The 71903-nt window shown below is 43.2% G+C and overlaps 4 protein-coding genes across 4 annotated transcripts in view; 1 reads left to right on the forward strand and 3 right to left on the reverse strand.

Moving 5' to 3' along the window:
* Positions 1–4401: 4401 nt before the first annotated feature.
* Positions 4402–30561, reverse strand: snx2 (sorting nexin 2). The gene is made up of 15 exons (XM_056375883.1): positions 30086–30561; positions 24945–25044; positions 24708–24868; positions 24096–24162; positions 23513–23556; positions 22938–23079; positions 22235–22313; positions 20887–20962; positions 16517–16630; positions 15776–15869; positions 15465–15670; positions 14319–14462; positions 9120–9200; positions 8876–8947; positions 4402–8124 (listed from the first exon to the last, which is right to left on the reverse strand). Exons 1-15 carry the CDS (start codon positions 30182–30184, stop codon positions 8074–8076), a joined length of 1530 nt encoding a protein of 509 aa, XP_056231858.1. The 5' UTR covers positions 30185–30561; the 3' UTR covers positions 4402–8073.
* Positions 30562–30758: 197 nt separating this feature from the next.
* On the forward strand, positions 30759–35217 carry rnf214 (ring finger protein 214). Its single transcript, XM_056375882.1, has 7 exons — positions 30759–31814; positions 31845–31944; positions 32349–32578; positions 32658–32791; positions 33111–33339; positions 33412–33621; positions 33915–35217. Exons 1-7 carry the CDS (start codon positions 31680–31682, stop codon positions 34710–34712), a joined length of 1836 nt encoding a protein of 611 aa, XP_056231857.1. The 5' UTR covers positions 30759–31679; the 3' UTR covers positions 34713–35217.
* A 10051-nt stretch (positions 35218–45268) lies between these two features.
* Positions 45269–62172, reverse strand: sncaip (synuclein, alpha interacting protein). The gene is made up of 12 exons (XM_056376824.1): positions 62011–62172; positions 56829–56916; positions 55805–55877; positions 55132–55694; positions 54184–54352; positions 53779–54092; positions 53142–53321; positions 52572–52685; positions 52247–52372; positions 51285–51454; positions 50612–50701; positions 45269–50427 (listed from the first exon to the last, which is right to left on the reverse strand). Exons 2-12 carry the CDS (start codon positions 56883–56885, stop codon positions 49398–49400), a joined length of 2886 nt encoding a protein of 961 aa, XP_056232799.1. The 5' UTR covers positions 56886–56916; positions 62011–62172; the 3' UTR covers positions 45269–49397.
* Positions 62173–63566: 1394 nt separating this feature from the next.
* Positions 63567–71903, reverse strand: part of LOC130169356 (uncharacterized) — a 17422-nt gene continuing 9085 nt past the window's right edge. The window contains 3 exon segments of the mRNA XM_056376046.1: positions 63567–67547; positions 67550–68131; positions 70268–71449. Coding sequence (XP_056232021.1) covers positions 66031–67547; positions 67550–68131; positions 70268–71449 — 3281 coding nt within the window. The 3' untranslated portion in view covers positions 63567–66030.

Below are 71903 nucleotides of genomic sequence, written 5' to 3' on the forward strand. Positions count from 1 at the left end.
AACAACATGAACAAAGCACCATCATGGACAGACCCCACCCCCCCCACCCCCACCCCCACCCCCACCCCCACCCCCACCCCAAACCAGTCCCCCTCGAGGAAACGGTCTATGACTAAGAATGATCTGATAAATCATCTCTTACATTCGTGACCAACTGATCGTAGAATATAAATAATAATCTGCGGACACAGCTGCAGGTTTACACTTCTTCACTTTATTCATCTTAAACCAGGTCACGGTGACGGTTCTGTCCACTGTATATCACTGTATATCACTGTATATATCACTGTATATCACTGTATTTCACTGTATTTCACTGTATATCACTGTATATCACTGTATATCACTGTATTTCACTGTATATCACTGTATTCCACTGTATTTCACTGTATATCACTGTATATCACTGTATTTCACTGTATTTTGTTTTAACACTGTTTAAATATCAGATTTTTTTACATCACTCTGTCATTGGATTTTATTTTCTTTCTAAAAGTCCTCAGTGCTACGAAGATACAACTGATCATTATCATTATTAATTTATGACCTGAATCCCTTTATTTCCTACTGACAAATCTACACTGAACGTCACACACCTGAATGTACGAGTCAAAGTCAGAGTCGAGAGTCTGTGAATTATTAACCGCCACTGATCAGTTTATTCCAGCGTACTCTGGCCTTTAACGAGTCTTTAACGAGGCTGATCACACCCACTGCGAGCTGCCGCCACAACACTGATGCTCCAGCTCACCTTAACAATTCAGCACTACGGATGTGAAACCGTGTACGAGTCCGTGCTGTAAATGCTGTAATGGAGGGGAAACTCTGGATACACATCTGGCTGGACTGATCATTTACAGTAACAGGACTTAATCCCCAAAGAACGGTAGAAGAACATGATCCCAGTTCTTAATAAATAAAAACTCATTAAATAAAGAAACCCACTCTAGACTTTCTTTGCAGTTGTTTTGAATGTAAAACTTTTTTTGTCATTACAAACAATTTAAGTGAAAAAGTTTAATCTTTGAAAGTTGTTCATGAATTTGAGAGTGTCAGTATTTGGTCCGTCCCCCTTTCGCTTTAATGACAGCGAGCACTCGAGCCGACATGGACTCCACGAGTCTGAGCAGAACCTGCTGACCCGTGTTCTCCCAGCAGGACTGGATAACGCTCCACAGCGCGTCCTGTGACGTCACAGAGTGTTTGGTTTTCTCAGACCTCAGGTGAGCCCATAAATGTTCAATGGGGTTGAGGTCAGGAGACTGTGGAGGGAAGTCCATGACGGCGAGGACTCCCTGCTCTTCTCTGGTCTTCAGGTAGTTCTTGTAAAGCTCCGAGGTGCGTTTAGGGTCGTCGTCCTGCTGCAGGATAAATCCCTCTCCACAGAGATGCAGACCAGAGGCGACGGCATGTCTCTGAAGAACGAACTGGTGCTGCTCCTCCGTCAGGGCGGAGTCAATGTGGTGCAGGTGTCCGACTCCGGACGAAGCAAAACACCCCCAGACCTGAATATTCCCATCGCCGTGTTTCACCGTGGGTTTGATGCACTGCTGCGTCGTTCTCTCTCTGCCATCAATCTCAAACGTGGACTCACCAGTAAATAAAACCTTCTTCCAGTCGTCCACTGTGAAGTTCTGGTGTTTCTTAGCCCAGCACAGGCGTCTGGCCTTGGTGCCCCTCCTGAGCAGAGGTCTGAGGCCAGTGCAGGACAGCCGTCTCTTCACCGTGCTCCTGCTGATCGGAGCCATGCGTTCTTTATTCAGCAAGTTCTGTATCTGTGACGAAGTCGCTTTTCTATCCGTCAGGGAGCTGAGCTTGATGTACTGATCTTCTGACGGCGTGGTCACTTTGGGTCGGCCTGATCGAGCTTTAGACACGACTGATCCGCTCTCTGCGAAGCGTTTCAGGGTCCCATGCACGGCCCCCTTAGAGACCTTCAGCCTGGCCATGATCTGACGCTGAGAAAGACCCTCTTTGCTCAGAATAACAATCTGACTTCTGACACTGTCGCTTAGTTCTAATGCCATTTTTCCCCACTGTCAAAAGTTGAGGCGCAGGCTGATTTATAACAGGTGAACACTGGCTGCAGGCTGAGCACATCAAATCAGACTGAGTGTCACCTGTCAATGTCCTAATTGCAGTTTGCTGCTGTCTTCACTGTACGTATCTGACCTATAGTGTATACACATATTCATATTTTCTCTATATAATGTCTAACACTAGTAGTACTCATTCATACCCTTGCAGCTGCCTACTCTCTGCTGCCACACTGAATATATATTGTCAATAAAGTTGAATCTAATCTAAAATATTTGTTCTTCATTTTACGTAACTTTTAATATTCTTAAATGTTTCTGAATCCTCAAACTTTCGGATTATTTCCAGGTTTATGTGAAAATATTAGAGACTTGCAATGTGGTGTATAAATTGTGTAACTTTAATTATTGTACACATTTGAATAATTTTTATTATAAGTTTACCATATTACGTGGTGCGATATTATTTGAGTTTATTATATTATTAGTAACTATTACTTCATTGAGTGTATTATATCATTTCATTATCAACTGCAGTGCTTTATTATTTTATCTTAAGTGTGGCGCACATTTGGTTCCCAGCTGCCATTGTTTGCAGGGGGACAGGTGTGAATGTGACAGTCTATTGGCTGCACATGTAACTGCTAAGAGAGAAAGTTGTCAGTGGTGATTATTGAAAACTCCGACCAAGAAATAAGGATAATAATAGTGTGCAGTGTAAATCCTTTGTCGTGCTCTTTCAATAAGTCTCTCATCTGCAGCTAAATTCAACCTGATGGCACCTGGAACTTCCTGTGGGCTCGCGCTGTAGCTCCGTGGTTGGTTGAGTCGCGCTGTCGCGCCGTAGTTATGGACGATGCGCTGTGACGTCACTCCATCCCCGAGCCGCTCTTCTTCTTTCCGGTCCGAAAGTCGTCTCGGTTTTCTCCGTCCCTCCTCCGGTGACACAGGAGGCGCGAAAAACTCACGCTTATTGCACCGACGTGTAAACTGGTGATAAAAACAACACAGTTTAAAATCGTGCTTACGATGCTGTCACATATCGATAACCTAAATCAAGCTAGCTGGCTAAAGCTAGCGCTGAACTCGGTAACATCACGTAAACAAACGAACGTTTCCGGTTACGTATCTCGGTGGCTGCTCATCACCGGAGGAACCGACTCTCCACAAGATCCTCACGTGTGAAAACTTCCTTTCCCACAGTTAAACAATCAACTCTTTAAACCAGCAATATCTTATTTAAAGATAAACCTTTACCCACCGCATCATCTCATTGATATTGCGTGCCACTCAAATGCGTCCCACAGGAAGTAGAGCGCACTTTAAGGAGTTCCGCCCCAAAACCAATAAACCAAGCGGGAACAAAAAATAACATGATAAATAAATCAATAAATGAACTGACTGGCGGTAAAAGGTATTGTAGGATCATACCCCAACTCTTTCAGCCTGAATTGATCAGCTGATATGTCCCACCCAAACCCTTTCACCTTCATGAAGTAGTCCACACTCCCTTGATATCTGACCCAATAAACAGACACCTGACATACCTTAAACTGAGCAGGCCTTCCTGTTTCCACCGGTGATGCACGTGGGTCTTCGTAGCTGCGTTTCTGTTATATGTTCCTGTAGTGTAATGAAATGGCAACAGACGAAACGTATTCTCTATTCTAATACAGTGTTGTAATGAGACAAACTGGTCTTTTGTACGTGCAGGAAGTTCTGTTTGCAGACTTTCCTCAACAGTCATCAAGGGAACTTTTTCCTCTTTATTAGTCTTTAAGGGAACGTTCTCATACGACCTACAGAGAACCATATGGAAGCGTTTTCCTTACGTCCTGAAAGCCTTCTTTGTGATGCCACATGACCGTAAGAGAAAAGAAAAGTCACATAAGGAACGCCCTACAATCCAACTTGGCTGCAGAATGAAACGTCCTCATGTGACTAACAGGGAACCATATGGGAACGTTCTCTTAACGTCCTCTTTGCAATGTTGCCGTGAAAATAACCAAAACAGAACGTCTCCTAAAGTCACACAGGGAACGTTAACTTGGACCCAGATCTGAACCTCCTCATTAAGTCCTCAACAAAACGATCTCATATGACCAACAGTGACCATCATAATAATAATAATAATAATAATAATAATAATAATGATAATAGAGCAGAAGCACACATGATAAAATGTAATTGGGGCAATATTAATAATAACGATGTTAATAAACTCCAGGTAAAAGTAAGGTTTAAAAAGCTGACTTTTTAAATGTTGGTTTAAAAGCCTTGAATGATCCACAGCTTCAGTTTTCAAAACAGAACGAGTCAAAGCGATTTACAACCTTGAATAATTAAAAGCCACTTCAACCATGGATGAGATACATTCCTTTATTATAATTAAAGTACTCAAACATCTGCTCTGCCGCGGAATGTCACGCCAAACCAAAAGAGCTTTAAAAAAATCTGCTCAGTTAAAGCGTTTCATCATTTGTGAAAGTAAAAAAAAAAACAATCAACTGAAAACTTCGCACACCATTAGGCGGCAAATAATGAGGAATAAAACATGGAATAAAATACAAAAAGGTAGCAATCGACACAGTGTTATATGATTTAAGATTGAGGAGCAGTGGGGATGAGGGCTGAGCACAAAAAATAATACAAATTAAATCCAAACTTCCAGTTTTAATCAAATTTAATATGAGATGAAAAATGTCAGATTTGTAGCTTCTGTTCGATTCAGGTTGTTGGATTTTATTCTGATGATTAAATCAGCTTTGAATTCAACTGAATAAAATCAAGGAAAGATTCTGTAGAATTTACAGCCCTCACACGGATCAACGGGAGAGAAACAGCCGGTAAAGATAATCCTCAGTCTGCAGCTGCTCTCTGGACGGACACACACACTGTCACCTGACACACACACACACACACACACACACACACACACACACACACACACACTTCCACCAAACCTAACACTACTCTTCTTTAGCTTCACTTCAGTCTCCTTCAAAATAAAATCCTTCATCTGCAGTGAAAACAACTCTTCAGCGTCGAAAGCTGCCAAAACTGAAAACGCTAACAGCGCTAGCACGTCGTTTCAGTTCTTCACTTCCTGTTAAAGTCTCCTCTTTGGGGCCAACCTGAGCGTTAGGAAGAAAACCACGAGGTTCAGTTCACTCTGCAGGTTTTCAGCTCTGAACTGCTGCTCAGTCAATCTGTCTCTTTGTTTTTAACGAAAGAGATCATTTAACTTTTTTACCCCTTTTTAGTTTTGGTCCGATTCTTCCAGCGCAAAGTCGTCAGTGAGCAACTCTGTCTCCTGGAAATTATATTTATATGCAACCAATTTATAGTATATTTTAGAGAGAACATGATTTCTATTAACATCATGAGGAAATGTTGTTTGTTCATGGAGGTCGACATGCACCTGTAGTGACTCCAGCATCACTGAAGTGTTTTATAGCTCTGACTCTCAGCTCAGTGAAACCCTTCAACACAGAGAGGTTCACACTGACTCGACCAACAACATGCGATGCTTCTCTTCCTAAACATGCACACACTGACTGACTGTGGGAAGATATTTACAGCAGGTAGAAAGTCAATTATTATCATGTTTATTAATTGAATAGTTCAGCCCGTCAGCCTCATTCAGTAGGTTATGATGATATAAGAGAAACTTGGCAGGAGGAAAATCGCATCAGAACTTATTTATATATCGTCTCGCTGGTTCAAAGCCCTAAACTTTATTTTATTATCTGAGCTTCCTGATTGACTGTTGGACTTGTAAACACCAATATGATGGTTTTGATTTGTTAACTGGGTTGGAGAGACAGTTAATGGCATTCAAGTGACGTGACACAGGGTCTAACTACAGGCTGTTTAACAAGAGTTACCAGAATACAGATGAAAGAAAGGGAAAATGGGGGCAGTGCATCCAGGGAAATTAACCATCCCAAGATACGTAATTAACTGTGGGTATTAATCAAGCTTCTTCAGGTAAAATAGGTTTGTCTAGGTGTGTGAATGTTCATCAGTCAGCAGCGTTGAACTGAACCACAGAGTGAGTTTCTTCCTCCTCCGCCTTCGTCGACTCAAAGAGGAGCAGAAACGAACAGAGAAAATGTTGCCTTCACTCACGATCATACAGCAACAAAAACAACCCAGGGCTCTTGTTTTGAAAGGAACAAGGGGGGAAGCGAGAGGACCGAACAGGTGACAGGAAGTACAAGACACGATAAGAGAGGATGCAGTCAGTCAGTCAGTCGTCCTTCATCACTGACTCCAGGTCAGTTTCACAGCTTCCAAACTCTAAAGTAAAAGCACAGATTCTCCGATGTAGAGGTTCGTTTTAGTGGAGAGAAGTTGCCGTGGTTACGAGAACAGCTGTTAGCACTGTTACATTCCCCAGTGAAAACAACTGGTAGTGCTGGATATGGTTTTTGGGTTATTATTATATTAAACAGCTGATGAAGCAGACACGTGGCGTTCAGGGTTCCTGTAGTAAAAGTTCATTTTCACATTCTTGGTTTCAAACACTGAGGTGAAAAAAAAAAAAAAAAAAGTCAAATGTACAAGACCGTTAGGAGAGAAGTCAACTACAATTCCCAGAGAGCACTGCTGCAAAAAAAAACATCCAGTCAGAGAGCTACAGACTCTGTTGCCGTGCAGCTGAAGTTATTTAATTTACAATCAGTTCACTTTTGGATTTTTCTGATTTGACTTTAAATGTCTCCAGAGCAGCTGCCGCCGATGCTCATGGGTAATGTAGTATTTAAGGACAAAGTATTCAAGCCATTTCACACCAGGAAAACCAGAAGAAATCAGAAGTTTTTTATAAGCTTACAAACATTTAATAAATAGTTTATAACACACTATAATGTAGTTTGAAGCAGATATAATGAGTTTGACTAAATTATCATTCAGTATTTAATCACTTAGATCTGCTTACAACAATGTTACAGTGCGTTATAAACCATTTATTAGTCGTTAATAATCTGCCTACAAATGCTGAAAAGGGGGATTTATAATAATGTTTCTCATATTGATACTAAAATAATCTAAATCAAAGGTTGCACTTATTCACTTTTTTCGAGTTTTTGACCGTATCCCACAAACTTCATCAGTAAAACTGCAGGTGTAATCGCGACCTTTCTAAAAGTCTCTCTACATATCCGACCGCCTGTTGTCACGTCACTTAGCTTCATGAAACGCCTGAGTTTTATCAGGAAGAAGGCAGTTGGATTCAGTCAAAAACAGGGAAAAAAGTTACTAAGTGAAGCTTAAGTATGAATTTTTAATTATGTGGCAACTGCAGATTTACGGAAAAAATGCTGCACACAGAAAATGTTTTAATTCATTTTGACAATTTATATTCTTCGTCTTTTTCTTTTTAATTGGCGGGAATGAGCTTCCATACGTCCAGAGAACTGATGGGGGGAAAAAAGATCTTTACGTTAGAGTGTGGATATCTGTCTTTGTTGAGAGTCTTAAAAAAAGACGTCAAATATTAAACGTAGAGAGCGAGACCCCCCCCCCCCCCCTCGTCTGGGGATCAGGTGAATGAACAAAGTGCTCCGACTGTAAAACATGACACCACATTAGATTCTGCCGTCACCGGGCTCAGATCCCGTGCTGCGTTCAAACTGCAGGTTCCAGATCATGAAAATTTGAGCTCTTTCTCAAACTTACTGAATTCTGACATCAACGTGACGGAAACAGTGTGAGTGAGATATTTTTGTTAATGTTATTACTGTGAATGCATCAGTCTGAGTCGTTCCTGACAACGATTACTCTGACGGGACTTGAACGCAGCACAGTTCAGCACAAAGAAAAAGAGGAGTAAAAGAGGGTGAACTGTAAAATTGAAAGAGTTTTTTGTTTTTTTTTAACTGCAGAAATGTCACTTGGAGCTGGTTCGCTGCCTCACTTCTCTTCTTCACTCTGGGCACAAACAGGAGGAGGGAGACCCAGGAGGACAGGTGCATTATGGGTAGTGTAGTTTGACCGGAGCCAGTCAGGACTGTCTGTTGTGTGTGTGTGGGCTCTATGAGATGGCCTTCGCCTCAGGTAAGAAGGCCTCCCAGTACTTTATCAGCTGCAGGAGAAAAAGAAAATGAACATTAATGTGCCACAAATATATTCTGGTTGTATTTGCACTTAGAATTAGAATTGTTTAAAATTGAATATGAAAAAAAAAGTATATTTTGTTTTCTATGCTGAATTTAAAATTGTTAAATTTTAAAATAACATTTAAATTTTCATGTTTTAAAATCATTAATTAATTAATTATAAGTACTGCAAAAATTTAAAATTTAAAAATCCATTGACAAATATTTTTATCATTAAAATAACAGCAATGCCAAAATAAAAATGAAATTGAACAAAAATTGACTTCAGCATTAAAATCTAAATTCAGAATTAGAATAACTTTATCGTCCGTGAGCCAGTGGAAATTCATCTGTCGTGGTTCACTCATAAAAAATATTTATTTATTAATTATGTCATAATTTTAGCTAATTTCTTCTGAAAATTAATAATTATTAATAATTATTTTCATTATGACTGACTGAAAGGTTTAACTGCCGTTATGGAAATTTCTCATTAGATTTTAATCTTTTATCTCAGTTTATTTTATTTCAATTTCATTAAGATTTTATTTTAATTTTGGCCGCCAAACAATTCCATTAAATTGAATTAAAAATAATAATAAAAAAAACAAATATTACACAAAATTATGTATAATTATACATAAAGATGCCAAATTATACATATACAAACATGATTTTGTATAATAATAATAATAATAATAATAATAATAATAATGATGTTGTCTTTGTCTCATTTACCTGCTGTTGTGTCTGAACCAGTGACTCCAGGTATTTGATGATGATTGTTTTAAAATCCTTCACTCGTTCTTTCTGTTGAAAAATCAAAGAAACAGTTTTTTAATGAATATATGAAAATCCAGTTCCAGGTGAACATTCATTCATCCATCCCTCTCATCCCGTCATTTACCGCTTCACTCATCAGATCATTCATTTTAAAGCGTATTCACTCATTCATCATCTTCATCATCGTCGTCTTACTCACCTCAAACCTGCTGACTTCTTTACGGATGGTTTTGGAGATTTGTTCAAAGTCTCTCTCTCCCTGCTGGACTTTCCCCTCCAGCTGAAACACACACACACACACACACACACACACACACACACACACACACACACACACACACACACACACACACACACACACACACACACACACACACACACACACACACACAGTATTTTTAATGTGTGTTTAATTTTGCCTCTTCTCGGACGAGGAGCCATGTTTGGATATCGGGATGTTTTTGATGAAGCTGTATATATATATATATATATATATATATATATATATATATATACACATATTGTTTTTCCTTTAGTGATCACAGATACTGGATTTCCTGACACTGATATTTAGGAGCTTTAAAGAAAATGATAAACCAGAGAGTGAAAGAGAAGCTGAGAGGAGGAATGTGAATCACCCACTTCCATCAAATCCTCACTGACTAAATATTTAAAACAAATAAACTGATGGTGAACATTGAGCTTTCAGCTGTAATGTTGAAGTTTGTAAATGTACAAAATCTTTAGAATAATTAGTTGATAATTAAGAGTGAATTGTGCTACAGTTTGGTATTTGACATGAATTGTGTCACGACTTGTGGCTGTGAGCTCAGGACTCTGAACAGTGGAGATTCCTGTAGTTTAGATGAAGCTTATTAATTGACGTTATTGATATTTACTGAAGTAACACAACAACCGCCTGGTTACATGAGTCTTTATCAGCCTGAAATAATGATGGAATTTAATTAGATTCATTAGCTCATTTATATGAAGAAACAAAAAAACAAAGCACTAAGCTACATGAGCCGTGCAGATGAAAACAAACACCTGATCTACGACGTCACATGAAGGAGTTTGTCTGTTATTCCTTTGGATTTTAAGCTTCAGGTTCATTTCTTGACGTGAGGAGATTTTGTTTTTTTAATTCACCGACTCTCGGGAATTTATCCCAAAGTGTGAATTTGCAAAATCTGATCTGCACTGACAAACTAGTTCATGTGACCGTGGACGGTTTCGGCAGCTTGAACGTCGCCACATTAAAGACGAAGACAAAAAAACAAACATGATAATAATCAACTAAATGCTGCTAAACATGAGAACGAAATGGTAAAATGAGGCAAATGAAAGGTGTGAAGCAAGCAGTCAGGTAGGCAGGTGGACGCAGACAGACAGACAGACAGACAGACAGACAGACAGACAGACAGACAGACAGACAGACAGACAGACGGGGCAGGTCCTACCTCCTCAATCTCCTGGTTGCAGGAAGGCATGGCAGGGAAAATGCAAATAAATTTAAGAGGCTGGAAAAAAAATGCTCAGAGCTTCCAAAATCATAGAGGAAGATCAAGAGACATGAGCAAACACTGAGGAGAAACAAAAGCACTGAAGGGAAAGAAAATCCTGCCTGAGGCGCCGAGCAGCTGGTGACGTTGTTCGGGTTTGAACCTCAGGTCACAGTTAGCGTCTCCTGTCTGTGACTGGACCTGTGGGTCACTGCTTAACTCTCCGACCAATCGGAGAGCTTGTTACGTCCCATCGCCGATTGGGGTTTTACCAGCTACGCTACGCTACGCTAACTGACTAAGCTACTTGATTAGCTAAGAGGAAAAGCAGCTGGAAACAGGAAAATGGAAATTGAAGAGGGAGTTTTCCCTTTTTTAAAATGCTTTTTCAAATTCTATTATTTATTCATGATAAATAAATCTTTTTATAAATGGTTTATTATTCACACTTTTGTAAATCCATTTTTAAATCTGAAGTTTTTATTGATGGACTAATTGTTCATTTATAAATTGTTTCTACAATTCCTGTTTTTAATGTCTATTAAAATATGACATTCAGGAAGTTTATTACTTTTCCTGTGACGTCCCTCGTCCTCCGTACGAACTGATGAATTAAATCTGTTCAGTCAAAACCCTCAAACACTTTCATCTTTCAGTGATATGAAAGTTTTAAGAAGTTGTGAGAAAGAAGGAAATATTTGGTTTTATTTTACCACTATAATCAAAAATATTAAAATAAATCAAATGAATAAAAATGTAATTATTGAACAGTTTTATGAGTTTTTCCACATGAAAACCTAAAAGAATCTTAAATTCCCAGAGGAAATGCTGATGTTGTGATTTAATCATTAAAGGCGGAAAGTAAAAAATAACCTCCTGGTTTTGTTGACAGGTTTTGACTTGAGGAAAACATCAGTGTCTTTGCACAGACGCTGCTTCACAGCGTCAGTGTTTGAGCTTCCGGCTGGTGTTACACTGTGGCGCCCACAGGGGGCAGTGTGGTGTAATAATCTGAGCAGCAGAGACCCTGAACGCACCACTGAGTGAGGAGATGTGCTCTGACCTGATGTAGTGCAGCTACAATCTTCACTGCAGCCAATTACAGTTTTTTTCTGCCTTCAGTTTAATTTACTGCGTCACTCTGACATTAAATAGATCTCGATATTATGACGTAAATGCACTAAACATATTGATTTTCTTGTATATGTGCGTCTTCCTTCCTGACAGCAGAGCTCCTCTAACCATGACCTCACGGTGTTTGTCATTTGTCCAGCGTGGAAGAAGAAGACGAGAGAACGACTTCCTGACGCTCTCTGCACCGACTCTCTTTAAATGAATCATTTGTCACGAGTTTGTGATCAGGAAGCAGGTAGTGTTCAAGAGCTGCGATCAGTGTGAGTTTGTATTAAAGCAGGAGAAGTGATGGACTCCCGCTGCTCATCACATGTTGGCTGTGACGGGAGGAGGAGGGGAGGAGGAGGAGGAGGAGGAGGAGGAGGAGGAGGAGGAGGAGGAGGAGTGTTGACTGACCAACCCTAACCTGGACGCACTGGAGCAGATACATGCTGTTAACACCAGGGCTGTACTGCAGAGTTCACACAGGTCAATACCTCTTTATTTTCCACTCACCCCCTTAAAAATGCAAATATCAACAAAAAGGTCGGGAGTGAAACCACAGACTGAACGCTGCCGCGACTCTAATGTTCATTTACAGGAAACTACAACTAAATCTGACTTCATTAATATTTTCTGATCACGTTAAATGTTTGAACAGTTTCTGATCTAAAGAGGAAATAAACTAAAGCAGTTTAAAGCTTTACAGCTCCTCCAGTGTAAAGGTCTGTGTCCATGTGTAGTGTGATTATAGATCAGCTCTAGCTTCTATATTAATACTGTGAAAGTATCAAAGCCTCAGTCCACAGAGAAATGCACACAGCCTGTATTCAGAAACTGAGCCTTAAAACCAGCCGTCAGGACTTCTGGAACTTTGTGATGTCACAACAAAGCAGTCACCAAGCCCCGCCCACCTGGACCCACCATCCAAACCTTGCAGGATTTGGTTTCTCTGAGTGTTTTTACCTGAAATCTGCTATATTTTTATTGGATCACTCAGAAAACAGTCAGCCAATCGAAAGAGAGGCTCAGAGCCTCCCGCCCTACTCTGCCTCTGATTGGCTAGAACTCGTGGCCTTTGTTGGTTAGGGTAAGAATGTCAGGGTGGTTGGTGGTTGCTCCACACTTGACGTGGATGGACGGACTACAGTCTGAACCAGAGCTGAGGCAGTCGTGTTTTTGACGTGTGTTTATGACACAGAGTTTATTCTCTGCTGGACGGATCATTTCATCACCTCGCTCCAGGAGCCTGGTGTGAAACTCTCTCCAAACTTTGCTCTTTATTCCTGGTATTTGTGTGCGGCAGGACGACAGATCCGTCCAGAGAAGAAGAAAACTACAGGACGCAAACAGCAGCGAAGCAGCAGGAAGGAAGACGACCGCAGAGTTTCTGCTGCTTCACAGGAGGAGCATGTTCACACATTTCACTTCCTCTACCGCTGAGCTTTTCTTCTTCATCTGGACTTTAAAAGGTTCAACTCTTCAGGCTGTGGACTGTAAATGTAAATGTCACAGTCCACTGGTGTGAAGAGGTTTTATCTCGGGTATTAATCTCACATCTGCAGCAGCTGCAGCAGGTTTCCAGCAGCAGCAGCAGCAGCGTGAAGCAAAAAACTCTTTTCTCTTTTTTTGACTTCAGAAAAAGGCGCTGTGTGTTTTCTGTCGGCTGTTGTCAAGGCGTGAACCAAAACCCGACTCCTGACAGGCGGCAAAACTCTCGTCGGCCCCAAATAAATGTTGGTTGTAACTCTACTGCGATCTGTCCTCGTCTGCAGCTTCTGACAGCCTCCCCCCCCCCCCCCCCGCCTCCCCCGCTATCCTCCCAAAACCCCACATCCTCCAGCTCCTCCGCTCTAATACACAGACCCCCGACCACGCCGACTCTGCCTGTGTGTGTGTGTGTGTGTGTGTGTGTGTGTGTGTGTGTGTGTGTGTGTGTGTGTGTGTGTGTGTGTGATGCTGACAGACAGCAGAGGATGAATTCGTGTGGTGACGCTCTAATAAAGTACTTTTCTCTCCGGCTCTTGTTTGTCGTTCATGTCTGAGAGAAACAACATTTACCCACAACAACAGAAGAAAGGCTGAAGTGTGAAGGTGCGCTCGTTTCGTCTGACTGGACGCACCAGCAGCTTCAGACGGAGGGAGTCGGCTCCTGAGAGCAACGCTCAACGTGATTAAGACCAGATTGTGTGTAAACATGAATTAATATAATTATCACTGCCACAATATGATCAATAATTAATAAATAAATAATTAACTAAGTAGAATCAGGACCAGGAGGAAACATGACGGAGGAGAATCACGTCCGTCACTACAGGTAAAAACCTCTGACATCACAATATGTTAGTTAATAAGTGTCGACATGTTTTCAGTTTGCCTGTTTGTGTGTGTGTGTGTGTGTTTGTGTGTGTGTGTGTGTGTGTGTGTTACATGTTTTAATTAGCACTAACGATGAAGCCTGGGTGCAGATCATCTTGACCAACATTAATATTTTGCAGGTTTAAATCAAACTATTTGAATGTTTTAATCTCAGCGACTTGAAGTTGCTGTAAAACGAACCAATAAATTCGGAGTGAGTCATCATGATGTCATCACCTGCGCTCGTCACTGTTGTTGTTGTTTATTTGACAAACATTAAATCTCCTGTGTTCAGTGAACGTGACATTAAAATATTTTATTATTGCTGATGTTTTTAAATAATTAATTAATAAAAATTATTTTAAATTATTCTACCGTCCCCCCCCTTCCCCCTCCTCCCCCCCTCCCCCTCCCCCCCCCCTCACCTCTTTGATCTCGTCCTTCGCCTGCTGCAGTTTGTCCGGTTTGTTGGTGAACTGCAGTTTGGCTTCAGCTTCTCGTTTCTTCTGCAGCAGCATCTGACTGTCCTGCCACTTCTGCCACGTCTTCATACGGTGGTCAAACACACCCTGAACACACACACACACACACACACACACACACACACACACGGATATAAATTTCCAATCATGAGATGCTACGAACTGCAGCTTTTCATTAATGGACTCTAATAAAGGAAACTAATTAACAGCAGCTCTGATGTTCAGTTTCAAAGATCTGACTGGATGAGAAGTCGAACATTAAATCAACAGGATCTTTTACACAAAATATTAACGTCATTAAACATTTATAAATGCACATAAAACACGTTTTTCTATTTAAGTTTTTATGCTTTAGATGTAAAAACAATGAGTCACATTTTAATATTTTTAAGTTCAAACATCTGCAGCTACAACACAGTCATCAATAACACACACACTCCTCTACAGCTGCAGCTAACGAGCTAATGAGCTAACGAGCTTCATCCTCCTGTGTTTTCTTCATTAATCGATTAATTGTTGAAAAAACACTTAAATTTCATTTTTGTCAAATGTTTTTTGTCTGAAACTCAGAGACTTTATTTTTTGAAAAGTGTCAAACGATTAATCGATTATCAGAATAGTCGATTGACTAATCGTTGCAGCTCTACTCTCACTTCCTGTCTCGTACCTACCTGCTCTCAGGTGTTCAGTGTCCAGCAGCTCAGACAGGAAGTCAGAACAGACACACTTATTAATTATTACTAATCTATTCTCCTGTAACTGCTCTTCAGCTCCCTCTCGTCTGCTGCACCTAAGAACTGATCCTGGACCTGATCCTGGACCTGATCCTGGACCTGGTCCTGGACCTGATCCTGGACCTGATCCTGGACCTGATCCTGATCCTGGACCAGATCCTGATCCTGGACCTGACCCTGGACCTGACCCTGGACCTGACCCTGGACCTGACCCTGGACCTGATCCTGGACCTGATCCTGGACTTGATCCTGGACCTGGTCCTGGTCCTGGACCTGGACCTGATCCTGGACCTGATCCTGATCCTGGACCTGATCCTGGTCCTGGACCTGATCCTGGACCTGGACCTGGTCTTACCTTGACGGCGGTGATGAGGCGGACGTAGTCGCCCAGTAACTCAGAGAAGAGGTAGAAGTCTGCGTTGGCCTGGTCCTGGTGCAGCTGGTCGATCTTCTCCTCCACCTCTGCGAGCTGCGACAGAGCGCGGGACAGAGCCGTGTGATCCTCGCTGTTCCCCAACATGGCCGCCGACTTGGCAAACTGCGCCGTGTTCACAGACAGCTCTGGAGAGAGGGGGGGGCGGGGAGAGAGGGGGGGAGGGGGGGGCGGGGTTAAATCCAGCTTGACGTTAGAAAGTCAAAGACTCTGAAACACTCGGAGCGTCGTACCTTTCCTGTGACAGACCAGAGACTCCACGCTGCCGTGAAGCTTCCTCAGCTGAACATCCAGGTTCTCAAAGTGCTGCTGCTTCTCCTCGAACCACTGACACACACACACACACACACACACACACACACACAGACAGACACACACACACACACACACAGACAGACACACACACACACACACACACACACACACACACGCACGCACACACACACACACACACACACACACACACACACACACACACACACACACACACACACACACACACACAGACACACACAGACAGACACGCACGCACACACACACACACACACACACTTTTATAAAACTTATTTTGCTAAACTTTAATTGTTCAATAATTATTTGATTTATTTTTCCATCTGTTTTCTTCCATTTCTTCCTGTTTCCTTATTTCCTTCCCTTCGACCCCAGTTCCCTATTTCTATTTCTATTTTTTCCTTCTTGCTTCTATATTTTTATGTTTTTATTTGCATCTTTCTTTTCCTCTTTTATCTGTTCTTCCATCTCTTCTTTCTTTTACCTTTATTTTTCTGATTTCCTTTCTTGAATCATTTCCTTCCTCTTTACTTCCTTATTTCCATCCACTCGTCCTTCCTCCTTCCTTCATCCCACAGGTCTCTCCTCTCTTCTTCCTGTGCCTCCTTCTGTCATTCCTTCCCTCTAACATCCTTCCTTCCTTCCTTCCTTCCCTCCTCTCCTCTCCTCCCTGCTTAACTCACGGCATCGGACTCGTTCATCTTGATGGTCATCTTGTTGACGGCGTCCGCGGCCTTGTTGACCATTCGCAGAAGTCCGGCGCTGCTCAGAGCCTGAGTGCTGACTGCCCGCGGCAACTGGCCAACAAACAAACAAACAAACAAACAAACAAACAAACAAACAGTTTGAGTTTTACTTCCTGTCTCTCAGACTCGACTCTTCATGTTTTGTTGTTGAGTTACCAACACTTCCTGTGTGATTTTTCACTTTAAAAGTCTTCCAGCAGCTTAATGAGCATAACCCCTTCCATGTTTCGTTTAAGCTTTTAATTTGAAACACCAGCAAGAAAAGTTGAGTTTCACGTTACTTGACTTTATTAGTGACGTCCATCCTTCGTGTTCGAGGCCGAGCTTTTATTTGAGGATTTATCATCTTACTTTTTCTTTTTTCTCATTAGCTTCTTTTTCTTTTCTTCATCTTTCACTTTCACTCAGTTTCTGATCAACTCAGCAGCTTTTCTCAGTTTTACTTTCATCTTTTCCATCTGCCTTTCTTTTCTGTTTTTCCTTCTCTTTCAGTTTTCTCTTGTTGTTAACTTCTTATCTTTTTCTCTTTTCTTCCTTTGATTTCCCTCAGATCTTATTTCTCTTTCTCTGATCTCAAAGTTTTACTGCACTATTTTATTTTCCTGTTTTACTTTCCTCAGTTGGATGTTGTGTTTCTTTCTCTTTCCCTCCCTCTCGACTCTGTTGCAGCTCTTCTCTCTCCTCCTCTCTGATTGTAATGTCTCCCACGTTTTAGCTGCCGTCAGATTTAATGCAGACACTTTCTGTGCAGAGCAACTTTACCAGCTGCAAAAACTGACCGAGAGCGCGGCGCCTCGGCGCAGGACGCCTCCACCTCCGTCTGAAAATAGACTCATTTTTCTTCATTTTGGAAAAGTTTATTTTTTTTCCTGGACATACGAGGTTTTCCTCCGACGGTGGAGCACATTTGCTCCAATCTCATTTAACAGGGGCGGCGGCAGCCAGGGGACGGCTCGGTCCCCGGGGCCCTCGCTGACGGAGGGACGAGGGTAAATGAGCAGAGGCGTGGGGTAAAAATAGCTTTAAATTGCAGCTTGGTCCCATTTGTCCCCCCCCTCCCTCCTCCCCCCTCCTCCCCCCTCCTCCCCCCTCCCTCCTCTGGTTGTGTTTCATTAAGCGGGCTGGACGGACCGACACGCTCGGTCAAGCGTTGGAGCGATTCATCTGTTAAACCGGTGACACGAGGCCATTTATTCTGGACCAGCGTCTGCCAGCTCCTTCACAACGCAATCCCACTAACAGTTAGGTAGGTGGCAGCGAGGTGGGGGGGGGGGGGGGGGGGGGGGGCGCAAGACGAAATGTTACAGAGGATTTAGTGGGAGTGGACAATAAAGTGAGGAAACAGGAAACGCCGCAGGCTCTTAAACCCTGAGGCAGTTTTTAGAGGCTCGGCTCGCAGAGCGCCGCGGAGGCCGACGCCGCCTCAGTCCGTCCGAGCGTCTGACTGTAACACTGACACATCTTGGTCCCTGGAGGATGAACCACACTGACCTCCTCCCCTTCTCCACCCTGTCGCTGTATTAGCACAAACTTTGCAGCAGCTACTTCCTGGTTTCTCGGTTGCTGTGTTTAAATTACTTGAATTGATTTGTTTGATTTTTTGATGATATTCTTTTGTTCGTCATTAGTTCATTTATATCATTTGCTCGTCCACCATAGTTAGTTTTCTTTAAGAGGTACTTTGTTTATTCTGGTAACACCACGGGTACTTGAGGTTATTTAGGCCGGGAGACAGGTTTAGGACCAGCATGCACCTGGGTGGGCCTGTGTCCTTCTGTTCTTCAGTTTGCTGCTTACGTTTGATTTTGAGTTACTGACGTCTGCTGCAGTTTCTCAAAGTGTTTCCCGAGTTTAAGAAAAACATTCAATATTTTACAGCAGTGAAATTCTTCTGTTTCCATGGAGACGGCTGATGTGCTGCCATTAGCGCTTGTGCACAACAGGAGGGTTATGGGGCGAGAACAGTGACAGTAACTAATAAAAGTTCCACTGAAAAATAAAACACCAACATTAAATAAACTACAAACTTAATTAAATTAAAGAGAAAAGACGAGATCGTAGTTTTTTCTTTGTTTTCTTCGCGGAAGCTTTTTCAGTGCCATCGTTTCCTTTTTCAGTTCAGGTTTTATTTTGAAGGTCAAAATGTTACTGTCACTGTTCTCGGCCCATAATCCTCCTGTTGTTGTGACGGGAGCTTCACCAGCTGAACTTTAAGTGATTCCTGAAGTTTAACAATAAGATACGGAGAAAAACTTCAGTGAACCTTTAGGAGAAAACTTAAAGGTGTTTTGTGTGACGGTTTTTATTTTCAGGAAACCGTAATCCAGCCGTTAAGGAAAATCTTAACTTCCGGTGTTTTGCGCGACCGGCCCCAGAACTTTACTGCTCTGGTTCTGGTTCTGGTTCAGTGTCAGAGTGTTACTTTCGGTCGCAGCAGCAGCAGCTGTTTCTATGAGAACATCTGTACGAAGCCGCCGGCAGCAGAAAGCAGCTGCTGAACGCTGCAGCTGGTGGAGACCAAACACAGAGCTAAAAGAGAGGGACCGCCGGACTGAGATTCACCAGGTGGCGCGACGCCACTGCAGATGGACGATCGTGTGGCAAGAAGAACCAGTTAGTGCAGGTTTAATAAAAGGGAGGACTACACCGAGTCGCCATCGCCGCTCTCGTTCGTAGTATTTTTCTGCAACTAAGCAACAAACTGCAGCTGCAGACGACCTGCTTCCTGTTTACACCTGCAGCACATGCCGAGTGTTTGTGAGCGCTCATGTGAGATGTGTTTGTTTCGTGTGTTTTCAGGCGTGTTAGTGTGGAACGAGATTATTTGTGATAAGGAGCTAAAACTCGTCTGGACGGAGACGTTTTAGCTCGGAAATGAAAGCGTATTAACGCTGACGTAGCCTGTGAGCAGCAGATAGTTGGAGTAGATAACCAGAGACCCAGAGCTCTGTCTCTGTTTCCTGACATTAGCTGATATCTGCAGACAGCTGTTGACTAGCGTTAGCTACGCGGCGGGTATCTGCTCACTGTTCAGGCGGCTGCGATGACCTCACCTCCACTAAACGAGATGATCCGTCCACATTAAACACGAACCGAGGGGGCCGATAAGAGTTTTTTTTTTTTTTTTCGACCGTCTCTCATGTTCTTGCGATTGTTAAATTCAATCGTGAGCATGTCGTGCTTCACGTCACAGTTTATGGGACCATAATGAGTCAAGACAGTTAATGTTGCCAGCTGGCTGTGAGTGAAAATACTTGGGTTCGAGCACTTTGTTATAATTCAATTGTTCAAAATGTAGACAATTTACAGAACTTGGAAAAACAAAAACTTTGAATGAATTGAATCAGTTTGATGTTTCCTGCCCTCCTAGCATGACAGTCACCATGAGTCATAGAGGTCAGTGCAGCAACGCTTTCCCTCCTAACGAAATCTAGTTTGCAGCTACTACTTTAGTAAATTAAGTTTTCTTATTAGTTCAGCGAGGAAACAAATGGACCAATAATAGTGCTGAGAAATAAAGAGCGGAGCCCAAAGTTTCACTGCAACAAACTCGTCATCTGATGTTTCTAACTCGGCGTTCAGGTGAAGACTTAACTCCACAAACTGAACATGGAGGAATCTGGTCGCAGCTGCTCAAACTTTTCCTGCAGGTTTTGTTGATTTTCTGAAGTGAAGCGTTGAAGCTAACGGAGCAGACTGTCGTCTCATAGAGTCTAAAGGTCTGTGTCCATGTGTAGTGTGATTATAGATCAGCTCTAGCTTCTATATTAATACTGTGAAAGTATCAAAGCCTCAGTCCACAGAGAAATGCACACAGCCTGTATTCAGAAACTGAGCCTTAAAACCAGCCGTCAGGACTTCTGGAACTTTGTGATGTCACAACAAAGCAGTCACCAAGCCCCGCCCACCTGGACCCACCATCCAAACCTTGCAGGATTTGGTTTCTCTGAGTGTTTTTACCTGAAATCTGCTTTATTTTTATTGGATCACTCAGAAAACAGTCAGCCAATCAGAAGAGAGGCTCAGAGCCTCCTCTCTTCTGATTGGCTCACCGACCTGTTGTTACTAGAGCTCCAGAGAGAAGCCTGAGAGAGGAGATGTAAAACTACACTGAGATGGTTTTTATATCTTCTGATGGAGCAACACTTCAAATAAAACACAGAAGAAGAAGAAAATATGGCGCTTTAAATTTTAAAAACTTAATTGATAACAAGCAGGTTTGTTTCTACAGACTGATGCTGATGTGTTTAGCACGTGATCAGATGTGTTTATGTTCCTCTGGTGAAATGTGTGATTTTGTTATTTACATCTGAGCTCTCCAGAAACTGCAGGACGTCGGGATCCTTCAGCAGGACGGGATGCTTCACTGTCCTCATCAGATACCTGAAACACAAACACAAGATGCTTTTACTTCTGACAGCACGCAAGTTTTTACAACGACCATTTTCCATCCAATGATATGCTCTCCTCATAGCTGGTTGTCATGGTAACATGCTTCTTCTTTGACGCTATTGGCTGATGTCTCAAGTTCTTCAGCTCGGAGAAAAAAGCTGCTTCCTGTTTCAGTCTAAAATGGCAGCAGTCACAAAATAAAAGCTACATGTGAACAAACTGAAGAAAAAAAAAAACATCAACCTTTCAAGGCTTTTATTTTGAAATGTTGTTAAAACATCATTACTGTGTTGTAACAGAGTCGAAACACAAACAGTCAAATTAAAAATGTGTTTGTTCGTCACAGTTTTCATTGTGTGTGTGTGTGTGTGTGTGTGTGTGTGTGTGTGTGTGTGTGTGTGTGTGTGTGTGTGCATCAGCGTGGAGTTCTGCAGCTCTGAGCTCCATCAGCTGTCACTGGCTGACCTTCCTGTCAATCAAACACCATCAGTAAAGGGCAGCAGAATGTCAGCCCCGCCCCCCACCACCCCACCTTCCTGCTTCTCAGTATTCAGTGGGCGCACACACACACACACACACACACACACACACACACACACACACACACACACACACACACACACACGAGTTTGATGATGATGTATCTAATATTTGTGCTTTAACCTTTTGGCCTGTAAAGTTCTGACCAGGTTGATCTTTACCATGACTGTACACACACACACACACACACACACACACACACACACACAATGTGATTCCGTCACCTAAATTTCTTTGTTGTCATGGTAACAGGACAGTAAACTGAGAACAATAAAGCTTTGAGTCTTGAATCAAGTCAAATTAAATAATATGTTTCAGTCAGAGACGCACAAACACACCGGGACAATGCTAATGCTAATGCTAATGCTATGTTAGAACAAGCTACAATAAAATCAGCGTCTCGTCATCATTTATTTGATGTTTTTACTGTTTGAATGATTTAAAAAATAACAAAACAAAATTTAAAAAAACAGATTTTCAGCAACTGATTTTGAATTCTCAAATGTCAGATTGTCCTTGAACGCACCACAGAGGACAGATATGAAACCGTGATGAATAAAATAAACGTGACTAAATGTCTCTAAACTGATTCACACAGAGACGAGCTCCTTCCTCTCAGTCAAACACCCCGACTCTTTAACTTCTCCAGCTGTGTGTGTGTGTGTGTGTGTGTGTGTGTGTGTGTGTGTGTGTGTGTGTGTGTGTGTGTGTGTGTTTCTGTACCTCTCCAGCGCCGACCTCCTCTTCTCCACGAACTCGTTGGACGACTGGTCCTCCTTCCCCACCTTCACCTTGGTCATCCCTGCAGACGAGGAGACGCTCGTTAGCACGAGTGATTCTCAGGCAGGACGAGGACGGTCGTGTGTTTGGTCACTGACGGTCACACAGCACGTCGTGTTTATGGATATATTATCTTTTATTATATATTATATTAATATTATATGTGTATGAATATTTACAGCTGTTTGTAGAGAGTGAAAACCATCGTGGTAACTAACATCTGGTGAAAGAAACATCTGCAAGTATCTGAATGACTCGAGGACGAGGTCGTCGTTACGTGATAGGAGCGTGACAAATCAGAGTCGTGACTGATGAGACCCAAACAACCCAAGACTTTTCAAAATAAAACGTCCAGCAGCGTTTCTGTCGTGTGATACCAGACTTTGTTCAGCTTTGTCCACTTGTTTTAATACTGAGTGAGCAGTGAGTGGAGTTAGTTAAAGAAACTAAAGAAAAATATACACAAAATGCCATTATTTTCAAAATAAGAGACATCCACTCTTTAAATTAGACATTTCCTTATTTACTTATTAATCACCTCTTATTCACTTCAAATTCTCAGTTTAACAAGTATATATATATATAAAGTTATGGTGTTATGGTCTGGAGTCCAGCAGAGGGCGTCTTTGGCAGCGGTTTCACTTACCCACAATGCTTTTCTCCGGTGCAGGCGGGACGATGTAGCCTATGTGCAGGTACTTGGAGGCTAGTTTACTGTGCAGACCCAGGAAGTCACTGAAACGCCTTTTTACCGAAAACTCGTTACGCTTGAACAGAGACATGGAGGTCTGGGCGAGAGACACAGGGAGAGAGAGAGAGAGAGAGAGACAGAGAGAGAGAGAGAGAGAGAGACAGAGAGAGAGTAAATAAATAAAACTGAGCAATTCCCAATTACACAATTATATTATTTTATGTTATATAATATTATAATATATTATATCATATTATAATTATATTATACATTCTACCATATTATGTTACATTATATTATAATATATTTTATATCATATTAATAAAGGCTCATTCTGAATCAGTCAGAATTAAAGCCAACAGATGTTCTGCAGCGTTGCAAACGAATATTTAACTTAAAATAAACAATGAATACAATTAAAAACACTGATGAAGTGTTACATGTATTTCTTTAAAATAAAAATGAGCAAATATTAATGATGCACTGGGACAATGAGAGATAATTACAATACTTATAATGAAGTCTCTCACCTTGGTCGTCACTTTGTAGGCCATGTACGCATTCATCCCATCACCTGGAACACACACACACACATACATACACACACACACACACACACACACTTGAGTAAACTGTGTGTCCAGTCTGAGCTCACACGTCAGACTGGATAAACTGGTTCCATGTTCAGTTGAAGAAACTCTTTTATTTACAGTGTCTCATATTTACAGACTCTGTCATTAACAGTCAGTTTGAGCTCGGGACACTCGGCGTCCGAGTCCAGCTCTGTTGCGTCTCCTGCAGTGACGGCCTGCGGCCTGCAGGGGGGGCGTCAGCGCCGCAGACCCCCACTGTTGTTACAGCAGTGAAGCATTAGCACAATCATGTGGGAGCAGATTAGAGTGACTGAGAGAGAGAGAGAGTAAAACCTCCAACATCTGGAGCAGGGACACGGAGCAAAGAGGGCTGATGGGAAATGTAGTCTCAGTGGGTGGAGACACAAGCACTGAAACATCCTCTAATGCAACAGAAACACAAACATCTCCGCCCTTCCTCCGCCCTTCAGCACCGCTCTCACTGTTCAAGGAAATTCCAGGATATTCCAGGACTACTCACCGACTTTCTCAGGGTCGGACACCGATATGTGCATGTCGAACGAATCTCCGCCCTCCTCGTCTTCGATCTACAGAAAACAGACAAAACAGTTTATTCCTGCTGCGACGACGACGACACAAACTTTATTTATTCAACACTTCAGAGACAAACTCCACGTTTCCTCCCTCACTCTGTAAATTTAAACAAAGAATATGATCCCTCTGGTTAAGTCTCTTTATGTCTCATATTACAGAACAGCATTTTGAAGACCTTTAAACTCAAAACTTCATGTGTGAATATGACACTTGTCCCTCCTGGGCCACTGTAAGTGACTCACAGGAACTTCCTGTCTGTGAATGTTCTCGGTGAGAATCGTCTGCACGAGGAGAAACTGACGCGGCAGCAGAGGAAGACGTCAAATATATAATATAAATATAAGAAGAATAAACTGGAGAACACACAGGTACAGATAAATAATCGCTGTATAAAGGGTTATCGTCATGGAAACGACAGAGGTGTTAACGTCAGATAAACGTTTCTGAACCTGAAAGAACTTTAAACAAAACAAATCTACGAGACGTGTGTGTGTGTGTGTGTGTGTGTGTGTGTGTGTGTGTGTGTGTGTGCAGTCACCTCGTCGAAGGAGGAGTGTGTGAACATGTCGTCGTGGGCGTGGCCGATGCAAGGGGTGATGACGGAGGTGGGAGGGGTGATGGGGGTGATGGCGGGGGACGGGCCGTCCGACAGCAGGACGTCTCTCTCTGGACTGTCCAACGACACCTCCTCTGTGGCCTCTACGACAGAGAGAGAGAGTGTTAGTGTGTGTGTGTGTGTGTGTGTGTGTGTGTGTGTGTGTGTGTGTGTGTTTACCTGCGAACAGGTCCTCCGGGTCGTCATCAAATAGTAAATCTTGTTTGGGCCCATTTGAGTTGGTGCTGATGTCTTCAGCAGGTAAACTGGCTGGTTCTGACTGTGTACACACACACACACACACACACACACACACACACACACACACACACACACACACACACACAGGAGAGAGCAACCAAACAATGAGTTGTTAGAAGGACTGTAACTTTTGTGAAATGATAGATTATTATTATGTATTTATTACATTTTTAATAATATATATAAATATATTATTGGATCAGTTGCACTCTGCATCTTCACCACTAGATGTCACTGCATCTCTCACACTGCTCCTTTAAATGTTCATCAGCAGCTGAACGTTGAAACTTTCCTTTTCTTTCCTGACTGACACTAAACTGCAGAATTTCACCGTCGCAGCAAAGTGTCGCAACTTCGATCCAGTTCCAGCTGCTGCACATCTGTCGCTGTGCAGACTCAACACATTTCACAGAAGAAGAAGAAAGAAGCTTGCAGCAGTGTGTGTGTGTGTGTGTGTGTGTGTGTGTGTGTGTGTGTGTGTGTGTGTGTCACACAGCTTCCTGCCTGCCAGGGAGGAAACAGCAGCTGTTCCACAAACACTGAAGGTAAAACTGATCGATCAGCAGTGAGGCGCTGATCATGTGACATCACAGCTGCTTCCAGGGAAACACTCCGCCTCACACTTCACGTAACGACTGACTCACGCTTCTCTGCAGACATCTGAGTGATCAGTTAGTTACAGGAAGATCAGGTTTCAGCTGCACACTGATCTGATCTCTTCTTATTGTGATGAAGTGACACAGGGATCACAGGTGTGACCTGCAGCATCCGTCTCCTGTCAGTAAAGGAAACATGGACGACATCGTCCATCAGCAGGATGAAGATGTCACATGAAGACTTTCATGAAATGCACTGATCACGTTCTGCAGCACTAAAACAAAGACTCCAGCTCGGCGAACGTGATGTTTGTTTGAAATAGGATTTATAAAGTGTAACGTCACGATCAGCTGATCAGACGAGGTGTTCTGCAGGGAGCAGCTCGTTTGTTGACGTTAGCATTAGCTAGTGCCCATAGTGCTTATGGGCAGCTGAGAAAGTCTCATTTATAAGTTACATTATAATATAATTATTAGATCATAACATCTGTTCAAATATTGAAAAGAACCTGAAGAACCTGAAGTTACTTGAAAGCAGAGATCACTCTTACTGCCGAGGAGCCTGTGAGCAAGGCTCAACAGCTGTTAGAAACTGCTGCACATCTGCATCAGGAGTCGACGGTTTACTGAGTCACATGAGCAGAGTGTTGCAACTTTACAACAAACACACACACACACACACACACACACACACACACACACACACAGCAGAGCTTTTATGTGCATGCTTCACGTTACAACACTGATAAAACGACTGTAAACATCTGCGCGATTCGACTGTCGTGACGTGGCTTTAACTCCGTCTTCTTCTTCTTGTTTAAATGAGTTTGAATCTCCAGACAGGAGGAAACATCTGTAACATCTGCTTCTCCAGGCCGATCTCATAACCTCGTAATAAACCGCGATGACGCGTCAGTCGAGCGACAGGAGTCACCTGAGCGAAGGTGAATCTTTCATCACACGCTGAGGCCGAGAGCCGCTCGTCCGACCCTCTGAAAACACACAGCTACACACTGAAGAATCAGTCCAGCCTCACACCTGCTGCAAGAACACACCTGAACAGACCCCGAGAGAGAGAGAGAGAGAGAGAGAGGGCGAGAGAGAGAGAGGAGGAGGAGGAGGAGGAGGAAGATGGAGAGATTTTAGCTGAGAAGACAGAAAGAGGAGAGGATGGAGGAGAGGAAATGAGTGATGATAACGAGGAGCTTCCTCCCTCCTTAGTCAGCAGAGAGAGAGAGGTCAGAGGAAACACACACACACACACACACACACACACACACACACACACACACACACAGATACTTAAACTATGAAGTCACGATCATTATGAGTCTGACTGACTGTACTGAAATCATTGATGGTTGTGGAGTGTCTCTCTGAACTTCCAATCTTTCTCTACAACATGAAACATTCAGGATTCAAAAACATCAGCTCTCGTTCAGAAGATAAAATGTTTTTACGCATTAATAATAACACACAGGCAGAGAGATGTGTAATGTAAGACAGTGTTTCTACTCTCAGACACGAGGATCAGCTGATTCATCGTCGTTGGATGTTTGATTGTATTCATCAAATATTGATCAGTATCAGCAGCGGTCGCTCTCACTTTGACCTGGAGAACACGTCGATCAGAAAAACACGTTTCAACAAACTTATCATCATCAGTCACATTGACCCGCTTTATTTTACAACTTTCAATTAAGACTTCAAATCCAGTGGACGACATGTGAAGCTCTCAGAACACACACACACACACACACACACACACCACACACACACACACACACACACACACACACACACACACACACACACACACAGTGTCCTGAGAGGTTCATGTAACAAGTAACTCTCATCCTGCTCATAAAATAAAAAAACAAACGTCTGCAGGAAATATCTGAGTGAAAAGGGAACATGAGGAAATCCATGTCTCTCACACACACACTCTCACACACACACACACACACACACAAAAATGTGAGTCCTGGTGTCTTCAGGGTTTATATAAAATAATAGTAACATCTGTCAGCATCAGTTTCTCTAACAGCAGCAGGGCGGACATCTTGGTCGGATCTCACACCTTCACAGGACTGTCTGAGGGTTCAGGTTATAATCAGGATCAGGATCAGGATCAGGATCAGATCAGGATCAGGATCAGATCAGGATCAGAATCAGGATCAGGATCAGGATCAGGATCAGGATCAGATCAGGATCAGGATCAGGATCAGGATCAGGATCTCAGTTTAAGTTGTGGTGGTTCAGTTTTTGGGGGTGAGGGGATGGGTTAGGGTTAGTGTGAATCAGACTCATCCTGCTGCTCAGAGAGGAAGTGGATCACACACACACACACACACACACACACACACACACACACACACACACACATACATACATACATACACACACACACACACACACACACACACACACACACACACACACCTCATAGAAGAATGCTGTTGTGACACTCAATGAGGACAATCATCCAAGTCCAGAGTGCTGACATGACGAAAAGAGAAAACAGGCCTGTGTGTGTGTGTGTGTGTGTGTGTGTGTGTGTGTGTGTGTGTGTGTGTGTGTGTGTGTGTGTGCGTTTCCGAGCTGAAGACGTTACAACACAGTTGCAGAGGTTTTTTTTTTTTAAATAAGAAACTGTTGTAAAGTGACAGAGACGTTTTCACAGACAGACGTCTCACTCCTCCTCCTTTCTGTCTGTCGGCTCCAAACTTAAAGGATCATTTCCACCAAATCACTTTCGTTTATTTTCCTGCACCTGTCTTCACCTGATCAGGAGGTTTGAGCTTCAGTATAGAAACTATTCTGATAATCAGCAGAGCGTCAACATGTTCCCTCTTCTTTCCACATGTGAATCTGCAGCGTGTAAATGTGTAAAACAAACATGTTGCTGCTTCACTTCGTCATGCGTCAGTGTCAACTGAAGGTTTTTAACGTGCGAACTTCTGAACTCCAGCTACACAAAATATGAGCTAAGCTAAGCTAAGCTAAGCTAAGCTAAGCTAACTAGCTGGACAGACACAGCAGAGTGGAATCAATCTCCTCATCTGGCTCTCAGGGAGAAGAGACACAGAAGTGCATTTTCCTAATGTCAAACTATTCTTTTAAAATGATGCAAACAGCAAGTCTGGATCTCTCAGGGTCCTGGATCTCTCAGGGTCCTGGATCTCTCAGGGTCCTGGATCTCTCAGGGTCATGGATCTCTCAGAGTCCTGGATCTCTCAGGGTCCCCTGGATCTCTCAGGGTCCTGGATCTCTCAGAGTCCTGGATCTCTCAGGGTCCTGGATCTCTCAGGGTCCTGGATCTCTCAGGGTCCTGGATCTCTCAGAGTCCTGGATCTCTCAGGGCCCCTGGATCTCTGACCAGTGAGTGTTTCAGCCTTGCTCTCAGATGATTTAGTATTTCCAGCTCGGAGCCTGGAGCTGCTGTTTGCTGCTCAGAACAAATGTGTCCTTCTGCGTTTTATCTCGGAGAGGAACCAGCTGAAGTCGCATCGTGTCGCTCTCGTCGCCTCAGACTTTACACGACAAACACAAGCTGGAGTTTAGTGACTGAGCACAAGGAAAGTCGATTAAACGAACCGCTGTCATCATGTAGACTTTAGTGTGTCTGAACTTCTCCACACAAACATGCTCAGACTGATTTATGAAGCACAGTCACATGATATCACCAGTGTCTGCACAACCATTCAAACACCTCCTGCAGGAACAGCCTCCTTTATTACGGCTGTAATGTTCAGTTTTATTAGTTTGATAGTTTGACTCCGTGTTTCTGAGGCTGCAGTTTGTTGTGTTGTTTCATTAGTAAATAACTCAGTCGTATTTTATTACAGTTTACCTTTGATATTTCACCTCCTTGTTGTCAGGACACGACTACCTGCTGGATTATTACGTCCACCATTAAAGTCTGATTCAAAACCATTAAAACTAAAATTTCTTGAATTCAACTTCAACACTTCAACCACCGTTTTCTGCTTGTTCAAATAAACTGAAGCATTAACACAACAAACAGGAAACTTCAACCTGCTGAGCTGGACCTGTTTTTTCGTTTGTTTTTTTTCCAGTCCGCCCTGAACGCATCACCCTGCACCTGTGTGACTGTCACCTGACTGCGAGCAAACACACCTATCCTGCGCTTTTCTCCCGTGCAAACATGACCCTCCGTGGCTCCTGTAACTGTGGCTGTGAAGGCCACGGTTCAGTGTTGTTGTCTGCACGTCTTCTTCGTGTGTTTTTTAACGGCTGTTTTTGTGAATGGTGACAAGTAAAGAGACGAATCACGCCGACGCTTCCGCACGAACTAGACCTCATTCAGAAATGTACCGGTTTAAAGGTCTGCGCTCCCCCTCCTCTAAGTTTCCATCTGTTGTCAGCTGGAAGCATCACGCCCTGCCCGCCACAGCTCCCCTCGGCCTCCCTTCATCACCTCCTCCTCCTCCTCCTCCTCACCTCCAGTGTAGCGGCCGGCTCCGGGAACAGGTCCTCCGCGTCCTCCAGCTCCTCGAAGTCGGTGTGCTCCGGTGGAGGGTCCCTGGCTGTGTCCGCCATGTTCCTGCGGTGGATTGTGATGAAAGCTAACCGACACACACGCACCGACGGACGGCGAGAAAACAGGCGACTGACGGGGGCGAGGGGGAGGAGAGGAGGAGCGGGGAGTCAGGAGGTTTTCCCAGCTCTGTCATGTGACTAACAGGAGTCCTGATGGGAACCAGAGAGCAGGAGAAAAAGAGGAGGGCTCACTCTGCCGCTGTTTCCTGGTCCAGTTTCCTGAACATCTTTTCTTTTTTTAGTTCAGAGCTGTTATGGAAAAATAGACCACTGTAACTAGAAGCAGATTCCAGTGAAGGTTTCTACTGTTTCTGGGAGTTTACAATCAATAAATACACACAAATAAGACACAATGTTTTTTCTGTAAATAAGGACAATTTTAGGATAGATTAATAAAAATTCACACCAAGTCTGAGAAAGGTAATGCAATAGAAAATAAATATATATATAAATATATATATAAATGTTACAAAATAAGATAAAATAAACAATTTAATTAGATTAAAATATTAGGTTCAAAAACTACTTAATTAAAATATTCATAAAATAATTGAACTAACATTTATGTGTTGAAAAAATCTGAAAAAGAAACAATAAAAAATAAAACTTTTAACATAATAGAATAAAATCTAATTTAACTTAATTAAAATCTTTGGATAGAAGCATAAAAAAATTTAAAGATTGATAAAAAAATAATTTAACATTTATGGTTGGAAAAGCCTTACAAAAATAAAATGGGCAAAAAAACAAATTGAAATAATGTTACTAGAATAAAACAAACTTGATTTCATTGACATTCAATAGCTATAAAATAAAAAAAATAAAAGATTGATAAAATATTATTATTAAAAGATTTTTGGTAAAAAAATTTAAAAAAGAAACGCTTTGGTGGCTGGTTAAAAATTTAGTAGGAGGAGGGTGGGAACTTGAACTCACCATTTTTAACTCTATTTATTTAAAACTTCAAACTTCTCTCAAAACATGATGAAAATCTGTGCATCCGAAAACATTTTCTGTAACTTATTTTCTTCCCTTTGATTTATTTTTTCATAGTGTCTGCTCAAAGTTCAATGCTACAGGTGCTATGTATAAACTGTTTATGCTGACTTTTGTCGATTGATATTGATACATACCACTGTTCTGCAATGTTCAATAAATATTTCTGAAAAATCTGACCATAGACGATCTTTGAGGCGGACCGACTGTGGAGCCCGGACAGAGGAAACGTTTCTGTCGGAGCATATTCGGCGACACGCCATCACTTCCGTGTTGTTAGCAAACCGCTGGCGGCAGCTGTGAACCGTTTACTTTAACAGCAGCTAAAGAAGCTCATTTTTTTAAATTTTGAATATCGTTTCAGTGCTGAGAGAGTGACGTATGTTGTTGCTAACCAGCTGCTAAGCTAACACGCTGCTAAGCTAACACGCTGCTAAGCTAACACGCTCAGAGCCGAGCATGATTTAACTTTAAGTTTCGTTTCTGAAGTTCTGTTAGCATGGAGGTTAGCGGGGAAACTGTGAGCATGGCTCCAGCAGAAGACCTCCAACATCTCACACAGGAGGAGGTGATGGAGGAGGAGGAGGAGGAGGAGCAGGTGGAGGAGGAGCAGGTGGAGGAGGAGGAGGAGCAGGTGGAGGAGGAGGAGGAGCGGGTGGAGGAGGAGGAGGAGCAGCAGGAGGAGAAGAAGAAGGAGAAGGATGAGTTCGAGGGGCTGCTGGAGGAGGAGCTGGAGCTGGAGCTAGCTAAGATGAAAGTTGAAGGTAAAATCACAATCAGCTTTAGTGGCCAAGTGTATTCAGGTGTCAGTTTATTAGGAACACCTAGCTAAAACAAGTGCAAAACAACAATCCTCCTTCATGAAGCTTCTAATGTTTTGTTTTTGTTTGTTAATTTGTTTTTTGTTGTTATTAACTGATTATTAAGATAATTGCTGTTTTATTTCCTGTCAATTTACTAATCAACTGATTGTTGCAGCTGAACACTCGTGTCTTACAAATGTCTCTCTACAGTTAAACACCAGTAACCTCACTGACCACAGTCAATATTTGAAACTGTTCTTGTCTTTAAATACTACAATACCCATGAGCCTCAGCAGCTTCCTGTGGAGAAGATCCTGACCAGAGTCTTGAAATTATTCAGTCAGCGTTGTTGTTTCCTGTCCCAGACCCGCAGCAGAAGGCTCAGGCTGTGCAGACCGACAGCACGACAGAGGAGACGGCTGTCAACACGGAGCCGGACTGGGAGAGCCAGGTGTCGGCCATGTTGGATCACAGCACCATCCTGTCGGAGCAGTACGACAGCCTGATGAAGAAGCAGGGCGAGGAGGAGGTGGCACACGAGAAACACAAACTACAACTGCTGAAGAAGAAGGAGGAGGCCACCCAGCAGCACCAGGTAAGACACACACAGAGACACAGTATAAAGCCACTGTGGTCAAAACCAGGACTCTGTAACAGGAAGTGTGTGTTCTCAGGCTCTTCTGGACAAACTGGAGTCTCTGCGAGTCAAACTGCAGCTGAACAACTCTAAAGCCGCCAGGAAGAACTTCTTATCCAAAAAACAAGAGATGACGTCAGAGAAGAACCGAGCAGAGGACGACAGGAACAGGTGAGAACCAACAACACAGGAAATAAAGCAAGAAAACAAGGACGTATTTAAACCTACGTAGTTTTCTCTATTACAAACTCTCTCCTCCACAGAATCATTTCTACACTGTAAAAAGTCTTTTCTGTTCATGTACTGATCAAACCGCATCACAGCTTGTCTCTCCTCCATAGCAGGAATGAGGAGGAGATTCTTCTAGTTCAATAATCAATTATCTGACAGATTTCAGTTGAATGTTTAAGTCAGTTATCGAGAATAAAAGCAGCAAACATCAGCTGGTGTCTGTCACAGAGAAATACTTTACCTCTTCTTCTTCTGTCAGGCTGGCCAAGGAGCTGGAGGAGAGCGAGAGGAAGCTGACGGCGCTGACGGAGGAGCAGAGCGAGGAGCAGCGGCGGTGGCAGGTGGAGCTGGAGGAGCTGAGGCAGGAGATGGAGCGGGTGAGGAAGGAGGCGCAGGAGGTGGAGCTGCAGGCCTTAAAGGACGAGATCGCCGCCGTGGAGAAGCAGAGGGACGTCGCCATGACTCGCATCGAGGCGTGGCTCAGAGAGGTACGGACGTCGCCGCACGTATCTCAGGGGTTAGCGCTCTGATGACACTGATCACGTCCTCACCTGTCGCAGGTGGAGCAGTACCTGAACACCCTCAGGGTGGAGTTCCCTCAGCAGTTCCCTCACGAGAGGCAGAAGTGGGAGAAGAAGGAAGGCGTGGTCCGGAGGAACCAGGCCGAGCTCCAGAGCCGCTTCCAGGAGGTTCTGCAGCAGCTGCAGCAGGGTTGCGAGTTAGAGTCCCTCCCCAGGATCAACGTGCCGTCTCTGCCGCAGGTCCCCGTGGTAAGAGACTAACCTGCTGGTCCTGGTTCAGATCTGTGAATGCGATGGGCTTAGAACAAAGATGTGATGTGTGTTAGAGATGTTTCACTTACACTCAGCTACAACGAGCTAGCCGCTAGCAGCTAGCAGCTATTAGCTCCATAAATCCCGTCATACAGACAGGTGGGTTTAGTCTTTGTTTGGACACGGTCCACTCTGTGTCTTCATCAAATCAGTCAACATGTTAATTTAACTGACACGAAGGTTGGGGTTAAATGAGGTCGTTGACCTGCAGCTCTTGTTTCCTCCCACAGGCCGACCTGAGGTTCAACCAGGTGATGCAGTCGCTGGCTCATCCACAGTTCATGCCCCCTCCCAACCCGGTGCCCCGCCCCCTCCCTCCACAGAGACACCCGCACTATTACCAGGAACAGTACCACCGCCCCCAGTACCGCCAGCGCTACCCCCACCCACGACACCACCCACCCCACGAACATTACTTCCAGCCCTCCCCACCCCCGCAGCACCAGTTGCAGACGCCCCAGCCTCAGTTCCAGCCCCACATCAGAGCACCAGTGAGGGTGACCCCCCCTCTCAGTCTCTCCCCCTCGCCCCCTGTTCAACCTCTCCACCCTGTGGTTCCTTCCCCACCTCCCCCCGCTGCTGCTGCCGCCACCTCTGCCCCCACCGGCAAACTAGACAAAGTCCTGGAGAAGCTCGGGGCTCGGTTCCCACAATGCAACAGGGCCCAGCTGACGTCGCTGCTGCAGCAGGTGAAGAGCTCGCGCGGCACCTTGGCCGGCATGTCCATGGAGGAGGTCATCGAGCAGGTCGGCCTCAAGCTGGCTCAGAACGAGAGGCTGGCCCCGGGGCCCATCAGCCGGCCCATGCCCCCGGGTCCCATCCAGAGGCCGACCCCTCCCCCGCAGAGAGCTTCGCCTGGCGGCGGTCAGGGCGGCGGGGTCCGTAAACTGTGCCTGATGTGCCAGAACCTGGTGGATCCAGAGAGCCGCCACCCGCTGAACTGCGCCCACACCATCCACAAAGACTGCATCCGCATGTGGCTGCAGTCCAGCAAGAACAACTCCTGCCCCTTCTGCCCGGGGCAGTGACGCAGGAGCCCAGGTGGTGAACCAGGTATCACTCCGCTGGATGTGTCGGGACAGGTACAGGTGGCGCCCCCTGCTGGCTAACAACAATAACAACAACCATCAACCCTCTGATTCCACCCACAGTAGTGTCTCCAGAAACAACGCCCCTACAGCGGCACCCGTACCGGGCCTTGGTTGTCATGGTTACATGTCTCGGTTAGGTTTAAGAAAAGGTCGTGTTTAAAATAAGAACTTCCTCAATATCACACAGTCGCCGTTGTCATGGTTACGATATAAACAGATGGTTTCACATGGGAATCGAACACTGCTCTCCTGTGTCCTGGTGAGAGAGCCTGCTAGCAACATGCTAATGTTAGCACGTGCTAAGGTGCCAGGTATCTTTTGAAATGTTTCAGTTCTTTAAGTTCGACTCATGGAAACATGATGTACTGGTTCATTATGTCTGTAAAACACTTTGTATTTCTGTAAGGAAGCTGCTTTATAAATAAAGTTTGTTTGAATTATATTATGATGAATTATATGTAAAAGAAAAGAACATTTCAGAAACACAGATTGCAACCAGTGATACAGCAAATAAGCAGATGAACAGGCAATAAGCTAACATAACGTTTTCACTTCTGATAATACTTTGTCATGGTTTGTTATAGTATGAAGATTTATTACAAAGTACAAAATCTGCTTAGGATCCTAAATAACAATCTTATAGACTGTCGATCCCATCACCTTCCCTAAATTAGTGAACGATGGTCAGTTAGCAAGTGTTTAGCCACAGCTTGGGATCGACCAAAACCAATATTAATTCCTTGCATAGCTTTTACATTTTTTCTAAGATATCTCAACATCTCTCATTTCACTCTCTGTGATGGTTGAAACGAGGTGGAAGCTTTTCTTCTGATAGAGTATGAACTGAAGAAGTGGAAGAAAGCACATGCAAATAAATAAAAAGGAAGGTTCCTGTTCAACAATAAATATTACCACAGGCTGAAAATGAGAAAATAACAAAAAATGCGCAAAATTGTTGAACGATAATAAAAGACCTGCAACAATAACAAAGCCATAATCATTATGCACATTTTACATTTTTTTATTTTGCACAGCTTTGTATGAATTTTCACAACCAGCTGCTTCAACACAGCACAAACAGCAGGAAGTTAAAGTCCACTCACAGATTCCTCTGTGCCGACTGCATCAATTATCAACTACTTCTTCTTTCTTTGCAAATATCTCTGTATTTTCAAAACCAAATGTGTATTTTGCAAACAGAGCCAGGAATACGCACTAGTTTAGAATATACGAGCAACAGGAGCAGGTTACTTTTGTCCGGAGTGCTGTTGCATTGCAGGAACATAATGAGTCTGTAGGTTCATGAACCGACGTTAGTTTCCTGGAAAGACGAAAGAAAAAAATCTTAAATGTTGATTTGATTGAAAAAGTTTCACACTGAGTTGTTTTACTTCACAGGTCCAGTCCGTAGAAATAAGTTCATAAGTATAACTGTGTTGAATATGTTGATCATCATCAGTTTGAAACAACAATTATTCAGTGAAATGAACATTTACTGATCTATAACATGTGGCAGCTCAAAGTCTGTGATTCACCTACATACTACACCTTTCATTAGTTAGCCCTGTTTTACTAGCGAACGATTAATTACCATAGCAACCAAATCTCCGGTTCCTTTATAAACGTGAAGCCTTTCTTGTAATTTACAGCTAAATCCAGGTCATTTTTTAGGAAATTATGAGAAAGTTTTCCAGAAATTAGTTGGAAAATACAGGAGCCATGAAATAAAGTGTCACCACATGAACACCTGAACTGAACCCAACTATCTGATATTGACATTGTAAAGATTTGACATATGTATCAACAGTAAACGTCAGGAACAGGAGGCTTATCAATCATTAATAAAACCAGACAAATAAAGACATATCTCAATTCACTGTCTGATTTAAAGACCTGGTTTTGTTTTCTGATGAGATCAAAGCTGCAGCTGCTCAGTGCTGCACTTACACACACACACACTTCACTATAAATACACACACACACACACACACACACACAAAGTCACACATACAAACACTCAGGCGGAGATATCAGCCCATAACCACAACAACCAAAAACAACCTACAGCCTTTTATAGATTCCCTTCAACACACACACACACACACACACACACACACACACACACACACACACATACACCTTCACATACTCGCTCCCTGTGGACTTCCCAGTCAGCCTTAATGGGAGCACTGGGCGGTCGATGGGTGAGATTAAAGGAGCCGTCGCTTCCCAATAAATATCAAAACACACACACACACACACACACACACACACACAGTACAGAAAATGTATCTATCTGCAGTCTGTGTGTGTGTGTGTGTGTGTGTGTGTGTGTGAAATAATGAGTGTGTATTTGTGTGTGTACTTCCTGTTTACTGTCTGAACGTCCCTCTCTCTCTCTCAGTTTACAGGTTAGTCTCTCGCCCAGCTCTGAGTGATTTTACAGGCAGCAGTGCCAATAAAAGGCGCTCGTCTCCCAGTAAAGCTGCTGTAATGAATGAAGAACGCTGCAGAGAATAAAGACAGAACACTGGAGGGTGGAGAGAGAGAGAGACAGAGAGAGAGAGAGAGAGAGAGAGAGAGAGAGGCTCTGCAGCAGGAGTCAGGCCTGAGAGGCCGAAGACGACCTGGTTAATGATCACTGAAGAAGAGAGAGGGACATGATTAGATTTATAGTTCTGATAATTGACTTCAACCTGATTAATCCAAACCAAGTTCAGGGTTCTGGACCATTTTGTTGTATAGAGCCGATTGTTGGGTCGGATTCAACAAACAGTCAGTAAATAAAACAAAGCAGGAGCCTCTGGTCTCAGGTCGGCAGCTGGAACCCAAAGACATTTGCTTCAAGGCAAAACATTTTAATACACATTTATTTCATGTTCCATTGTGTTTAATTTTGTCAGAATCAGGAAAACTATCGATCCTCGAGGGAAATTCCTTGTTTTTATGAGAGGCATGTGAAGCACTTTGAGCTGACAGAAGACTGAAAGAAGCTCCTTTATTTATCTGTTTGTTTATTAGATATGAATAAAACATGTCAGTGAACATGAGTACTAAGTTAAACATGTAAACACTGAAACCTGAATGATCCTCTGTGTAATTTGTGGTTGTACCTCCAGAGCTTCTTGTTAAAGATGGTCTGTATCAGTTTAAAACCACTTTTATCTCGTCTGCAGCTTCTCTGTACTGGTTTTTTTTTGGCTATAGATCCGGCGGCGAGCGTCTCCAGGGTTCGGGGGTGTTAGTGATGGTCTGCTGTGTCTCCAGTGGATCCTGTGACAGCTCTAATGTCGGTGTGATTTACAGACCGCTGGACAAACAAGCATCATTACCGCAGCCTGTAAACGTGGGCCCGACCGACCGCTCCCAAAGTGGGGTCTGGGGACCCTCAGGGGCCCTTAAGAGGCTCCCGGGGGACCCCTCAGTGAAATGAGAGAGTTTTATTTGACTATTATTTCATTCAGGAGGAGGTAACGGACCGAGAGGGAATGAGCGATCAGAGGTTTGAGCCTCTTCACACAAAACAATAACTGACAGAGAAAATCCTCCCAAGTGTTCGGACCTGAGTCCGTTCTGTGATCGGTTTAAAGTGAAGTCCACATTAACACTTCACAGGCCTTTGAGAAGAACTGATGCAATGTCCAAAAACATTTAATCCTTATCAAGTCATTTTTCTGTAATTGAATCCTTATTTTCAAATGAAAACATTTTCCTGCATCACTTTGTCTCGTTGCAAAATATACACATTTATTTCTGGAAAATTCTTTCAACAAGCTGAACTCTGTTGAAGACAAATACATTTTCTCCACGAAGATATTCACACATCCAAATGTCTTTGGTGCAAGTGAGTTGAAAAGTGTCACTTATATATAAAATATTATTTTCTGAAAACGTGCACGTCTTGAAAAGAAGAATATCCTGCGCTCTGCTCTTCAGATCTAGATACAATAAGGTGGATATTTTTCTCCTGGTGTTTTGATACTGGAGCTTTTCTCTTTTCACAAAAAAGGAAAAATTAGAAAGTTAAAAAAATTCGAAACATCGACAATAAACATCAGGTTTTCATGTCAAGAACGAGGTTGTGTGATCCAGATGTTGCTGCCCGGCATCTGTAGATGGTAACGTCAGTCTACAAACAGCATGTCATTTTTAGCGTTTAGCTCAGAGCACCACGGTGTCAAATGTGAAATCTCATAGCGCTACTAGCTTGACTCCCGACTCTCAGTCACGTTGAAGTTGTCAAGTTGTAAAGAAAACAGAATAAAGAAGCCGTAAAGCTGATTTCTTACATTGTCACGAAGATGTCAGTTAGACTAAAGGATTCAAAGTAAAGTTAAATGCAAAGTAACTGAACGACCTAAAGAGATGGAGGATGTCAACATCATCGCACCATATTCATACCAGACTGTTTAACGCAGGAAAAACTCCTGTATCGTGACTTCTTACGACCACATTCATCTTGAAGGTTAAAAACAGATGGTTCTTCATTAGCGTTAAAGTTTAGTTGTGTTTGTCGTAGTTTCGGTGACATGAAGGTGGAGGACCAGGTCACCTTGCTTGGGCCTGCTGAGGGTGTGGTGCAGCGGCCGTGAAGCGCAAGTCACGACCGCAAATCAAAAAACACAACGACATGAACTCCGACCCGGAAAAGGTTAGAAGTACCTGGTACCTGCTGTCGACAAGGGTCGTCACTGATTGGACGACGCACTGTCCGTCTGTTTAACAGGAAGGTCGGTCGCGCTCATGTCCAGACGTGGAAGCAGCCGTCCAGCAATTTCATTTCATTTCATTTATTTATTTATTTAAGCCTCAAACACCACTGAGGTTTTCTTCATTTGCCACGATGAGTTAAAACAACACTCAGTGAAAACATTCGCACACTGAGGTTTGACGTGGTTTGAGATCATCGTCTTGAATCGTGCAGGTGTGGTGAGGATGTCGAGGTGTAGATAATTCCACGTGTTTGATTCACAAAAACTAAAGACAGGTTTTCCAGGTTCAGAGCAAACCCTCGGGACTCGAAGCAGAAGAGAGTTAGCAGAGCGAGTTTGGTCGTGTCCTGAGGTCCGGTCCAGCGTAGATGTTATACAGGGAGGTGTCACAGGTGTTTGTCACGCAATGAGGAGCATCACGTCCCGGAGACGCTCGAGCTTCCCCTCCATGACAGTTCTGGAGTTCAGGAGTTCTTTAAAACCCGTCTCTTAGTACATCATATATACATATACATACCAGATCCAGTATCAGTAAACAGAGTAGAGTAGAGAACAACATCTGACCCACGTTGTAAAGAGGTTTAGTTTCTCTGCAGTTATCTCAGTTATGAGGAGAGAAGCTGCCGTTTATTAAAGAACATCTCAGCTGAAAACCAACAAAAAAAAAAAAAAAATCAATCATCTGTTTGAGTGTAACACTCGTGTATTTCTGACATTTTACAGAACATCATCAACGATCGGCCTCGTCTCCGGGGTCACACACTGTTTCTGCGCTCACGAGGAAACTGAGCTCACTGTCAATTACAGAGGCAGCAAAATTAAAATAAGACACCAGGTTACTGCAGGTTATTCATGACGTGTGCTCTCGGTGAGTCCGTCCTCCGGGGACAAACAGTCTGGAGGCCGAACAAACACTTTAACAAGGTGCTGCTGCTGTTTTCATGCTCACAATCCACTAAATCGACTACGTGACAGAGGAGCTAAATGCCAAACGGCTGCTAAAGAGCAAAACTGCTGCTGCTGCTGCTGGAGGTTTCAAACTGTAACGCTGCCCCCTGCTGCCCCCTGCTGCCCCCTGCTGCCCCTGCAGGGGAACTACAGGCCAGCAGACAAACAGCAAACATTACTCAAACAAACTCATAATAATCAATATCTAATGATGAATTGAACTTATTGTATTAAAGCACGACAGTAACAGAAAAAAAAAAACGCCTTGAATTTAAGTCGTTTACATGAGGAAAGATTTGAACGTACAAATATTATGATCATTGCCTAATAGTAATAATAAAATACTATTGATACATTATTACATTAACATTATTGATTTTATTAAAGCAGAATTGAAATAATAAACAATAAATAAACAACAACCAGTCAAACAAACAAATTAACATAAATCTAATTCACTCAGTTTACACGAGGAAACATACAAATATTATAATTATTGCTTTATAATAAATACATCATTATATTATTGATAGGTTATTGAATGTTAAAATATCTGTGTGGGGAAATCAAGAGATTCAGGTGAAATTATAGAGGAACTAAGTAGAAATGTAGAAATGAAATATGTAGACAAGATAAATACATAAAAACCTAAATGAACTACAAATATAAATAACTAAAGCAATGTGAAACGTTTTATGCTCTTGAACGACATAAAAAATGTTTATTAAGCTGCTCATTTCTGTCAATACGGTTATTTGAGTTTTATGAACGTTTTCCATTGACAGTGATATTGCTGATTTTGTTTATTCTTATTTTTTCTAACTTATTTATCATTTATTTATTCATTTTTGTTTATCTATGTCTTATTTATTTATTCATTTCTTTTGTGTCGAGTTTTAAGCGTTAAGCGTTGTGACAGAAAACTGGAGATAAACAGAGTGAAACATCAGAAATCTCTGAAGGTAAAAATAATCATTTCTCCTGCAGGTTGTTGTTGGTGATGAACAGTTTTCTGTCTCTGAGCTTCATCAGTTTTAAACCTCCGTGTGATTTAACTACAGCTGATGGTCGTATTGATGTTATCTGCTGTTTCCTGCCGATACGACGGCCGAGTTATAAAAACTGCCGTCACCATATAAAGACTGAACTTCACTAACGGGCTCAACTGATGGAAACACGAACCGTGGATCTGATCAACAATATAATGAAACATGTTGATGTAATTAATTATTGTGCAGCCACTTTCTCCTCAGTGATAAAGAAGAAAACAGACACAATAAACCACATCGAAGTATGAGAGCTAATGATGATACCACCTTAAAGAAACTGCCTTAAACAGACCATCTTAAAGATACCACCTTAAATACTCCACTTTTAAGATGGCAGCTTAAAGACAGCAAGTAATAAACACCACCTTAGAAATGCCACCTTAAAGATGCCGCCTGAAAAATACCACCTTAAACATGCCGCCTTAAACACACTATCATAAAGATACCACCTTAAATACATCACCACGAAGATACCACCTTAAACACTCCACTTTTAAGATAGCAGCTTAAAGACAGAAGCTAATACACGCCACCTTAGAGACATCGCCTTAGAGATTCCACCTTAAATACGCCCCCATTAAGTTGCCAGCTTAAAGACGCCGCCTTAAACAGGCCGCCTTTCCGCCTGTAACGTGCCGCCTTAAAGATCCAAATATCAACACAAAGGTAAGAGTGAAACCACAGGACTGAACGCTGCCGTGACTCTAAGGTTCATTTACAGGAACATTATTGATATTTTCTGATCACGTTAAATGTTTGATAACGACAGATTCTGATCTTTAAACTCAAGAAGTTTAAACCCTGAAGATTTCAGTCATTATTTCTGATCGATGTTTAAATGAAGAGTTTCGACTCCTCACGTGAAATTCAAGTTTTTCTCTTTTCGACAGAAATTAAATGAATTTAAAATGTTTCATGCGACAGAGTGAAAAATCATTCAGTTCAACCTGAACCAAAACTGATCATTCCTTTTTAACACCATTACTTCTATCCGTAATATCGTCATCGGCGTCGTCACTAAGGAAAAGTGTGACGGACGAGTTTCCAGGTTTTAAAGGCACAGTACGTAATTTTCTCTCAATCAAAAGAAGAACAGAAGACGTTGTCTCCCTCGGCTTGTTGATCTGAGGACTGAAGATCCAGATGTGGGTCAAACACAGCTGGAATAGAGTTTCTCCATTAAACAGACAAAATAAAGTCGTAATGATTCTCCTACAGAACCTTCGGGATCCTCGTTTCCCTGGTTGGACGACGGGCGAGCGGTCTACCTGAACGCATCAGACCTGGAGTCTGGATGCAGGGTTACCTGAGGGAGGGGTGAATGCTCCTCTTCCTCTCGGTCACCTGTGGTCTGTCACCTGATTGGACGCTTCGTGACAGGTGCGAGGTGTGACAGGTTCCCGTGTTTGGCGGGAGAGGGAAGGCGGACTCGGAGGTTCTGGGTCATGATGAAGGACGGTGAAGTTTGACTCTGTGTGAACTGATTCTTGCCCGACGCTCCGTCGCCTCCTTGTTGAGGCCAAAATGCAAATGCGGAGTTTGATCCGCATGCTAACGACGGCGTGTCGCTCTGACGGCCTCCGCTGAAGACGAATGGTGTTTATCAGCGAGGCTGGAACCGGCGGTGGCGCACAGGACGCCATCTAATTACCTTTTTTCTTAAAGGTTGTATTTATTAGTATCCATCATCGCTGTCGTTACATCAATTAATACTGTTGACGGGCTGAGGAATTGTCACCCTCAGCCCCCGCCCCCCCCCCCATCCTTCACAGGCAGAAGAACCTCCTCTCCGCTCGTTGGCATTAAAGGCCTGTCATCCCAGCATGGCGCGGGGCCCCCGGCCCCAGCCCAGCGGTGTCAATTAAATTTGATTGACTGAGTAAAAGAAGCACACAAATAAGCCAAAACAACAGACACAAAAATCTATACATGACTCCTCCACCCCCCCGCCCCCCCCTCCCCTCCGCCCAGGCTGTCAAATCAAGCGCTTGTCTCGTCTGTTTTCGTGGCGTGCGCCGCAGACGTCTGCCGCAAGACAACCGCTCCTGTGTGTGTGTGTGTGTGTGTGTGTGTGCATCAGTGCCGCCCAAACACACCGCTCGTCCTGACTGCCCCGCCCATCCCGCCGGCCCCCTTAAACACCCCCCCCCCCCTCTCCAAACACCCTCTCCATCCACAGAGCGAACCAATTAGCGGCTGTGGAGCCTCGTCCGCGCTGCAGAGCAGAGGCCCCTGGGTATCGACTCAAATTGTTGTCCAATAAATGAGGTCTAATTTATCAGTTTAACTTCACCCTCTTACCCCCCCCCCCCCCCCGCACCACCCCCACAGAAAAGGAGGAGGCAGACGGAGGGAGGGTGGGAAAAAAAACCAAAACAAATAGCTCTTGTTTTTTGTTACATGAACTGGCGAGGAGCGTTTGGAAAACCCTGATAAATCCTGCGTTCCTAACATTTCACGTCCTCGTCTCTCTTTATGTTGTTTTGCTAATTGTCAGCCGGGAAGCTCATGTTTCATATTCGCGCCGATGATTGAGGGGCGCTATTAGAGCAAACCCCATTAGGCTCCGTGGGGAAGCAGCCGACCCTGCGTGGGAACCATCAAAGGCCAATTTGCTTCCCAAACACCATAAATCCTGCGCCGTTAAGTGACTGTTTTTGATGCCGCTGAAGCGCGCGGAAATAAATATACACTCCGTTATATATCGTCCATTAAATTACCAGAGAGCACAATTCACACACGTCATCCATCTTGATCAGCCGTGGTCAAAAGCGGGGTCCAGGGACCTGAGGGGGGGGGGGGGGGGGGCATCCGACCCTGTTAGACGAGGTCCCAGTGGAAGTAAAGACGAATTTATTTAATATTTAAGAAGCTGGAGACGTTTAGAAAAACTTAACTTTGAACTTTGTAAATTAATCAAGTTTCAAATCTGATTCTTTTCCTGTTCCAGCAACATAAACAGAGTCTGACTTTAAAGTTAGGAAACCTCAGAGTCGAACACCCAATCCTCCAGCTGGAGGCTAATAAATGCTAATAAATGCTAATAAATGCTAAGTGTCAGCAGGTACATGTGCTCAATGCACAATTTGAAATTTCAAACTTAAAAACGAGTGAATTTACTCTAAACTTTAAACGCTCGCATGAGGTGGTTTTTCTACAGGTGTTTTGTGAAAAATAGAATCGATATTGTTAGAAAAGTCAACAAAACACGACTGTGACTGTTCTGTGTTTTTATTCAGTGATGTTACGTGAATAAATCGGGGTTTTCTCCTCTCGTTTTTTAAGTTCACAAATTCAAATCAAGCAGGTTCATGGAAACGCACCTTCAGTCAGAATCAATTAAGAATCAAAGATTTTCCAAAAAGATAAAAACGACTCAAATAAAAGGACGTATCAATACTGAAGAATAAAGTCATGCAAAGTAAGTTAAAGCTCCATATTTTCTTCTTCTTCTGTGTTTTATTTAAAGTGTTGATCCATAAAAAGATATGAAACATTACATCTCCTCTCTCTCCTTCTCTCTGGAGCTCTAGTGACAACAAGTCTGTGAGCCAATCAGAAGAGAGGAGGCTCTGAGTGCTTTGAAAATATATATATATATATAATATATAATAAATATATTGATCGTGAAGCTCTTATTCAGCGTCTTCAGGTACAGAAACACCTTTATAAAACCTGAGGAAATAAGCGAACGGTTTATTTCCACCTTCACGACAGTTTGATTCAGAGAGACGTCGTCCGTCTCCGTGGCGATGGTCAGTAAATAAAAACAGTCTCTTCCAACTTTCACTGATATTGTCTCATTTTATTGGTTTTTTTTGCATTGAGTAAACATCTGAGTCGATGCAGCAACATCTGTCAACATCTGTCCGTCTGAACAGTTCATTAAAAACACAACAAACGGGTACGATTCAGTTCGTCTCCACTGTGAGCGTCGCCACGGTGACGACAGCCGCCGAGCTCCTCCCCCTCGTCCTGAGGGCGTGGTTATGATGAAGACACTTGTAATAAAAATAATAAACTGCATTTCAAAAACAATCAACCGCACAGACTGAACACTGATTATCTGAAGAAAAACCGCACGAGGAAAACATTTATTTTACACATCTGAACTTTACGAATAAATTCAGAGAAAGTTTCTTGTAAAAAAAAAAAACCAAACAAACAGTAATTTTCTTTTAGTAATTATAAGAAAATAGAGAAACGTTCAGTGATTTATTATTAGCTGTTGAATTTTCTAAAAACAAAAACACTTTCCTTCTATTTTGTCACGTCCAGACTAAAAGGAATTAATCAACTGAACATTGTTTAGTTTTTATCTAAATTACAAAGTTCTTTACAGGAAACATCCTCAGAAACTACTAGAAGAAATTCAGACCTACAAAATAAAGTGTTACCAAAGTTGAAGCCAAATGAGGCCGTTGTTTAAGTGTTTAACTCCTTCCATGTTTCCAAAGTGCTTACTGGAGTCACTGGAATTTAAGCTGGTCCCAGTCGGTACCAGTCGCTCACATCAGCTGGGAGTGAAGTGGAAGACTTAGAAACAACAGAGAGGTTTGGAGCCACTACAGACTTACACTCAATGGCCAAAAGTATGCGGACAACTTGGTTTCCATACTTCCAAAAGAAATCATCACTTTCAATCACAGTACCACGGAGAACATGGACAATCTGATCTGAGTCATCTCTACACAGCGCAGTCTCAAACCAGACGGCAAAGACTTCTCCGATAACATCAGCGTTATCTCACCGACTGGTTTCTGACAGCAGCCATGAGAACAGACCTGCTGCCCACAGCGTCTCCCAGGAACCGGGACGTCCAGCAGTCCGAGGGTTAAACAATCAGGTCAACTCACTCAAACCAAACGTCCGACCGACAGCTGATTGTAAAAGTAGGGTTTAATGTGAACAGCGTTTGTGTTTGTCCCTGTTTCAACATGAAGCACAAAACCAGCACCACTCAGAAAAGGTTCGATGTTCGACTGAGCTTCAGGTGGAGGCGGGATGTTCAAGCGTCCACATACTTTTGACCGAGTACTGTATCTGGTCTGAGACACACAAAGAGGAAACTGATTAAAAAAAGAAGACGCAAAAATGTCGGACTGTTCCTTTAACAAATCAGCATCAGTGGAGACGGTAAACCCTCCGGAACCAGAACCAGAACCTACTGAAGGTGAATTGGAACCAGGTCTCACTGAGCCAAACTCCAGGTTCATGAACGCACCACGGACAGGAACGTGAAAGAAAGACTGATGTGAAAGTTTGACAAGTTTGGATTGGAGACGTCCTGCTGCGTCAGATCAATAACAGACCAGTAACAGACCAGTAACAGACCTGTAACGGACCAGTAACGGACCAGTAACAGGGATTGTATGAACGTGCGTCAGAAACACGACAGACGTGACCCAGAGCCGAGGCTGTAATCTGTGTTTTCACCTCACACACACATTAAAACTAAAAGTGGCGGCAGGAGGAGGTTCCCGCCTCATTAGTGGTGAAACTGAACGAGCTGCCGTGAGATTCAGTGTCGTTTCCTTCCAGTCTTTGGTTTTTAAACACGTCACAGAGGTCGGTCCTGAAGGATCAAATCATCGTATCAAACTCTTAAAGAGACAGAAAATCTCTGAAGGATTTGAATCCGACGCTCTGGACCACAGAGGCGCCGACAGGCCGCGCCGACAGGCCACGCCTCCCTCGTGCTGGACGGGGACCTCTGCTTGTCGGCTCTGTTCAGCCTGTGTGTGCGGGGAGCTGTGATGAGGGCTGCGGCCTCTTGGGGGAGCTAGTGAGTCTTTGCAGATAAGAGCAGCTTTTTCTAACTGATAAAAAGGTATTGATTATAACTGATCGCCTGTTGTTTGTGAACCTGAAATGATCAGGATGTCTTTAATCTGGTTTTAATATCTGTTGTCACTCAGAGACTGAGAGTCTGCGGCCGGTCGCTCAAAACACCTTAAGAGTTTCCTTAAAATAAAAACAGTCCTTCAGATTTCTCTGATTCTCTGTTTCCTCCTCATCTGAAAGTCAGGAGTCACTTACAGGAATTGATTTCTGCTCTATAGATCTGATCTGATCAGCTATCAGTTTCTGATCCGTGATCACTCCACCTTCCTTCCTTCTGGCCGTCTCACAGGTCAGACGTTCGCAGGCGTCACAGCTGCTAATGGCATCAAACAAACGGTCTCCATGGAAACGGTAGGATTTTACAGCTGTGAAATCTCTTCCACTGCTGTAAATTTCTTTTTTCCTGAACTAAGAAAACCTTTTAAGAGATTCTGTGCCGCTCGCTCGGCTGAGGAGAGATTAACTCCTAAGTGTCGGTGTGTCGCTTCAGATTTCAGCCTCAGTCTCGTGTTTCAAGCTTTAAGAATCTCGTGAACGCCGTAGAAGTCCTCGAACTGAAACGTGTCTGTCAGCCGACGGGCCCGTGTGTCGGCCGCTGTGACCTCACGTCTCCGACACGCCGCACAACTAACGTCTACTTCATGCCAAAAATACTGCATAGATAATACCATGGAGATAAAAATAAAAAATCGTGTGGAATATAATGTAAAAAACAAACAGAAAATTAAATACTACTACAGTATATATACAGTGGTTTTAGAAGTACTTGTTGTGCTGGTGCACGTTGACCACGTGCATGATTATAACCACATTTTAAAAACATTTCAAAATCATAACTGTGTGCATAAACATAAATACTAATAACTCATAAGTTCATCTGTAGTGTGGTTCAGAGTACAGTAACAGAGGAACAGAAACCTTGTATCTCCACACACTGATGAGGTTGTGACACTTGTTTTGTTTCGGTTACTGAACTGAACTCTGGGAATGTTTTAGTATCAGACACAAACTCATTGTGACGACGCCGCAGCTGCACGATCAACTGTGTGATGGAGATGTGAGGTTTCTGCAGGACGCCGATTAACACACAAACAACCTTCATCCAGTCCGTCAATAAAAACAAATCCTTCCGCCTCCACAGCTTCTTCTTCTTCTTCTTCGCTGTGCAGTGACAAAATAAGAGCCTTCACTTCCTGTCTGTCAAGAGTCAAACATCCGAGGCAAAGACCATGAGAAACTTTGTACTAAACACGTATGAAAACCACAGAAGAAGAAAAGAAGTGAGAGGAAATCCAGCTGTTCGTCACGGAGGTTAAACGTGTGTTTGGAGTTCATTATTTAAAATCTAACTAGTGTTTATGTGGCGGTGATGTGAGGACAGATGTGGATCGACACATCTGGACGATCAGTTATGAACAAACATGTGGTGCGCGGGTGGTGGGGGGTGGGGGGGGGGGGGGGGGGGGGGGGCTGGCAGGACGACAGGTCGTAAACACTCTGTTTACGAGACCCGCTCGGCTTGTAATCAGCTGATGTGACTGTTTCCAAAACAAACACAAGCCTCGGCGGCGTCAGCGTTTCCACCTCGACGCAGAAACACAAACTGAAGCTGAAGAGACAAAAAAAAAAACTCCAGTCTCGTCTCGTTGATCTGAAATCACGCGGGATTTCGTCACTTGAAGTTTTATTCTGTCTTTTATCGCTTCATTTAGTTTTCGTGTCGTGATGCGACGCATTTTCATTTCATATTCAAATGTATTTGTGTCGTGTTTTAATGACACTGTAAATTATATTAAATCATGTTTTTAAATATATTAATCTTCACGTCGCCTGATGGAGAAAGTTTTTCTTTGGGTTCGGACTCGTGGAAACAGTTTGTGATGCTGGTTTATCTCTGCGACCACCGAGTGTCTGACGTCTCCCGTGTACGACCTGTTGCTATGACGCCGACAGGAAGTGGTTCGACTTTAAACACACGACATATTTAAAATCAGGTGACGGGTGATAAATTTCCCATGATCCCTGCCTCTTGCTGCTCGCTCTCTGCCCGTCAGGAGGCACTGGGGTGGTTAGACGTTACTGGTTTTGCTCTTGCTCTTGGCCCCCCCCGGGCTGCTCTTACTCTCCGACTTCCTGCCAGGTGAGTTCTGACAGGTGGGCAGTTTGACAGCAGAGCCCGATGGACCGCCACCCCCGCCGCCGCCGCTGCTGTTGTTGTTGTTGTGATTTGTGTTTCCGCTCAGCGTCTCCATGATGGAGCGGAACGTCCCAAACGGACGCTTGCTTTCCGAGCTTCCCGTTGGAGTCCTCTCCTTCCCATGATGCCCTTTGGTTGGCTCCGCCTCCTGACTGGAGCTTTTGTGGACCTGCTCGTCAAAGGTGACCCTCAGTTTGAGGTTCTGGGACGTCTTCCTGCGAGACGACGGGGACTTCAGGGCGCTCTTGGGGCTGGTGGCGACCTTCTGGCCGTTGGCGGCGTCGTGGAGGTCGCTGGAAGCGTCTGGCGTTTTGCCGTCTGCGGCCTCGGGGTCGCTGGAGGTGGGGGAGGGGTTATAACCGACGCCGTCGACCGACTTGGAGCCACTTACAGAAAACGCCTGCTTCTTCTCAGCTGAGGAAGAGGAGGAGGAGGAGGAGGAGGCGGGGAGGTGCTTTCTCATCATCAAATGGAGGTGGTTCGACACCGGATCCTCCTCTGTGATTGGCAGGTGGGACGGCCTATCAGGTCGCAGAGTGCTTGAGGGCGTGGCTCCTTGGTTCTTTCCTTCCTCTGGCGGGTAACCGTCTGAATCCGACTCGCTGAGGGAGCGCTGCATGATCTGCTTGAGTCTCGCCAGTTTGAGCTCTCTCCTCTCCACCAGCCCCGTCCTGCGGCCCCCGGGGGCCCCGGCGCCGCAGGGGCCCTCTCTGCTCAGGCCGCCCGACAGAGGCAGCCTCTCCCTGGGACACAGCGTCTCCGGCACGTCCTTCCCCAGCAGCTGCCTGAGCACAGAGTCCTGACCCACCCCTCCCTGACGGACCAGCCAGTGACCGTCACCCGGAGTCCCCTCCGCCGTCAGCATCATCTCTGGCCACGCCTCCACTGAGGGCTGATGGGAGCTGGAGTCCAGAGAGGGAGACAAAGGGTGTTCCTTTACTCTTACATCGTTTTAACGTGTATGTTAATTATCACACACACACACACCCTCCCTCCCTCCTCCCTCCCCCTGTGTGTGTGTGTGTGTGTGTGTGTGTGTGTGTGTGTGTGTGTGTGTGTGTGTGTGTGTGTGTGTGTGTGTGTTACCTGGGAGAGCGGGAAGGCGTCCCCTCGGCCTTGTTGGGCTCCATGACTCTCTGCAGTTGTTTCTGTAGAGCCATCCTCTCTGTTGCCTGTCTGCACGACAGACACACACACAGACAAAGTGTCAAGGTGGAGAAAACAAACGCACCAACCTGCTTCACTTCAGAGAGACGACGAGTCAGAGCGTCAGAACATCAAACAACCGACACCTGTAGAGTTTAAGTTCTCCGGGGGGAGTCAGGGGGCGCGACAGGGACGGACAATAACTACAATCACCGCCTCACCGCTGTATCCCTCCGCCAACCAGGAAGTACGGTCACTCTCCTTCCTTCCTGAGTAACAGAGCTGATTAATGGCCTGAGGTGTTTTTACAGAACATTATGATGTCACAGTGAGGTTGACCTTTGACCTTCCGACCAGCACAAGAAGAACCCAAACCCACCTGATGTAACAGGAGAGAAGCTGCTGCAGGAAACTGTGTTCAGGCGCAAAGACTCTGAACATACTGATAACATTAACTACTTTAATTAAAAACAATAAAAGTGTTTAAACTGGAAACAGTTTGAATCAACAGAATCAATAATTCAATCAACATTTTAAAAACATCTGTAACATCTGTAACAACAGTCATGGTGACGCAGACTGTAACTACAACAGTAAAAACATTGTAACTTACTCATTCAGCTGCTTGGTGAGTTTAACGACCTGCGAGGCCAGAGACATGCAGGTTTCCACGACGACCAGGTAACGAGCGCAGGTGGTGTGTCCCTGCCGCTCGGCACTCTGGGAAGGCCGCTCGCCCTGCTGGTTCTGGACCGTCACGTTAGAGCCGTACTCCACCAGAGTCTGAACACACAGACACACACGCACGCTAACGTTATTATATCCAACACACACACACACACACACACACACACACACACACACACACACACACACACACACACACACACACACACACACAGTGCAGGTCTACTTGGCTCCGCTGAAGTAATAGCAGATCATTAACCATCAGTATTTGGACTGTGGGACTGGCTCGCCAACAGGAAGCAGACAGGACTGATAACATCCGCCTCTCCTGCAGCGGATGTGTGTGTGTGTGTGTGTGTGTGTGTGTGTGTGTGTGTGTGTGTGTAGAAAACACTTTGCAGGGAAACGAGCTTCAGCGGGTGAAACTCAGTTTTAGAAGAAGTTGATGTTTTGTCTTGATAAGTCGGAACAGAGAAAGTGAAAGCAGCAGAACACCATCGTCGCCGAGACGATTCACAGACGTCGACCCCTCAGGGGACTAAAGGTCACTAAAGGTCACGGGATATTTTATTTCTAATCTTCATTTTTTTTTACTTTTAATCATTTGTAGTTTATCATTTTCACAATATACAAAACTTAAGCATTTATTTTAATCACAGATGACACAGAACTTTAAACTAAAATATGTGAATACAGCAACGACTTTACGAACAGTTCACGTCAGTTTCATGAGCTGGAAACGTCTTTAAACTCCCGACAGAAGAAAAGAGAAGAAGAATATAAGAAGAAAAGAGTTAAAAAATCTGCATGTCGGATGGTGTTACCACGGTAACAGCAGGTTGCTGAGGTGAAGTGACGGAGGGATGGTTAGGCGGATACCGTACGTACCTGTATGCAGGTGAGGTGTCCGTACTGAGCCGCCACGTGCACGGCCGTGTTTCCGTGCTGGTCGACCTCGTCCAGAGAGATCGCCTGTTCCTGCATGAACTGAAGCAGCCACAGCAACACCTTCTCCTGCGCGCACACACACACACACACACACACACACACACACACACACACACACACACACAGTTTAAATTTGCTTTAAATGATGAAACGTGACAGGAACATCAGCTGCTCTAATTTAAAGACTTCACTTTTCAGGGACTTGTGGAGGCTCCAGCTTGTTCATGTGTGTGTGTGTGTGTGTGTGTGTGTGTGTGTGTGTTACCTGTCCATAGCGGGCTGCATAGTGGATCAGACTGGGATGTTCTCTGGTGCAGCTCAGCTCTGCGATGGCCTCCGTTTCACTCACCATCCACCTCACACACTCTAGATGACCGTTCTGAAACACACACACACACACACACACACACACACACACACACACACACACACAGTTGTAAATCAGTCATCCCGTTAATCTGCGTGACTAAACAACAGTTCTGTTGATAAAAGCCAATCAGGAATCAGCACACAGCTGCCCAGCTTGTCTCGAGATAACACACTTCCTGTCTGGCAGCCAATCAAGAGCCTGGTTTCCACTGCAGGGCAGAGAAAACAGGAGCTGATGCACAAGTTTACATCAGTTTATCGGACGTATGACATCATTGAGCAGCTGCCAGCGGCCAATCAGAGGGCTGCATTTCCTCGTGAAGCAGATTTCTGAACAAAGACGTCGAGCAGCAGCTCAGATTATTATTTTTATTTTATCAATGATTCTTTGAGACTTTTTAAACTTGTACACACACACACACACACAGACACACACACACACACACACACACACACACACACACACCTTGACCCCCAGGCCTGCGGGGGTGAGCTGCTGGTTGTTGCGCTCGTTGAGGCCGTCCTCCCCCATCAGAGAGGTGAGGTGCTGCAGACAGTCGGCGTGACCCTGACAGGCCGAGATGTGCAGCAGGTTGTTCCTGTCCTCGTCTCTGATCAGCTCCAGGTTGTCTGCTGCCAGGTGAGGCTGGAGGAGGAGGAGGAGGAGGAGGAGGAGGAGGAGGAGGAGGGGGGAGAGCATATGCAAGAGAAACAGGAGGAGGAGTAAGGAGAAGAAGTGGAGGCGGAGGAAGAAGTGAAGAGGGACAAACAGGAAGAGGAGGATGAGCAAGTAGAGGAAGGAGGTGAGGAGGAAGTGGAGCAGGAGGTAAAAGAGGAACAGTAGAGGTAGAAGAGTAGAGGAAGGAGGTGAGGAAGAGGAGGAGAAGCAGGAGGAGGAGAAAAAGGAAAAGGAGAAAGATGTGTTGAAAGGAGAGGAAGAGGAGCAGCAAGAAGACAGGAGGAGGAAAGAAGAGGGTGGATGAAAAACAAGAGAAGGAGAGGTGGAGGGGAAGGAGGAGGAGAAGGAGGAGGAGGATAAAACATTACATGTGGTTCTGCTCTTTGATTGGTCAGTGTTTCAGCGTGGCCCCTCCCCCACTCACCAGCAGGGAGATCTGTCCCTCTCTCACGATGTTGATGATGTTCTGGTTCTTCTTCGTCTCCTCATCCACCTCCGCTCCTGCTCCTCCACCTCCTCCGAACCCCCTCGGCCCCCCGCCTCCTCCTGCACCTCCTCCTCCTCCTCCTCCTCCTGCTCCTCCTCCTCCTCCCGGTCCGGCAGCCCAGGGCTTGGAGCCGTCCTGCCTGCTCACGCTGCACCCCGGCAGGGAGAACATCAGCCCCGGGCCCCCCGCAGCCTCCACACCCGGCCTCTGGGCCTGGGAGTCTGGGTAAACCCGCGCCGACAGCAGCTTGTCTGGAAGTCACATGACATCACATGACGCCGTCATATTTACTCCTGTTCATCAAGAGAGGATGAGAAAAGAGAGGAAGCAGCGGTGACACACCTGCGTCGGAGAAAGACGAGAGGGAGGACGAGCAGCTGAGGAGTCCGGAGGAGAGCAGCTCCGGCTGGTAACCTCCTCCTGCCGGGGGGCGGTGCAGGTGGTGGAGGTCCGGGTCCATCGACTTGGACTTCCTCAGGTCCGACCACTTCACCGGAGACAGGACACAGTACTGCACAACACACATCACAGCTGATTAAAGCATTCATTTATAAAGTTCATACTTGACACAGAAGCCCAAAGAAATACTGCATGCTGATTGGACAAAGGTGAAAACTTTAAAGCTCCTCCAGTGTAAAGGTGTGTGTCCATGTGTAGTGTGATTATAGATTATAGATCAGCTCTAGCTTCTATATTAATACTGTGAAAGTATCAAAGCCTCAGTCCACAGAGAAATGCACACAGCCTGTATTCAGAAACTGAGCTTTAAAACCAGCCGTCAGGACTTCTGGAACTTTGTGATGTCACAACAAAGCAGTCACCAAGCCCCGCCCACCTGGACCCACCATCCAAACCTTGCAGGATTTGGTTTCTCTGAGTGTTTTTACCTGAAATCTGCTTTATTTTTATTGGATCACTCAGAAAAGAGTCAGCCAATCAGAAGAGAGGCTCAGAGCCTGCTCTCTAATGTCTTATGTCAAATAAAACATAGAAGAAGAAGAAAACATGGAGCTTTAACAGCACAGGGAAAAAAGCAAAGCAAAACTTCTACCAGTTTCACACTGAGTAACATATTGATCATTTACTGTCAGTTCTTTAAAGTCAATGTCTCCAGTGTGTCTCTGCTTCCATTTCACTGGTTTAACAATTAAATGCAGTTAAATACTGCACATCTGGAGTAATTAAAAGCCTCTTTTCTTTCATGCTTTTATTCTGAAGGCCTTCCACAAGTTTCCTGCCACAGTTTCAAAGGGCTCTGCGTATGTTTGTATTAAAGACTGTGTTTTGTACCGGAGTCTGTGAGCTGCTGCTGCCCAGGCTCAGAGGCTCGTTGTGGGATAAAGCGGAGCTCTTCAGCCCTCCCCCACGGTTCCTCTCCAGGGTGCCCCCCCCCAGGTTGCTCCCCGTCACCGAGCGCTTGTCGTGGGGGACGCGAGGCAGCGTGGACATCTGCTGGCTGGACTTGATATAAGGCACGTCCAGGATCTCGTCCATGTCCAGGTCGTAGTGCTCCAGCTCCCCGAACAGAGCCTGAGGGTTGTTCCCTCCAACCACACCGCCGCCGCCGCCCAGGCCCTTCACCTTCCCCCCCGGCCCGTCCGAGGAGGTGGAGGAGGCGTGAGTCGGCTTGTCGGAGCCGGGGTCGTCTTTGCTGCCCTCCCCCGGCTCCCCCAGACCCGGCCCCTGACCCTGGAGCTTCCCATCAGAGTCTGAGTCGGTCGTCTCTGGCTGGTGTTTGAGAGGGGAGACCCTCTTCACCGGCCGGAACTTACTGTGGACCTCGGCGAGCCCCGTGGGTTTGATTCCCCCGCCACCGTGGGAGGAAACGCCACGACTCCAGTTGATGGCTGGAGCTGCGGGAGGAGGAGAGATGGAGGGAGATCAGGACATCAGACTCTGCACAGTTCTAGGTTCAGATGAGAAGAGGGTAAAAACAGTTCTATCTTCAGGATACTTCAGGTACCTGGTCTCTCCTCAGCCGGACCATCGCTCCTCCTCGACAGCTCTGGGATGCTCTTCAGAGACGTCACAGAATACTGCAGGACCAGAGCGAGACACGTTAGAGGACCGGCTGTGCACAGCAGTTATATTTAGATATGAGTTCATTGTTCTGTTGCTCTGAGACAGACTGTAGCATGAAGCAGTTAGGTCACAGCTGTGTAATTAAACGCTCAGTTTCCAGTTTTACACACAGAACTGAAGCTAACGCAGCTTCTCTGGACTCTCCCTTCATGAAGATCGTTTTCTGCTTCACAGACATGTTGAATCAACTTCATGGTCAGTGTGGAGGCTGCAGTTTGAGCTGCTGTTGAAACTCACTGTGATATACTCAGTGGTGACCCTTGACTCTGGGGGGCCCCCAAGCAAATAAACCCATAGAAGCCCCCCCCACATGCAGACTATCGGTGGACGCTCCAATTTACAGATGTCTCCTAAACGCCTCACAAGTACACTATAAGAAGATACTATAATTTAAAACATCCCCTAAACGCCTCACATGCAGGCTATTGGCAGATACTACAATTTACGAATGTCTCCTAAACGCCTCACATGCAGGCTATTGGTAGGTACTACAATTTAAAGATGACCCTTAAACGCCTCACCTGCAGACTATTATTAGATGCAACATTTACAAATGCCCTATAACGCCTCAAATGAAAACTACTGGTAGACGCTGAAATATACAGATGTTCCCTAAACGCCTCACATACAGGGAATCAGTAGACACCAGCTACAGCACACGTCATCAGGGGCCCCACAGGGGGGTTTGGGGGCAGCAGCAGTGAACTGTAAAGGCGTTCAAGGAGTCATTGCAAACTGTGCAACTGCACAGGCCCATCACACACGATGACGCAGCAGCTGGTTAGCCAGCGTTTAATGCTAAGATCAACGCTAACTGTGGCGCTTTGTTTGTGTCACTACAGTTTACTACGTCTTATTCACGCAGCTGCATGTGAACATCAGACTCGCCGCCACGTCGTACTGACCACTGAATCATCAGAGAAGTCGATCTCATCCAGGTCCAGGTATTCAGGAGCCTCCATCTTCACACCACATCATCAGCCTCACGCCCAGCTGCAAACAAGTCACACCACAACATCTGTATTAGCACAAACCGTCTGAAAAACACACTTTAATAAAAGCCACAATGTTCTGCCGCGTCCTGAAACACTCATATGATTTTTGGGTCTTAACGTTGCAGTGATATGATCAGCAGGAATAAAACACAGGAAGTAGCTGCAGGAAACTGAGTCCGGTCCTGTTGAAAACGTGTGTTTTCTGTGTTATTGTTCAACTTTCTGTGACTGAAGACAAACTGCAGCTCTGTGAATAAAGAGGAAACTGTGGAAATGACAGAATCCACGTTGAATCTGAATCTAAAACGAACCGTTTGAACAAAGTCAAATCCTGTTTCTGCAGGTTTTAAAGTGTTTAAAGCGCCTGAGCCGTGGAGATCAAAGGCAACAACAGCGGGATAATCAGCACTAATCAGAGACCGTTCAAGATTTAAAGACGCAGCACGCAACCTGGATCAACACGAGACCAGGACCCGACCCTGGTGACCAAAACTAAACTCTGATGACAAATGCTTCATATTTTATGACTGTGGATAAACAGGGATGAAACCTGAGGCTAGTCTGAGTGGAGGAGGGATACGACCACGAGGAGGTGATTCTAGTTATTGTTTATTTACTTGTTGTAAGACTGTTTAGTCTATAAAACCTGAACGCCTATCACAAGTCGTCCACGCCCAAAGAGATGTTTCCAAACCACGGACTCGTCTGAAAGAGATTCAATTTATACGACAACAAAACTTTGGAGAATCTGGAACTTATGACTGAATATGACGTCTCGACTGAAACGTGTTCTTCATCTTCTTCACCAATATTTGGATTGAAAATCTAATTTAAACCATAATGTTTCAGATTTTAGACATTAAAGCTCCTCCAGTGTAAAGGTCTGTGTCCATGTGTAGTGTGATTATAGATTATAGATCAGCTCTAGCTTCTATATTAATACTGTGAAAGTATCAAAGCCTCAGTCCACAGAGAAATGCACACAGCCTGTATTCAGAAACTGAGCCTTAAAACCAGCCGTCAGGACTTCTGGAACTTTGTGATGTCACAACAAAGCAGTCACCAAGCCCCGCCCACCTGGACCCACCATCCAAACCTTGCAGGATTTGGTTTCTCTGAGTGTTTTTACCTGAAATCTGCTTTATTTTTATTGGATCACTCAGAAAACAGTCAGCCAATCAGAAGAGAGGCTCAGAGCCTCCTCTCTTCTGATTGGCTCACAGACCTGTTGTTACTAGAGCTCCAGAGAGAAGCCTGAGAGAGGAGATGTAAAACTACACTGAGATGGTTTTTATATCTTCTGATGGATCAACACTTCAAATAAAACACAGAAGAAGAAAATATGGAGCTTTAAATAAAATCTAAGATTTGTCTTTATATTTTCAAATGAATAAAAGTTGAATTTATGTTTCAATGAGAAACAGAACGCTGAGCTTCAGTGTACGAGCTGTTTTCAGACTGTGTGGGAGCGACCGCAGACCTGAACCGGTCAAAATAAAAACCTCTGATTGCAGCTTTGAGAAACAGTGGAGGCCTGACGTCCTTGATAACAACAGTTTAGGCCTGAAACCCGACATCAAAAATAAGACTGGATCAAAAAAAAGGAAGGAGGAGGAGGAGGACGTCTGTTCTCTCTGTTTATGTGAACAGCTGACGAGTCCAAATCTTTCCAGGCGGCGAGACACAAAAACAATCCGAGATGAAACGTTGTTCTGGAGGAAAGAGACGACCCCAGTGTGAGTGTCTTCACTCGTCCCTCAGGTGAAGTCACCAGAAAGGAGAAGAAGAAGAAGTCAGTGTGGCGTCACACGTCGTTTCCTGTTTGTTGAACTGGTGTTAAAAATAGAAATGGAGGAGCTGGACCTAGTCGTTGTCTCACAACCACGAGGATCAGCGGCGTCTCTGGAGTCTGTCGGTCTGAGCTGGTCCTACTGGTTCCTGGAAACAGACTCCCAATCAGAGACCAGTTACACTCAATCTAATTCAACCTGTGATCTTTGTTTAACGTGGTTCTTCAGACCTGTTTAGACTCCATATTTAAAGTATCTCTAATCTAACAGCTTCTACTGTTACTGACATTTTCTCCCTTAAAAAGATAAAAACTGAACATTTGAAATGATCCGAGCAACAAGCTGCACGTCGTGTCGTGATCAGCAGCTTCACTGAAACAGCACGATGCAGATCTCAGGTCAGTCACTGCTGTCGATACGATGCTCGAGTTTCAGCACCAGTAACAACATGACACCTTTTTCTGATGCTTCACTTTGAGCAGAAGGACGACTGATCAATTAACTGAAATATTATTCAAATCACAGGAGATGGAAGTTTTTGGATAAACTTAAAATGTGTCACAACAACAGATCGTAACTGAAGCGTTGTGCGGCTGCAGAGACGTAAAGGAACAGGAAACTGGGAACCCAACAAAAACCATCATCATCATCATCATCATCATTTTTATATTTTTGTCGTTGAAAATCAAATGAAAACTCGTTCCTCAATCACAATATATCATATCGTTCTGTATCGTTCAGTAGAACAAAACCTTAATTTAAAGGAAACATATAAATAAAACCCTTTTCTCATCGAACAAATAAAGTCAAACATGAAATATCGTCTATATAAATAGTTTAAAAAAATTATTTAAATCAGGATCCGTCTGATCAATAAGCAGAAAGTAACTGACATATAATCAAAATTGTAACATGTCCACGTTCAATATCAATCCATTTTTTTGATAAAGGTAAAATGTGTCACTTTGTTGTGTATTGTTATAGTGTGTATTATTAAAATGTGTATTATTATAATGTGTATTATTATAATGTGTATTGTTATAATGTGTATATTGTTATAGTGTGTATTATTATAGTGTGTATTATTACAGTGTGTATTATTATAGTGTGTATTATTACAGTGTGTATTATTATAGTGTGTATTATTACAGTGTGTATTATTACAGTGTGTATTATTACAGTGTGTATTATTACAGTGTGTATTATCAGCACTGTAAGCGTTGTGGTTATTTCTAATTATTTTTCCAGTGAAAACAGAAATAAAAGCCCGATGATTCCTGACGTCACTGTGGCCTCTCTGCTGCGTGACGTCTAACAGCTACAGGTGTGTGAGGGAAAGGTGAGCGTCACACCTGAGACACAGAAAGTTAAAACAGTGGAGCAGAGAGTCTGGAGAAGCCTCAGGTTAGAAAGCCGTTTGATCCAATTCATGATTTAATATAAGATCTACACTTATTAATTATATTATATTAAATGTTATATTATGATGTTTTCAGAATCAGGAAGAAACCTGCTCAGTCACATTCAGAGTAACAACAGGTTCATTAAAATAAATAAACTGCTGATTAACGAGACGTTTCTATTCGGAACCAGAACTTTTTAACTTCTAACCTGAAAATATTTACAGTGTAAACTCGTCCTCTCTCTCTCTCTCTCTCTCTCTCTCTCTCTCTCTCACAGTTTGAGGCTGTGATTCAGATCACATGGAAACCTGATTACAGGCATTAAGACCTGCAGCCTGGACGGAGGCCGGTTTAAATCTCATCAGCGTGGCGTGGACGGCGCTGCGGCTTCACTCGGTCATCTTCACGGCGAATCAGTGTCATGGCATCAAACACCGACATCAGGCTCCATGAGTCACATTTCATCTGCAGCCGCATGAAGAAACTCAGACGGTTGTAAAGCAAAGTGTTTTCATTATAGACACGGTTTATATCCAGTTATTTAGAAAACCTTCTCGCCCAGGTTTAAAGGGCCGGACGATCGTTTTTAAATAAATGATAATAAAATATTTAAATAACAACATGATGGTTTTTCTGCAGGATTTTAAAACAGCGTTGGGCAACGTCACCTGAGCTGAAGACCACCTTCATTAGAAACGACACGTCTATACGATAAATGATTATCACGAAGGGGAAAAGCGCAGAGGTGTAAATGCCACATAGCTAAGGGGCGTGGTTATTGATGAGGCTCTTGGATTGTGATTGGTCAGGATCAGAAATGATCGTAGAGTTTTAATATTTCTCTACATTGTGTCTCCAAACAAACATCTTAAAGCTAAGTGTGTTTAAAATGAATAAAATGAATTCTCTTAGTTTCGGTTTGACATGTTTGTGGTGTTACTGCTCTGAGCGGTTTGTTTGATCAATAAATGAACATTTATTTACTGTATCGTGATGTTTGAACTGTATGTGAAGCTTTAATGTGACAGACTGAGCAGTGAAAGCAATAAAGAAAAACGCACAGATTCAGGATGTTACTGGTGATGGAAGAAACTTAGAAGAACTTACACATAGATACTTTATTTATCCACCAGGGGAAATTCAGGATATGTAATATATATATATTATATAAGGTGTATATGATATGATTTAAGGCTGGACTTACTATCACTTTGATTTTCTGGATTAATTGATAATAAATGTCAGAGAACAGTGAAAAAAATGTCTGTCCCAGTTTCTCACAGGTGAAGGTGACGCCTTCAAATTAGTAAAAAACATTCAGAAGATCATAAGAAAACAGAAAATATCCACAATTAAGAAGCTGGAACCAAAGAAATAATCATTCATCGACTAATCATTGCATCGCTTTTATAATTATGTGCTTATGGTTGTTATTTTGCTGAATATCTACTTATAATTTCTGAATGAAAAATACCTACAGCCTGATGAAAGTAAAAATAAAATAACATCTGACACCACATCTCTATAATTAAAAGGTTTATTTGACACTAGACCAGTTACTAGTTAAGAGTTGGTAACTAACAGACTCCCAGCAGCTAATGAAGCTGCTTTATTTCAGTCTCTACAGATGAAAACAGTGAAAACACAGAGACTTCAGTCGGTTTGTTGTCTCCTCGTTCCTGCTCACAGCTGATTTAATCCGCTCTTACCTGCTCACGTAGCAGCAGGAAGCTAATTAGCTCAGCTAGCTCCGGAGCAGCTAACGTGGAAGCTAGGTGACTAACGTTAGCCAGGCAGCTGGAAAACTGGGTCAGAACAGAAAGCTCAGGTAAAACCGAGCCCGGTCCGGCACGAGGCGCGGTCCCTCCTTGGACAAAGGAGAGTTTTATGATACCGTACCTTGTCGAAGAGAGGCGGCCGAGGAGAAGTGGCTGGTCTGGGGGATGAAACAGCTAGCGGAGCCGCTAGCAGGAATCCTTGGATCCAGCTGTTTTTTTTCCTTCTGTCGCCTCGCTGTCTTGAAAAGCACAAAGACTTTGACATATGGGCAGCACAGAGGGGAGGAGCTGGAGGAGGGCTCACTCCGACCACATTTCTGAGCACCAGGTTAATCCGGAGAACTACACTTTCACCTTTTACCTTTCAAAACTAACAAGCTTCTGACTGTTTCCAAGACATTATGGTTTCTGTTTTATCATATTTGTAAGTACACTTCATTATTATTATTGTTATTATTATTATTATTATTATTACAATAACAAAGGGAATAATAGTACAAAGTAAGGAAATATCAAAAACGAGCTGGAAACAAACAATAGACTATAAAAAGGAGGAGGCGGCGCGGTGATGCAGTGGTTAGCGCTGTCGCCTCACAGCAAGAAGGTGCCGGGTTCGAGTCCCGGCTCGGACGCGGGATCTTTCTCTCCGGGTTCTCCGGCTTCCTCCCACAGTCCAGAGACATGCAAAATGGGGACTAGGCTAATCGGATAATCTAAATTGACCATAGGTGTGGCTGTGAGTGTGAATGGTTGTCTGTCTCTATGTGTTTGCCCTGCGATGGACTGGCGACCTGTCCAGGGTGTACCCCGCCTCTCGCCCGAAAAGATGCTGAGATAGGCTCCAGCCCCCCCGCGACCCTACTAGAGGATAAGCGGTAGAAAATGAATGAATGAATAAAAAGGAGGAATATAAAATAAAACAAATGATGATTTGGGAATGATCAAAACTATTATATTATTCATAATTATTAGAAAAAAATCCAAAATGTTGGAAGTCAAAATAAAGATACCACATAAAAAATTATTATTATTATTTCCATTCCAGTCCGATTGAGATAAAAAAAAAAAGAGATACCTGGTCAAGACATTAAAAAAAAAAAGTCTAAATAATAAATAATAATGATACTAAAATAACAAATAATGATTTTTAAACTGAGAACAATAAAACAAACTCATATGTGTACCAATCCTCAACAGGAAAATAACTAAAATAAAGTTTAAATTAAAATAAAAAAAATTTTAAATGAGGAGAGATGAAATAAAAATAAAATGAAGAGGAAAAAATTGATGATATGACAAAGTCAAAATTGTTGGACTGAAATGGCAAAATATTGTTTTGATCCCATAATTCCTTATTACATTTGAAAAGTCATTATTCTATATCTCATAATTTTTATTTAACATGAGTTTTTTTTTTGTCACTCCCAGGGCTTGCGTACATATAACCTCAATTTCCCACAATAATCATGAAATACTTAAACTCTGACTCTTTCTGAACTGCAGTGTGAAAACGTGTTAATTTGAACCTGAGATTAGGATAATGAAACAAGCAGACCACAATGAACAGCTAAGGCATTAACAGATTATTGGCCTATAAGTGAAAATATATGAGGAATAAACAGATCACGATGTTAAATATATTAGATTTTTTGCCAAATAACACACAAAAAAAAAAACACTTTCACTTTTCAAAATTTTTTATTTATGAACAATTACAGATTAATTACAGTGTGGTATATAATTCAATAATATAAGCAACAATATTTTATTTAACAATATTTATTTATCCCATATCTGTGGAGGGAAGAGCTGCAGCTGACTGTGTCACGCCCACTGTATCAGACTGAACGCTGCTTCGTTTTTTCTCCCATGGTGAGTCATCGTCTCAATAGACGATCTTTGAAGGGGGCAGCCGCTCAGACAGAGGAAGTGGAGCCGTTATGTCGGTCCGTTATCCTTACAATAAAAACTGCAATAAAACATCTGTTGTCTCTCATTATAACACGTGTGTTTTCAGCATTTATGATGTTTAATTTTATTTTGAATTATTTTGAACCATTAGTGTTAAAAATAAATAAAAAAAATAAACCAACATTCATTGTAATTTCTATCCTATCTGTTAAAATACAGTTTTGGGATGTAGCAGAAGATATTTACTCAATCACTGCATTTTCAGGTACTTGTACTGCATAATTAAAGTATAATTTAATGCTAATATACTTTTGTATTAGCATAAAACAACTTTTACTTGTACCAGAATATTTTTCTACACTGTGGTACAGCTACTTTTATTTAAGTAGAAGTTCAAATGTTTTATTATTAGAGCCAAACTTAGTTGTTTTTATATTTCCTTTACAGCACTTTGGAGAACACTTACAAAACACAGTTTCTTCATTCGCATCATCACCAATAATAATATTAATAATCACAGTAAGTTGCTGGTTTTACGTCAGTGATGATTTATTTGCCTGTAATAATCAGACCACTGTCACACTGGGCAGAGCCGTCGTCTAAACTCAGACGTTTGACATCATACATTCAGTTACAGAAGTTGTAGTTGGTGAGAAGGAGAAACTCAGAAGCTGCAGCAGATGAGGCTCTAACTGTTCTCTGTGTTTCCATAACAACAGCCTCTGATTCTCTGCTGAGCTTCAGTCAGTGACTCACTCATGTTCATCAGCTGATGTTCAACTCAACAGTGTCACCTAGTGGCTCAATGTGACACTGTCACTGGTTTTATAACAGGTATGTTACAGAGAGGAGGACTGGTTCTGCCCTGTCCCCCAAAGACCGTTAAACATCATCAGTAAAATACTAAAACACTGACTGTTATACAACATTAATAAACCTGTTATAATGTCATGTGAATATAATCTGTAGATTTAAATGATGATGTTGAATAATGAATAATGTTTAAATGTTCAAATCTTATTTTAAAAATATATCTATCTCAGTCAGAAGTCTGACTGACTTTAATTACTGACTGTAACTGTTTTATTTATTCTCTTTTCTGACTTTTCTAATTGTCTACCTGGTTGTGCATCTTAATGTAAATTTAAAAGCATTTAACTTTACACTGTGTTTATATAAACTCATGTCCACCTGTTTGTGTGAATACATTCTGTATCTGAATGTAGATTTAAATCACTGGAAATCTGTATTTCTGTAACTTTGTTATTTATTCTATTGTCATTTATTTTCTGAACTCACGTTTCTCTTGTAAATGACGTTGATCTCAATGTGACTTCCTGATTAAATAAAGTAAAGTAGCTTGAAAATAACAGGTTTTACACAAAGCATAATGACAAAAAGTTAATCAACTGAATTCAAAATTAAATTAAGTGAATTTTAAAATGGACTGGAATCTGAAATTTCTTTCAAAACGTTCTTCTTTAAATTAATACTACACTACTAATACTTTAAATTAGTCAACATTTAATTAATCAATTCATGATGGTTCTTCCAGTAAAAAAAAAAAGGATATATTTATTATAATCAAACACAGAAATCTAATGAGACAAATTTACAACAGAAAAGGGAATTATTATTATTATTATTATTATTATATTTATTAGGGAGTATTTTATCTATTGGTATAAATCATAGATGGAAAGTATGAACTTTACCTGGCAACAAGTTGTTTTAATGAAATTAAAGCCTGACACCTGAGCACCTGAGGCTCCTGTGATGGGTGACATTTACAGACACTGACACCCTGTGGTGAACATGAGAACTGCAGGATCCTTAACATCCTTAAACAGAAGAGAGCATTTGTGGTCTGTATATAACCTCCCCTCCTCTGAACTCCTGTGCTCTTTAACCTGAGTATAATTATAGTTCTCTGATAAATGCAATGAAGTAAAAAAAATAGGATGTTTTTGTACGACACAGACAAACTGGTAAAACTTAACTAATACCTTCAGATTGTACTGAACTACAGCCCTGAGTACACAGGTGTGTGGTCGGGGCTTGTTGTTTATAATGACCTGGATGCTCTTTTACTAGACTCTGTCCCTGCTTTCAGCAAAGTGGCAACTGATTCTCTGTATAATAATTCTGTTTTTGCTCATCTGATGTAACGTGATGTGATTTCTGTTTCCCCAGATCTGGACGCAGCAGCTCGGACCCTCGGTGGTTTTGCTCATGAGATGTTACAGGGTCCCTGCTGCTCATCTGGGGCCAGAAGTTTCTCTTTCAATTCATTCATTTCTCTTTCATGTTTCTTCTGCAGGTCCTCCAGCTCTTCACCGTCACCGTCTTCATCTGGCGTCGTGATTTGCTTTTTCAACTCTTTTATCTCTTCTTCATGTTTCTTCTGCAGCTCGTCCATTTTTTCTTTCTCGTTTCTTTTATTTTCTTCCACGAGTTTCTGTTTGAATTTATTCAGTTTCTGCTCATGTTCTTTCTGTAGTTCGTCCACTTCTTCCTTCTGCTTTTGATGCTGTTGGTTCATAATTATCAGTCTCCACTCGTTGATTTCTTGCTCATGTTCGATGGACAGCTTGTTCCTTCTCGTCTTCTTCTCTTCTTTACTTTGGTTCTGAAGTTCTCTGTCCAAGGATTTCATTTCTTCTTTGTGTCTTTTCTTGAATTCGTCCAGTTGTTCCTTCTCTTCTCTCCTGTTTTCGTTTGAAAGCTCTTTCATAAGGTTCTCCATCTCTTTTCTGTGTGTTTTCTGCATTGAACTTATTTTGCTCCTGTTTTCTTTCTTTCGGGTCAGAAGAAGCAGAATCAAGTCGGTCATCTCTTGTTTGTGTTTGTCCTGCAGTTCGTCCATACCTTGTTTCAGAGTCTTTTCTTTGTGTTCTGAGAGATCCATAAAGTTTTTATATTCCTCCTGTTTCTCCTGCATGTGTTTCTCATGTTGTTTCTTCAGATCCATCACTTCCTTCATGTGTTTGTCTATCAGAGCTGCAAAGTTCTCCTCTGTTTTCTCTCTGAACTCATTGAATTCTTCAGCTTGTTTTCTGGCCTCCTCCTCATGCTTCTTCTTCATTTTCTCTATTTCTGTTTTATATTTTCTGTCTATCTCTTTAAGTTTCTCTTCCTGCTCTCTTCTCATTCTGTCCTCTTCTTCTCTCTTGTTTTCAGATCTAACTCTCTCTCTCTCATATTCTTCTTGGAGCTTTCTAAGTCTTTGTTCCTCCCGTCGTCTCTGTTCATCTTCTTGTTTTCGTTTTTCCCACCACTCATTTCGTTCCTTCTCCCAGGCCTCTTGTTGTGTTTTCATCACCTCTTTAGTCTCCTTCAGCTTTTGGTCACAGATTTCCTTTGATTCTGCTTCAGATCTTATTTTGTTCTCCAGGTCTTTAATTTTTTGTTCCCACTCCTGTTGTTGAGTTTCTTCCTGTTGTTTCTTCTTCCTGTCTTCTTCTTCTCTCTTCTCCTGTTCTTTCTGTGTCTGCTCACGCTCCTTCTCTATCTTCTCCTCCATTTCCTTGAGTTGTTCATCTCTCAGTTTTCTCTCTTGTTCAGTTTTTGCTCTCTCTTCTTCCATTCTTCTTTTCATGACTTCCTTTTCTTCCTCATGTTTTCTTTCTAGTTCTTCCCTCTCTCTCTTCATCTCCTCCTTCTCCTTCAGGATCCTCTTCATTTCCTTCTGTATCGCTGCTTCAGCCTCTTGCAGCATCTCATTAGTGTAGCAGCTGCCTCCATTTCCTTCAGCATGGTGTCAATCTTGTTTATCAGCTCACTGACTTGTTTGTGGTTTTGTTCATCACGGTTATTAAACACATGGTATCTTCCTCCACAGTCAGAGATCAGCTTCTTAAAGGAATCATCACATTTATTTTTGATGTATTCTTCCATCGACAGCTTCATGTGTTCCACATCATCTCCTCTTGTGAAAAGAATGATGATGAACGACTCAGAATTCTTCCCAAAGACTTCCTTGATGAGTTTCAGTGTCTCCTTCTCCTCTGGTGTGAGTCGTCCGATCTGTAACACCAACAGGAAGACATGTGGTCCTGGAGCCAGAAGACTGATGCACTTCACCATCTCCTCATTAACTTCTTCATGAGACAAACTATTATCAAACAGACCAGGAGTGTCGAGCACAACAACAGGACGACCGTCCACTTCACCCTGTGCTTTCTGACAAAACTTGGTGACTGATGTTTGACAAATATCCGCTTTAAACTCTTCTCTTCCCAGAATGGTGTTTCCTGTAGAGCTCTTTCCACAGCCAGTCTTTCCTATCAGCACAATCCTGAGACACTCTGGACTCTGAGTCTCATCGTCACCTGTGAAATAAGAAGATGTAGAGTTACTTTAATTGCTGACAGTTTGAACATTACATAGACTGCAAGATACGGTGGGTTCGGAAAGTGTTAAGACCACTGCAATTTTTCTCACATTGCATTGTGTCACAGCTTTATGCTAAAAAAAAAAAAACAACCACATTTTAGCAAATTTAGCAAATTAGAAATTTAGCTCAGGTTCCTATAACTTCTCTTGATCATCTTTGAGAGGTTTCTGCACCTTGATTGGAGTCAACCTGTGGTGTGGATAATGCCTATCAGAGCAAAATCCATGAGGAGGAAGGAACTGCCTGCAGAGCGCAGAGACATGATTGTGTCAAGGCTCATATCTGGGAAAGGCTATAAAAACATTTCTGCTGCAATGAAGGTTCTCAAGAGCACAATGGCCTCCATTATTCTTACACGGATGAAGTTTGGAACAACCAGGACCTTTCTGAGAGCTGGCTACCCAGCCACACTGACAGTCAGAGAGAAGAGCCTTGGTAAGAAAGGAGATCAAGAACCCGATGGTCATAGCTGAGCTCCATAGATCCTGTGTAGAGATGAGAGAAACGTCCAGAAGGACAACCATCGCTGCAGCACTTCACCAATGTGGGCTCTCTCTGGACTCTCAGACTGTGAGAAACAAGATTCTCTGGTCTCATGAAACTAAGATTGAACTGTTTGGCCTCGATTCAAAGCGTCATGTTTGGAGGAAAAACCAGACGTGATACTTAGACTTGGTTGTCCTTCTGGCAGTTTCTCCCATCTCCACATAGAGAAGCAAATTAAAACAAGCAGGTCATACAAGGCAACAGAGGTAAATATTAATTAAAATCAAATATTTTTGTACTTTAGTGCAAGCAAAACCAAATGCAATGTCACAAGCATAAGGGAAATCAATGAAAAGATCTATGACAATCACGTAATCTGGGCAGTTAATAAATTCAAGTCAACTCAGGAAGAGCTCTCCGATAAAAGTATGTAGTAGGAGTAGGAGTAGTATCTCCTCAGGTAGCTTGTTCCCTGTCACCTGTAGTTTTCAGCTTTGCCTCAGTAACAACTAAACGATCTGTCTTGGATCTTGTTAAAAGGCTGGTGGCTGAGTTCTGTCCAATTAATACAGTTTTGGTTGAGGCAGGTGAAGAGGCTTTTGCAATTGTCGAGGTATGACACAATGGAAGAATGTAAAATTGTCTCTGTGTCTTTAAAAGATTTTTTGAAATATATTGGAAATATTTCTTAAATGATAAAAACAAGACTGCACAAGTTTTGTTGTGCGCCGCTCAAAACCTCAGTTGCTGTCAAACCAAAGGCCAAGATTCTTTGCAACAGGTTTGGTGTGATCCAACAGGAGACCAGCAGATGACAGGATTTGTTTTGCTCTGTGCTGGGAACCAATTAAAACATTCACTGTTTTGCTAAAGTTAAGTTGCAGAAGACTTTTTGACATCCAGTTTTTAACATCACAAAGGCAGTAATGTAGTGAATTCAGCCCTCCAGGATCAGTGGTGCCTTATGTGACACTATACAACAGGAGCAAAAGATACCATGGCAATAAATGGAGACACAGAACTTCCTGTTTGACAGGTATGAAGAGAACCATTCTGAAGCTGTGCCTGATATTCCTACCCAGTGATTCAGCCTGTCATGATCTACTCCTGTGTGACTTTCTGTTATTTCCTGTTTTATTTTGAAATCATTTTCTTTGTGTTGCACCTGTGTCTCATTATCTCCTCCTCTCCTTCCCTTTAATGGACTAAAGATTCCTTGCTGCCCTTGACTGGATTGGATTACCTGATTTGTACCGCCGGGGTCATCTCATGCTGTGATGCTCATGGGCCAGACTGAAATTTCTCAAAAATGTGATTGTGATTTTCTACTGTTGAAGAAATTTCTGGGAGAAGTATTCTTCTACGATTTTGGTCAGAAAATGAACTAACTGACAACAGACGGAGCCAAAAGATTCAATGACCCTGAGAGTAAAACCTATTACATCAACTGCACTGACATATACTGTACATATATACACAGTATCACACACACACACCCACACCCACACACACACACACACACACACACACACACACACACATATTCATATACATTTATTCAAAATTAAAATTTTATAATACTTACAAGTGACTTTGCCTTTAGTTCTCCAGTTCTCAAGTTCAGTCTGCAGTGTGATGATGTGTTTCTCTTGTTGTATGATCTTCCCTATTTGGGCATGTGCAAATGTCTCAGTTGTGTAGCAGCATGGTGAGTCCTTATTGTGTCTCATCTTTTCCACAGCCTCCAACAGCTCAGAGATCTGCTGTTTGTCCTTGACGTTGACAACAACAGATCTTCCTCCACAGCTCTGAAGCAGCTCCTGGATGTCTCCGTTCTTTCCTATAAAGTCAACAACAGCTGGAGCTGCAGGATCTGACTCCACAGTGAACAGAATCATGGTGAAGTCATTGACTGGAGAGCTGAATGAGTTCTGGATGGTCTCTAACTCTCCCTTGTCTTCATCAGTGAGGGGACCCACAGGTAGGACCAGGATGAAGGCATGGACGCCCTCAGGATCACAGAGGGAGATACACCTGAATGATTCCTTCATCACTTCCTCCTGAGGTTTTCCATACAAGGCAGGAAGCTCCAGCAGGGAAACCTGACGTCCTCTCACCTCTCCCTGATGTTTAACACACTCTGATGAGCTGGAGACTGAATGAAGCTCTGTCTGACCTAAAATGGCCTCGGCTGCTGAAGTCTTCCCTGCTCCTCTCCTCCCACACAGAACCAGGTTTAAAGCTGGTTTCATGTGTTCAGGCTCTTCAGAGAAGGTGAGGAAGGTTTCTTTGTTTTCACGCACAATGTTCTCAATCTTCTGCATCAACAGTTGGTGTTTATCTTCAGACATGTTGTAGAGTCTTCCTCCACAGTCTTGAAGCAGCTGATTGACAGTGTGTTGTGTTCCTCTCTTCTTCTCTGTCATGACGACCATCGAGTGTTTAAAAGCATCTGGACCAAACAGACTCAGGATGAACTTCAGTGTTCGTCTGTTCTCCTCAGTGAACTTTGAAGGTTTCACTAACAGCAGCAGAACATTTGGTCCAGGAGAACAAAGAGTCTCACACTTCTTCACCTCTTCTATCACTGCTTCCTCAGACAGACTGAACATGTCTGGAGCTTTCACCACTGTTAATGGTCTTCCTCTCCACGTCTCCACCTCACGTTGTTTTTGGAGACGAGAACTCAGATTCTTTAGGATGAAGTCACACAGCTTTGACTTTTTGTTGTCACTTTTTCCCACCAGAACAATCCTGAGTCCAGACACTGAAAGAAAACAGAGAAGAAATGTCACAAGTTGGAGTTGGTGTCAACAGGTGAGTGAACCTGAGTTCAGATACTAGGAAACTGCAGGTAGTTTGATGAAAACGAATCTGTCCACTGTCCATGACCTCCACATCACAGTGAAGAGGCCTGTCAATGAAGACAGCTCAACAACATCCAGAGCCTCTCTCCACTCAGGGAGAGTTTCCCCTCTGTCCTTTAACTACCTCAATGATCTGTCCCAGGAAAATGACTCAGGCTTCCTCCTCAAGTTCTCCAAACTTCAGAGTATGTGTCTGCTGAGTTCAGGAGTTGCTCACATTGGATTCATCTGTGAAACTGATTATAAGACTAGATGCTGATTCTCTACTGAACTGAAGAACATGGTTCTGAACTTGCATAGCTGTATGTGGTAACATGTATATTTCTTATGTGCATCATAAACACTCTGCACTGT

The sequence above is a fragment of the Seriola aureovittata genome, chromosome 5 (genome assembly GCF_021018895.1).
Source record: "Seriola aureovittata isolate HTS-2021-v1 ecotype China chromosome 5, ASM2101889v1, whole genome shotgun sequence".
NCBI lineage: Eukaryota > Metazoa > Chordata > Actinopteri > Carangiformes > Carangidae > Seriola > Seriola aureovittata.

Excerpts from the sequence above, each read along its gene's own strand:
- snx2 (XM_056375883.1), bottom strand. The coding sequence starts at position 30,184 with ATGGCGGACACAGCCAGGGACCCTCCACCGGAGCACACCGACTTCGAG. Across the intron at positions 24,869-24,944 it reads CCCGGAGGACCTGTTCGCAG|AGGCCACAGAGGAGGTGTCG; the intron begins GTAAACACACAC and ends TCTCTGTCGTAG. Across the intron at positions 24,163-24,707 it reads CACACTCCTCCTTCGACGAG|ATCGAAGACGAGGAGGGCGG; the intron begins GTGACTGCACAC and ends TGTTTTCTGTAG.
- rnf214 (XM_056375882.1), top strand. The coding sequence starts at position 31,680 with ATGGAGGTTAGCGGGGAAACTGTGAGCATGGCTCCAGCAGAAGACCTC. Across the intron at positions 31,945-32,348 it reads AGCTAAGATGAAAGTTGAAG|ACCCGCAGCAGAAGGCTCAG; the intron begins GTAAAATCACAA and ends TTCCTGTCCCAG. Across the intron at positions 32,579-32,657 it reads AGGCCACCCAGCAGCACCAG|GCTCTTCTGGACAAACTGGA; the intron begins GTAAGACACACA and ends GTGTGTTCTCAG.
- sncaip (XM_056376824.1), bottom strand. The coding sequence starts at position 56,885 with ATGGAGGCTCCTGAATACCTGGACCTGGATGAGATCGACTTCTCTGAT. Across the intron at positions 52,373-52,571 it reads ATGCAGCCCGCTATGGACAG|GAGAAGGTGTTGCTGTGGCT; the intron begins GTAACACACACA and ends GTGTGCGCGCAG. Across the intron at positions 51,455-52,246 it reads GACACCTCACCTGCATACAG|ACTCTGGTGGAGTACGGCTC; the intron begins GTACGTACGGTA and ends CTGTGTGTTCAG.